This window comes from Cupressus sempervirens, chromosome 10 (assembly GCF_028749045.1).
Source record: "Cupressus sempervirens isolate cs-2001-9-10 chromosome 10, ASM2874904v1, whole genome shotgun sequence".
NCBI lineage: Eukaryota > Viridiplantae > Streptophyta > Pinopsida > Cupressales > Cupressaceae > Cupressus > Cupressus sempervirens.
This window is the reverse complement of record NC_143127.1, coordinates 372,315,338-372,387,426: the sequence shown is the minus strand read 5'-3', so window position 1 is coordinate 372,387,426 and position 72,089 is coordinate 372,315,338. Positions and strand designations below refer to the sequence as shown.

At 36.0% G+C, this 72,089-nt stretch overlaps 1 protein-coding gene across 1 annotated transcript; it reads right to left on the bottom strand.

Annotated features, from left to right (window-relative positions):
• Positions 1 to 21,501: 21,501 nt before the first annotated feature.
• Positions 21,502 to 67,519, bottom strand: LOC149534219 (putative voltage-gated potassium channel subunit beta). The gene is made up of 4 exons (XM_089805234.1): positions 66,770 to 67,519; positions 22,471 to 22,614; positions 22,216 to 22,377; positions 21,502 to 21,998 (listed from the first exon to the last, which is right to left on the bottom strand). The coding sequence occupies exons 1-4, from the start codon at positions 67,331 to 67,333 to the stop codon at positions 21,900 to 21,902; spliced, it is 969 nt and encodes a 322-aa protein (XP_089661360.1). The 5' UTR covers positions 67,334 to 67,519; the 3' UTR covers positions 21,502 to 21,899.
• Between the last annotated feature and the right edge of the window lie 4,570 nt (positions 67,520 to 72,089).

The following is a 72,089-nucleotide window of genomic DNA, read 5'->3' as shown; positions in this document are numbered from 1 at the left end:
TATCCTGGTAGTCAATCTTCAAGTCGTGCTGTGAGGAGACATCATGGTTATAGTTTTGTACCTGAAAATCTATTAAAAAAAATTATTATAGATTATTTTATTTATACTTTCACCTAGAGAGATTATTTGATCTAGACTTTCATCCAAATTATACATGTTTTTTTTAATTTCTTATTTGATGTAGACTTGCATCCAAATTATACATGTTTGATGATTGACATACATATATACTATGTTCTTATATGTTAGATTATGTTGGATTATGTTAGACTATGTTCTTTTACATGTTAGATTATGTTGAATAATGTTCTATTATGTTGGTTATAATATTAGATTAAATGTTAGATTATGTTGGATTATGTTATCTACTATGTTCTTTTACATGTTAGATTATGTTTGATAATGTTATATTATGTTGGATAATGTTCTAGTCATGTAGGAAATTATGTTAGATTAGAAGGATTATGTTGGATTATGTTCTTTGACATGTTAGATTATGTCAAGGATAATATTCTATTATCTTGGAAATTATGTTAGATTATGATAGATTATGTTGGATTATGTTAGATTACAAGTTCTTTTACATGTTAGATTATGTTACTTTATATTGGTTTAGGAAATTGATGTATATGCATATGAAATTGGTTAGGGTTATTGTTAGGTAATTAACTTTACATAATTCCTAATTAGTTACATAGTTCATAATTCCTAATAATGCAAGTGATATTTAGATATGATTAGGGTTACAATTACGGTTAGATAATTAACTGTACATAATTCCTAATTAAAAAATCACAATTTAAATGAAAGAGTTAAAATAATATATAATTAGTTACAAATCTTAATTTCATCCTCTTTAGACACAAGTCCTAATTTGATCCCCTTAAGCCAAGTGTTTGAATTTCTTCCCCTCAAGGCACATGTCCTAATTAGTTGCATACAAGTTCCTAATTGAACTATAATTAGTTATGAATCACAACTTAAATTCAAAAGTTAAATGAAAGAGTAAAAGTAATATATAATTAGTTACAAGTCCTAATTTCATCCCCTTAAGACACAAGTCCCAATTTGATTCTTTTAAGACAAGTGTTCAAATTTCTTCCCTTCAAGGCACATGTCCTAATTAGTTGTATACAAGTTCCTAATTGAACTATAATTAGTTATAAATCATAATTCGAACTTCACAAGTTAAATGAAAGAGTAAAAGTAATATATAATTAGTTACAAGTCCTAATTTCATCGCCTTAAGATAGTCCTAATTTGATCCCATTACTTGAAAAGTGTTCAAATTTCTTCCCCTTCAAAGGCACATGTCCTAATTAGTTGCATACAAGTTCCTAATTGAACTATAATTAGTTACGAATCACAATTAAACTTCACAAGTTAAATGAAAGAGTAAATGTAATATATAATTAATTCAACCAAATTGAAAATTGAAAATGATCACGTTCAACCAAATTTCAAATTGTTGAACCAAATTTTAGATTTCAAATAGTTCAGCCAAATTTCAGATTTTACAAATAGTTCAACCTAAATTTCAGATTTCAAATAGTTCAACAATTTGTTTCTATCTTGTATCAAGTGGTTCAACTCGTTGTTGGATAACATTTAATATTTTTCGGTGATCATCAATATCGAGCCTCCACTTATGTATTTCAATTCCTTTGACTAGATGAAGAGTTAGACCAATGGAAATAACATGGTTACTATACTGATATATCTTATTGTTAGGTTGATAATCAGTGAAATGAATCCCATTCTTAAGTACTTTATTTTTCTTCAAATATGTTCCCTGTACAACAATAGAATCTACATATAGGCCAATTCAATAAGTCAATAAATTTGAATTCATAAAAAGATATAGGTGTACATACACGTACATGATTCAACTATATACTAACCTATGGGAAACATAATTCCATCACTTATTTTAGTCTTCGTTAGCTTCTCTCTTTGTATGGTGTAATGCAATAAATAATAGCTAACACCTTCTATGTTTTTAGATTCTACCATGACTGCAAAAACATTGCCTACACAAAGTATATGTATATAAATTTCATGTGTCATGTACATGAGTATATATATAATTAACAAAAATTATGAAATACATACCAACTTTGATCAATCCTAAAATATGGTCATAATCACTAGAAATCAATGGAATATCATCATAGTTTTCATCCTCAAACTCATTCGTATTGATAACATCTAGTGGCACTAAAGTTCATTCACCCACATATCCACGTTCTTGGTTAATGCAACCATCATAGTTTTCATCAATACAATCATGAAAAAAACATGAGTATTATCTTGTGTACAATGACCACACATTACTATTTGTACTCATATAATTGAATGCAATGATCATGTCTTCTCTACCCTCTTGCATGCATGTATTAATCTTCTATCGACACCTGAATGTAAGATCCATAGATACATATAAAAGATGAGTTTTAATCATGTGTGTACCATTATTTAGTTAAATGACATAACGTATTAAATATAAAATTGATTCAATTATAATATTTGAAAATTAATTTATACCTAATAGCTCCCAAAACACTCTGAATGGTATGACTCGATCATCTTGCGATGTCGTGTTATCTATATTTGTTGGCACTGTAAAATGTATTTTGCACCACTCAACCACATCATGGGCATTATTAATGCAATATCCTTTATAGTCCATTTGATACTTTCTTAGAGAAAGTTTGATACAAGCTCTTGCACCATCACGCTCACCCTTTCCATGTCGACTCTCGAAAAAACTCTAAATGTGTGGAATATTAAGGTATTGATGATATCTACATAATGCATAAAATGGTCTAGCTTATTTAAATTGTGTTGCACATCCATCTGACCATACAAAATGTTTTTTCATTTTTATGCCTTTATTTTTCAAATAATCAAAAAATGTCTTAAAACAATGTTCCACAAAATGTGTGTCATGTTCTTTGTCATTACTAATGTAAAATAAAAATACTCTTTTTTAATGACTCATGCTTGATCTGTACTTTCCACACCATCCAAATCAATTTGCGCATGTCGATAAGACATTTAAACCATAATAGTAACCTACTTTGTATAGTAGTATTCTGCTTGAAGTTATTTTTGAGAAATGAATGAGTAATTCTCTGCAAAGTCAACAACAGATAAAATTGTCCTGAGTGGGAAAGTTTCTCTTAGTGTTTGAAACTGTTATTCTTTCCACTTAGCAAAAAAAGCATGACATATATATGGTTGAATCAATTTATGAAAATTTGACATAAATTCTCCAGTAGGTAGGTCATCCTCTACATATTCCAACCTTGTTGATTCTTTTCCAACTTTTGTTTCTGACTTTATGCACTTATATCTATTACATTTTACTATCCTCATCATATTAGTATCTTCATCTCTCAAAGGAAATTTGGTCAGGTTACCATGTGTTCCACAAGTTCCTCTTATGCAATCTATTTCACCTATTACATGATCATTTGTATTGTCACATAAGATTGATGTTATGAATTGGCTCAGCCATTTATGAAAAGAATTTTGAGAACCACCACTTTCTTCTATCATCTTGTTGAACCCTTGATAGCATAAATCAAATTCAACATGATATCGACAACAACATGTTTGAAAAGATCTATTTCTCTTCACAAAATAGGGTTTCAATCTTTCAAACATTGTTTGTGCAATCTTTATGTTGGGATTTAAATTATAAAATGAGAGATACAATTCATGTTGTGTGACATCTAACCAATGTTTTGCATGTTGAAGATACTCCTTAGGTCGAATCCTCTACTTGATGATATGTCTTATATTTGGTGAAGGACAAGTATTTTCAATCCAAAATTGAATGACTAAGTTCTTAATTGTTTCCACAATCCAATAAGATCGAGGAACTCTACACACTAATGCACAGTTTCCTCCTCATGTACTATCATACAAATTGTTTCTCCTTTTTAGATAATGTAATATCGTCTTTCAAATATACCTAATATGAGATGATAGTGAAGAGATCTATCTTTTTTTCCATAATTTCTTATTTAAAAAAGATGTTAGTATCACTCTTCATACAATGAATTTATCTGCAGATCTAGATTTTTCCTCAATAGAGTGTAACCCTTCCTTAACACTTTCAACAATATATTTTTTTAGTTTAGAAGTCTTCCTCTTTTTTACACTTGTATTTAAACCCAATAGTTTCAATGGAAATTTTTAATTCATCTTTAAGAAGTGAAATTGATAATAGTTTAGTTTTCTCCACTATATCAAGATTCTCAAATTGTGCAATTATTTCTTTAGACTTGTTATTCAATTTCCTCTTTATAATATGTAGGTTGACTAGCATATTCTCTATATTTTCCACATCCATTTCAATTAAATGATCTATGTTTCTATGATTAATTTTTCTCTTCAAACTTTGAGCTAGATTAGCATTCTCATTTGTTGTTTGATCTCGGCCTACAAGAAAAATTAAAATAAAGACTTATGATACAACTTTTCTTAAGTGTCCACATATGTGTATATGTACATAAAAAATGAGCTATTAAATACAATTTTATCCAACCTTCAGATGGTCCTTTGATATGCATTGCTTCATCTTCAATTTTCTCATGTCCAATTTTCATCATCTACTATTGTACATGCACGATAAAACAAATAAAATCAAGCAAGTTTGTAAGGGGATTTGTCTCTAAAATTAAAAATCAAAGATATAAATTTTACCTCTACAAAGGTAGAAAGCTAGAGAGAGATTATACTTGTGAGAGATGTGTGCATACATACATGTTTGAACTTGGGATGAACCTTCTCCAACGTTAGTAGTTTGTCATGTTTCACTACATCCTAAATAAATTCATAATTTAAAACACCATAATTAAAATGTACCCTAATTCTAAATATTCATAACTTAAAAATCATAATGTAATAAACCCTAATTCTAAATATTTATAATTTAAAAACCATAATGTAATAAACCCTAATAGGACTAAATATTCATAATTTATTAAAACCTAATGCTAAATATTCATAATTTAATAAACCCTTAATATTAAGTTAATAGCAACCCTAAATTTATATTTACCATATTCCTAATTGGATAAACCCTAATCCTAACTATATACATACAAAAAGTCTACAATACGATTGAACACTATATGAACTAAATATGCATTGGAAAGAATATTGCACATGTACATACCTTGCCTCCTATAGTATCTTACTAAAGTTTTTCAACAATTTTCATCTTTTTGTTCATCAGTTCTTCTTCGTGAATATTTACTTTCTCTTTTCCCTTTATTGCCCATGTCGCAAATTATTTTTCCAAAATTCAAAAACAAACAAGTTGCAAAATATTTCCTCCCTCCCAATTGAAATGCAAATTATCTGATTGGATTTTAATGTTAGAATTGAAAAAAAAAATTATATTACAATCTCTTTTTTTTTAAGCCCTAAAGGCTAACTTTACTTTCGACCAAAACTACACCAAGTAGTTTCGATCGAAAGTAAAGCTAGCCCATTTAACTACATGGGTTAGCTTGGGTTAGGTTTCTTATTTTGATAGAAACTAGGTACTTTTGTTTCCATTGAAACTAATGTTTTTAGTTTCTATAGAAACTTAGTTTCTGTCAAAACTAGGAAATTACAGGTTTTTTTCCAAGTGTGAGAAGATTTATTTTGTTTTCATGGCTTCTAGGCTCCATTACTAGGTTCAGATGGAGCACTGAAGTCATATCATTTTGCATGATATAAGTACTCTGAATGAACTGTTGATGACTATAAATTTGCTACATTTTGAATTTTTTACATATACATTTTTGCGTGTGAATTGAACAGAGGTTTGTTATAAAAATAAACCTATATATTGGACACTCATGGAAAAATAGTAACTAAGAGAACAAAAAAAATGAAAAATAACTATAGTTTTCGTACTCGAGTCCTCTTTCAATCAGAAAAAGAAATTTTGAAATCGGGTAAATATATAATAAGTTACATGTGTCAAAAGTCATGTATGTCAAAATTCATGTTAACTTTAAACTCTGATGAATTATAAAATCCTAAGGATAAAGACATCAGATCACCTCCATGGTTTTGGTATGGATGTTAACAAACTAAATTCAAGAAAATTGCATTGATGTCTATTGTAGAAAAAAAGTTGTGTGTCAAAAATAATGTCACTTTTAAAAATCAAGTTTTTGATAACATATCAATTTTTGTGGGAGAAAAAATAATTCAATCAAATCAGTTAAAAATATATTGGGATTTTACATAGAAAATTTTAAAATATTCTAATTTACTTCATCTTCAAATTCCTAACTGTTAAATGGCAATTTGCATCTAAAAGTGATTGTTTTCTTAAAAATTCATAGTTCAGTGTCAATTTAGGCAAAAAAGTGTAACCCTTTATATGTTATGTTCTATTGATTCTTTAGATTTTCTCTAAGGACTAAGTCACCAACCTAGAACTCCCTAGGATGAACTTTCCTATTGTAGCTTTGAGACATTCTTTTTTTATAAGCCCTCATGTGATCAGAATTATCTTTTTGATGTTCATCTAGAAGCTCTAGTTCTTGTATTATCATAGTTTTGTAGTTTTCATCAATGATCAAACCTTTCAAAGAGAATTGTAGAGAAGGGATCTCAACCTCAAGTGGTAAAACAGTCTCAACTCAAAACACTAATGCAAAAGGTGTTTTACTAGTATGTGTGTGAATGCTAGTACTATAAGCCTATAATGTAAGATTCATCTACAAGTGTCAGTCCCTTATTGATTTACAAATAGTTCCATGTAAGATTTTTAGGAGTCTTTTGTTAGATGCCTCAACCTGGCCATTTCCTTGAGGATATTAGGTTGAAGACCAATGTTATGTGATAGACTATGTGATTCAGGATTAAGAGGGGTACTTGTTTTCCCATAGCAGGAGAAAGAGGAAATTATTCAACCCACTTCATAAAGTACTCAATTGCTATGATAATGAACGTATTCCTGCTAGAAGAGTTAGGATTGATTTTACTGACTAAATCAAAATCCCACTATTGAAAAGGCCAATGTGTAATGGAAGATATCAACTCATGTCCTAGAGTATGAATCAAATTACTATGAAGATGATGCTTCTTATAAGACTTATCATATCACACAACATCAGTTTATATAGTAGGACAATAGTAACTAGCCAAAAGCAATTTTTGAGCTAGCGCAAGGCAATTAGAATGAGACTCACATATGTTGCATGGACTTCAACTAACGCTCATTTAGACTCATCCTTTTTCTAAGCATCTAAGAGGTGTTCTGTCTAGACCTTTCCTAAACAAATCACCAAAGATGAGACTACCAAGAGAGACATTGTGAATGATTTGGCATTTCTCATTGTGGGTTAAATTGTCAGGTATGATTTGGTCACATAAAAGGGAGTAGATATTAGCATAGCACGAAGATCCATGTCCAACAATGGTACAAACAAATTGATTATCAAGAGAGTCATAAGCAAGGAAACTTAGCCCTTCCACCAAGAATTCAAATCTGGACTCATGTTCTTGTAGTTGTACAATAGATGTCAAAGTAGTCATAGCATTTGTAGCCTTATTATCATCTCTAGGAATCTATTGGAATGTGATAAAAGTGAAGTAATTCCTTAAAGTATCAATCAAATTCTTATAAGGGATCAATTTTTCATCTTTGGTTTGATAGGCATTATTGATTTGATTGATGACAAGCTAGGAGTCTCCAAACATATGCAATTATGTGATCCTCCATTCAATAGAAAGCTTAATCTCATTTGTTAAAGCCTCATATCCAGCTATATTATTGGTACAAGGAAACAAAAACTTGTAAGATTTAGGAATGGTGTACCCATGAGGGGTAACAAACAAGATAGCCTCACTGGCATTGTTCTAAGTATTCGTCGAAGAATATTTTCCAAGTTCTCTCAATTACATACATGATAGATGAGTGAGGAAAATCAATTGGCATAGTAGCATCATCTTGTAGTGCAAAATCAGCTAGATGATCAGAAATGACTTGTCATTTGATAGCCTTACAATCAATATACTAAATGTCAAATTATCTAGTAAGAGTAGCTTTACTTAAGAGATAGTTGAGAGGATTAATTTTATCTACCAAGTGTGTAGCATGTGCAAGCATGTAGTATCAGAGCTTTTGAGTTGTGAACACCTCATAAAGGTGAGCCTTCTCAATGTTCTTGTAGTTGACCTCATAAACTATTAGTGTTTTTTTGATCTAGTAGATAGCTCTTGTTTTTACATTTTCATCTTGTTGTGCTAGTAATGCCACCAAGAAAGTGGTAGTAGTCGAGATTCACAAGTTCAAAGTTTTTCCTTAGGTAGGAGGCATCAAAATAAGAGGTTTAGCCAAGTACTCTTTGATTTTATTGAGGTTTCTCACATTCTTCATTCCAATGGATATGGATCCATTGTGTAAGTTCTTATTAAAAGGTTGTGACATGTCAGCTAGCTAAGCTATGAACCTCTCGATTGAATGAAGGCATCCTTGAAGACTCCTTAGTTGACTATTGTTGCATGGAGGTGGCATTTCCATGATAGCTTGGACCTTCTCAAGGTCAATGTTAATTCCTTTATAAGATATTATGTATCCCAATAGTTTACCTAAGGTGATGCCAAAGGTGCATTTCTTAGGATTTAGTCTAAGATGAAATTGTTCCATGCGGTCCAAAATCAAGCTGTACTTTTCTAGATGAGTATTCCTTTGTTTAATTTTGCCAAGGTGTCGTCTACATAGTCTTCCATATTTTTGTGTACCGTATCATCGAAAATAGTGGTCATAACTCTTTGATATGTGGCATCAGCATTCTTTAGTCCAGATGACATGATATTTTAGTAGAAATTACCCCATGCACATGTGAAAGAAGTTTTATCTTGGTCTTCTAGAGCTATCTTAATTTGTTCTAATCCAAGAGCTCATCCATTAGAGAGTAATCTCATAATCCACAATCATATCCACTATCATGTCAATGTTAGGAAGTGGAAAATAATCCTTTGGGCAAGATTTGTTTAGGTCTCAAAAATTTGTGCATACTTCAATTGATTTTTCATGCTTGGAAAAAGGTACGATGTTGGAAATTTGTTCAGCATAGTCTATAGCTTGTATGAATTTAGCACTTAGGATTTTTTTCTAATTCAGATTTACCAACAAGGCAAAATGTGGGTGCATGTTCCTCAAAAAAAATTTGACTGGCTTGATAGTAGGAGTCATGGATAAATGCATGATGAGTTTAGTGTCAAATCCTAGAGTATCTACATAGGTCCAGGCAAAATAGATTTTTTTACTTGGAAGAACTTAGTAAACTATTATTTTTCTTAAGTTGACAAGGATTGAGCTAGATGTATGATCTTAGGAACCTCTTTTTATTCTAGGATTTATAGGTTTCGTAGGCTCTATTAGTGTTGATGGTCTCTCTTGGAAGTACCTAGGAAGACAACCAAGTACCTCATCCTCAAGCACCTCAAAGAGGTTTTCACCTTTGGATACATCTCTATTTTTTATTGTTTTCAGCTCTAACACCACCACAAAGTGGTTTTCACCATCAGAGTGCCTTTTTTTTAATAAAAAAAAATTGATTTTATGACTAAGGTACAAAATATTTGATTATGTCATAGTGGTAGTTGGTTCACTAGTGGAAGAGACTATAGGTTCAATAGCATTGAGATAATAAGAAATTGTGTAGTCATTTTGAAAAGAGGGTAGTTCAGATTGTTGGTTTTGTATTGACCAGCCAATGAGATCAAGATACATGAGTGGAAGTGAAGTGGAAGAGTCCAAGGAATTGATACAGAGGGAGTCATCTCTAGTGACAAGAAATTTGGAGCCTATAAGGTAGTCTTCAAAAATACTCAAATTAGATTGATTCCTAATGGGGTCGGCATGGTCCACTAAGTAAACATGTATGTTTAACTCATCAAGCCCTACGGGTGACTCATCTACCGTATCATTTTTCTTAGCATAGGAATGTATAAAATCTACTCCCAATTCATGAGATGCAATTAAGAGAGAAGCCAATTCATATTCATCAAAATTGGTACTAAGATCATGTTTCATTAAGTGAGCAATATTTCTCTTGATTCTATCTATGTTAGAGTCTTCCATATTTGATTCATCAAATTATCTAAAGGTGTATGCTTGAGTACTATGATCATATGGTTGTTCATTTTCTTCTCAAATGACAAAAGTAGAGGGAAAAAAGTCATCGTGTTCTTGACTAGCAGTATTAATAGGTTGCACTTCTTCTTTTGAACCACTTTTAATAGAAGGTTCTTGATCATAAATGTGTAATCCATTATCAATAGAAATATCTAGGCCAATAGTATCTTTTCTTTTTCATCCATTGGTGTGGCTCAAAAGTTCAACAAGAGCAATATGTTTGTTAGCACTCACAGGACTATGTCCTAGATATCCCATCCTTTTAAGAAACTCATAGCCTTTTCCATAGTGTTTAGGAGAAATAGGGGTAGTAAGTATGACCTCATTAGGTGTCTCCTCTCTATATATCCAATCCCTAAAAGCTTGATCCTCTTTCTCATCTTCTAGCAAGATTGAGGACTCGACACAAGTTACAAAGAAGGTCAGAAGATGAAAGTTTCATACTTTCTAAAGGTTTTCTATAGGAGCGAGGAGAAATTGGAAGCACAATGATAGAATCAAGTTTATATTATCACATTCCATTGTTCATCATTTTGAGTTTCTTTTCACAGTCAAAAAGAGCAATTGTAGCCTCATCAACATCTCTATTATTAGGTACCAACGACTCGGCAATAGTAAGTGTACTGATAGATACAGAGTTGTCTCTAAGAATAGATATCATTGTACCATTAAAATGGAACTTAATAAACTGATGGTATGTAGAAGGAATTTTTTGAATATCATGCATCCATGGTCTCCCTAGCATAATATTGTATGTAAGAGATATAGCAAGAACCTAGAAGACTACATCTTTCTCAACTAGACCAACTCACATAGGAAATACCACTAAACCTTTAGAAGATCTTTCAACCTCATCATAAGATTTTATTGTGATCTTCCTCCTAGGGTCAATAGAAAATTCAAATAGACCCATCTATTTAACAATATTTTAGATGTAGGAAATGCCATAAGACTGGCCACCTTGTTGCATGATGCTCCTCTGAAAAGGTTAGATTGAAGAAGTTACCTTCTTGGTGGATGGGGGTTTCAAATGATCACTAGCACGGTTCAGATAGCTCCCTCTATTGGGGTTGATGGCTCATCTTAGCATTCTTTGGAGGAAAATTTTGTTGTTGTTCTGACCCTACAGTAGTGACCAATATAGTTGCCCTTCCTTTGGATGATGTAATTGGTGATTTGATTGTGGCCCCTCTTGCAGCTCTGTCTCAAGATGTTGTTGTTGTCTCTACCATTTTTGGGGTCCATAAATCATGTGGTGTTGGAGTTTCTTCTCCTGCTGTGGAGGTTTTGGGGGCTAGTTGTGGTGTTGTTGACTTTGCGTGGCAGAAGGCCGTTGGGATGGAGGAGGATGGATGGACAACAGTAAAAGGGAAAAAGTTCAAGCCCTCCATTCCATCTTTTGATGTCTTTACGTTCTTAAAAGACGGGACCAAAATGTCAATCTTAAGGCCTCACCTATTTGAGGTTGTCCCCCCCTTTTTGTTGGTTCTCCTAGCACTTCTGACCTATTGTTCTTTGTAGTTTGACATGGTTCAGAACTAACTGCCTATTTCTTTTGTAACCATGGGGTTTTAGGTTCCCGTTCAAAACCAATTTTGGTGGTTGAAGTGTACTGTGTTATCTGTGAGGCCACCCTGGTCACCTTGTTTTGGTTGGTGACTTGTTTCACCTTTGGGCTTTAGTATTTTTGTTTGGGCTTCACTGAAAATATTTTGATATATAAAGGGTTTCAGGCACCCTTCAAAACTTGTTTTCCTTAATCAAAAACAATATTGAAAGATCAAGTATTTAACCCAACATCATTGTCTATCAACACATGTATGACTCAGATTCAATAGATATGGACCTCAATGTGAAGGGCAGGGTTATGTGGATGGCTAAGAGCTTTGTCATCTTCTTCAAAAAATGAGAGGTTGTGCAGAGTGGAAATATGATTAACCATATCTTGGAATTTATCAGCATCAATATCAGTGGGGACACTAGTTGTACGTAATACTTTTTCTAGAATCTTCTTATGCAAATGTGACAACTATGGCATCTCAAAGATATTTGGGCAAGAGTACACTGAGTTGTTCCACAAGATTGTCAGTAGACTTGGCAATAGTAGAAGCTTGTTTGGAAGAGGAGGACCACAATTTCTCAGGATTAAATTTTTTGGAAGAATTTGGACCTCTAAGGATGACCTTAGGTTGGCTCTAAGTGACACAATTAGGTCTTTTTCCATGTGAAGTAGAACTTGCGCCTCTAAGCATGATCGTGGGTTTATGCTCACTAGAAGTGTCTTTGTGTGGAACCAACACCTTTTAAAATAACCTTAGGTCTCTCATCAACATTTGAGTTAGGCTCGTCATATTTTGGTTTCAACATGTGAATGCTTTCACTTACATGCTCAAGTTGATGTTTCTCCTTGCTCATTCTTGGGAAGAGGCTCCTTGAAATTCTTGTGATCAGAAATTTTAACAAGTCCACCTACACCAACCTTCTCACTCTCAATAAGGTCTTGAATGATACATTTCAGTTTGATACAATCGTTTTTACTATGACCCTTGTTCCTATGAAAATTGTAGTAGTGATCATCTCTCCACCAAGGAGGTTTGATATCAAGTTCATAGGGTTTTGAGTTGTTAGGTAGCATGATGATCTTATTGGCAACTAAATTTTAAATGATCATATCATAAGAATCTCCTAAAGGAGTAAAATCATGATTAGATTTTGACATCCGCATAGATTTAGGCTTGTTGGAGTCATTAATCCTAGCAGCCTCTTGTTGTTTTAGTACTAGCTAAGTTGAAGATAGGTTCCTTAGCCTTAGGCATATCGACCACCCCATTGTTGACAACATAATTGTTTTTTGTTCCAAGTTTTATTCTTGTCTTTTCCATTTCCATTTTCATTATTAGACTTTTCCTTGTTCAAAGTAATCTCTCTCTTCTTAATTGCAATGTCTTCTATGCAAAAGGCACTCTTGATCATGTCATTAAATGTGAGAAACACTTGCTTCCTAAGGTCATAGTGAACTTATGGTATAATATTGTTGACAAAGATGTCAATGTTCTCACCTTTGAGATGTTGTCGAGGATATCTATAATATAACTTTCTCCACCTTTGCAAGAAGGTAACAAATGGTTGACCTAGTTTTTGTTTAATGTTGCATAAGTCAAGCATCATGACAATATGTTGAATGTTGTAGGCAATAGTGTTGAGTAAACCTTTGAACAAGTTCATCAAAAGACTTAAGTAGGGGTGTGATCTCAGTTGACCATTCCATAGCTTGACTATTTAAACTCCTTGAAAAAAGTCTCATGAGATAAGTGTCATCGTGCATAAAGTCCATGCTTTAAGCGTAAAATTGCCTTATGTGGTCATGTAGATCCCCATTTCCATCATATTTTTAAGTCTTAGGGATCTCAATATCTTGGGGAAAAGGTGTCATATAAAGCCTCTTGTTAAAAGGAAATGGACATATAGATTCCATAGCCAAGAAGGACATAGGTTGTTTCTTATCTTTCTTCAAGTTTGACATTTTAGCCTTCAAGTCTTGGATCTCTTTCATGGAAATCTCAAGGGAAGTGGGTTATTTCTTTTCTATTAGTTTTTGAACGTCAAAGATATGTGGCAATTTAAATTCCCTTGAAGCCAAATGCATGAAGTATTGATCTTAATTTTGTTCTAATGTTTTGAGCATAAGTTTTTGGAAACAATCATCATGCTGAAATTATAAGAATCCATCATCAGTAATGGCATTATCTACTTCATTTCCATGTTGAGATCTATGTGAAGCATGTCCATTATTAGAAGATCTTGGTGGAGACTCGAAATCATTAAGATGTGACCTTAGAGTTCTAGGAGTGTTGTTTCCATTGTTTCCATTATTTACAAAGGGGTTGACATTAGCATTGTTATCTCCAAAGACGTTGGCATTGAGTCTAGTTGTCATAAGGTTTGCTTGTTCATCTATGTAGGCCCTTCTTTGTCTTTCCTTTGTCTTAATCTGTCGTTAAAGAGGTTTTCTAAGCATCTATTTATTTCTTCCCTAGATGGTGAAAGACAAACTATGTTCATTCAAAGTACTACCAAAGTGGCTAAGTGGATCAAACCAAGTTCCAATTTTATCTTCTTCTTCTTCGTCAAAGATAGGTTCAGTATAAAAGTGTGGATGACATGTACGCCTACTTGGGTAAGGTAATTCATCAAAGCTAATTGGAGGATGACTTCCTTGACCATTTTGATACCTAGTTGTAATTGGCATGAAAGAGATTGTATTCAGCCAATGATAACACAAGACAACTTGATATCCAAACTTAGAAAAGTGAAGTGTTTACTTTTCAAAGATAGAGAGTGATAGAAGATCAAAGTGACTTGTCAAGAAAAGTGTCCAAGTGGCAGGTAAATATCCAGTGTAGGACACTTGCGACTCGAGTCAAGAGATAAGTTAGTAGCTAAATATTTAGATAGAAAGATAAACATCTCTCCAAATCAAGAATGTAACCAAGATGCGAAGGTTACCTTTTTCAACTTAAATAATCCTTAACACACAAATTTCAGACTAAGGAACTCGGGTAGACCAAGTAGAGATACCCTAAACTAGCTAAGAATGAGTTTGAAGTAAAGCCAACTAAATTTAGCAATTGGACGAAATAGTTTAGGAAGCTAGATGACAAGACAACAAGAAATTTCATACGATACCTCTCAGGAGGCAGAATAATAGTTTAGCGCAAAATGATACTCTAGTAAGTAGCACTATGATAAACAATAGGATAATAGTATGATAGACCTTAAAGAGGCAATACGATACTTGACAGGGTCGTACAATATTTCTCACTAGTGGAGTATGACAATTTGACAACAGAGAAAGAATGTGACTTCTTTTTTTTCTCAAAAGGCCTTGTTTGACTGATTTTTCGACCAAGTGATCTAAAGTGACTATTATAGCAGTGTTGAATCCCAATTTTGACAACAAAGTAGCATTTTAACAGCAAGTTTTTGATAAGCAATTGTGATGCAAATACTTGCCTTCAAACAATTGAACAAGGGACAAAGCCACCTTGCCAATACAAGCACTTGTGAGGTCTGAAAGTAAAATCCTATGTTGAATCCCAATTTTCACAACAAAGTAGCATTTTAACAAGTTTTTGATAAGCAATTGTGATGCAAACACTTGCCTTCAAACAATTGAACAAGGGACAAAGCCACCTTGCCAATACAAGCACTTTTGAGGTCTGAAAGTAAAATCCTATGAAACCACTATTTATGTATACTCAGTTAGATTTCCACAGGTCTAACACATTCGAAAACACATGAAGAAAGATCTACCTAAGGTCATGGTTCAATACTCAATAGCTTAGCCTACAACTTGATGCTCCCTTGCCTCACACAAAGTGATTTCCCACAATAGATGTTGGTTTTCATATATGGGTCACCCCCATATATAGGAACACATATGGTGAGTGTAGATCTTGGGGTGATGTGGGTAGTCTGATTGATCCTTCCACCAAGATATTGAGTGACAAAATAGGGTAGCTTCTAACCTATGGTTCTTAGTAAAGGTTTAGTTCATAACACCCCTCCTGTACCCGATAGAGACCAAAGGCTTCACAGCCACAAGAGTGTTGTAAGCATACCCACCCAATGATTTCCTAATCCTCACAATCCCACAAGAACTTTCACCAAATAGATCTAGTGTTATGTCCCCAAAGGCTTTTGCCTTTTGTCAAGGGCCTTGTGATTATAGTGGGTCAGATAGCTAGGTTTTTTCTTGTTCCCACTTGGGTCGTTCCTATTGGTATCTTTCCAGCTATTATAGGCCCTCTAAAGGAAGAAATCTCACTAGGAGATGCAACACAAAGTGAATCCACAAAAGAAGAAAGAGAATTGCAAGGTCCTCAAGAATAGGTAAGGTCACAACTCTCAAACCACATATGATTCTTTAAAACACACCAAGTAAAGTCATTAAGATCACTAAAGAGTGAAATATCCCACTCACTTTCTTGATCCAATGAAGAGTCAAGATTTTTGATTTGTCACAAGGGAAAAGCATACTCTCCTATCAACAAAGGAACCTTACTTGTGAGTTTTATGTGCCTATGAAATGAAAGGGCAACAACTATATGCAAGCACAAGATGATGAAATGAAGACACAATAAAAAAAATTTCATTTTTGTGCTTGGACAACCCTGCAAACAAGTGTTAGTATCCCTTTTTGCAATTTTCTCCTTTTAGCAATGCAAGCAAACCCCTACAAAACCACAAGGTTAGGGCATCAAATAATCATGAAAACTCAAAGTAAACCCTGTGAAACCACTGTTAGAAGACCATAAAATCCAATGTGAAATCTTTGAAATGCAACCTAGACTCCCAGACTAGAGTGTAAGCAGGTCAATCAAGGCAACACTTCATCGGCTAACAAAGTTGCATGATATACCCCAAAGAAGTAGGACTATAGATTAGTCCAGTATGACACAGGGCATCAAACCAGTACAAAACTTTGCAGGAGGTAGAACAATAAAAGACAAAGAAGTAGGATACTCCAAAACTACTAAAGTATCGCATTGCAGTAGAATGATGTATCATACGACAGTAAAGTTTAGTATTGTATGATATCTTTGGTTATTAAACAAAAGTCAAAACCTACAAGAGGAAAATCCAATGAAAACAAGAAAAAAAGGAATTTAACCATTAAGTCTAGCCCCATGGCGGGCCCCAAAAATGTATGCTCAAAAGGTTGGCAAACTTCTATATATAGACCATTATTCTTGAGAAAATCCATAATGAAGAGCATCCCAAGAGGCCACCTATAGCTTCCTATCTATGACATGCAAGGATTCAAAGTTATATGATGGCTCTCAAATGAGCCTAGTTAAGCAACCCTTGTAAGGTGCACTATAGAACGAAAGATTCAAAAGAGTAGAGGCAGGAGTGTCAATATCCAAGAATCACAAGTATGCAATGTAAAATGCAAGCTAAGCTAAAAAGAATGAAAGAATTACAAACCTCTAATTAGACTATGTGAGCTAGCTAGTGCATAAAGGAAATCCAAGCTAAGAATGTGAGTAAAGTAAAGTGAGTGGAAATGTGCTCGAGTGTGAGTAAACAAAATGATAGCATAATATTAGAGCGCAAGCATGAGATATATGAGAGAGTGGGGAGAGAGCCTCCTTTTAAAGAGAAATGGGCGGTAGAGAATAAGAGGCAAAATCAATGGTAGTGTTTAAGAAGCGAAAGATGTGTGTGACAAGAAAGGAGATTCCACCCACCTTGAAAAGTGTGGCCTCACATTTGTAGACAAAAGTGTTTTTCTTTTATTTTTAAAATAGAAATAATCCTTGTCATGTGCACACTTAGGATAAGAAGGACTTTAGGGACTTTGTTTAATTAAAAGGGAACATGATCCTTTAATTAAATATGAACTAATGATAAAGTGATCAAATATAACTTATTTTGAATCAAATTAAGATTTGATCAAGGGTGGTAGATAAAAGAGATTTAATCTAGCATTTAGGAATTCAAAAATGTAGAAAGGGACCTCATAGTTTACTAGAGCATTTTTGGGTGATTACGCTAGGCAGTGTGCTTTAATGCATGTGCATTCCCCGTGTTCTATTTAACCTTTAACAAGGTTACTACTTCTGAGAGTATTCATTTTGTGGGTTCCATTTGCATCATGACCTTTCACCTAACATGGTTTCCATGATTTTTTTTAAAATGGTGTTATGAATTCTTCTGTTTTGTTTTTGTACATACTTTTCATTTCATTTTCTTTGTGGTTGAAGACTCAATTGATTAAAGGTAAAAACAAATTAAAACATTGACTCACCCACCCCCCCCCCCCCCCAGTGGTCCTTAATCTTGATGTAGAGGTCATGGACCTACACGCGCAAGGAAATGAGGAGAGATATAACACTCATCCAAATATGTAGATTACAAAACAATAGAACATGGAAATGCATAACATCTAATTACAAGGTCAACTATACTTGGAAATGACATAATCGTCATTATCTCAACGCCAACAAAAAGGCATAAGCATCTTCCAAGTGATACTCAACTACAAGCCTAGTTGTTGGAGAACCAGAGAGGGTATTTTTATTGTAAATGCACATCCTTGGATTACAAAGTTACAACATATCATGATAGACATCATATTTAAATCACAAACGAATGTGGATTGTGCATAAGCATACACCACAAATGCTAGTATAACATAACTAAACATTCTTAATTAGTAATCCTAGAATATTTTATAATTTACAAGTAATAGAGAAATAACCATTACAAAGCTTGTAACAAATTAATATATTACAACATTCATCAAATACTTATCACATTCATATGAATGTGTGGCAAGATGAACCCCTAAGCTAGAGTTCTCCAAAAGATTCAAAAATAAAACCATGAACACATTTAGCTAGAGGAAGCAATTGCAATGTGATGTATTTTTAAAAATATGTTATTTTAATAGCAACTAGATTTGGAAGAATTGAAATTGATGAAACATATTGGCATTTAGAATGACATAGAAAGAAAAATAGCTTGCCCTGATTAGAAACAAGTTGCGTTATATATACAACACTTTGTTTGTTGCCCCATCACTTCAAGAATCCAAGAACTATAATTTATGAATACAACATCTAAGGTGAGATTAGATGCCATGAAATACTGAAATGGCAACTTCAAGGTGGCATGAGATTTTCCACATTAAGAATGTAACCATCACATTAATAGTGGCATGGTATTCTCTTCTATTATTCAAATTGCATGTAATATATCCCCTTGAGTTAAATTGTTTCTTTTTGGCAAGAAAGTCCCATTTGGAATAGTTGCAACATCAAATATAATCATTAGTGGCATTTTAAGTCATGTAAGGAGTTAATCAAGAATGAACAAGGAATCAAAGATTGGGAGTACTTCATAGCTCATGCAAAAAAAGAAAAAAGAAAAAAGAAAAAAAAAAGTAGAATGCATTTGTATCTTTGTGCCCAAAACGATACAAAAAGAAATAATTGAGGATGGGGAACACCACACAATTAATAACCCTTGTCAAGGAATAGAGCTTGGGATAAAATTATATCTTAAACCCAAAGAAATCAAATAAAGGTATCTTAATAACCCTTGTCAAGGAATAGAGCTTGGGATAAAAATATATCTTAAACCCAAAGAAAACAAATAAAGGTATCTTTACATAACTCGTCTTCAGACTTGTAGCCAAAAACAAATGTCCAGGTTCCATTGAGCAATGTAAAGAGGAAAAAACTTATTGCTTAGTGTAGCAATGAATCAAAGTGTTATGTTCAACAAATCATTCACAAAAAAGATAGATTGGAACAAGACTAACCGCCTCTCATGGATCCATTTATTAGTAATATCATATTTCCACAATCCATTTGTAATATGAGATTTTTGCTTCTAGATTTGATTGTATGTTTTTTTAGTATCAACATTTCACTATAACCAACACTAAAAAGATAAATGAAAGAAAATATCAATATTTAGGGATTGCAATGATCTTACTCAATACAATCAAATAAGAATCAATCCGAACTTGTCAACTAGATAAGATAATAAAGTGTGAGATCTTGAGAACTAGAGTTAAGAATAATTTATAACTCATGCTACAATATCAAGTTAGCGATATTCTCACATATCTGACTTCAAAAAAAGTATATGAACGAAAATGTTGGATGCAAGGATTAAGGATACCAAGAAGGAACTCGTGATGAAAAGGGTGTAGATAAAATTATAACCAAACTCGTACATTTAAAAGATAACATAGCTAAAAGGATCAAGGATAAATGGAATCATTATCAAGAGGCATGCATAAATGGAATCATTGCCGAGAGGCATCCAACTGAAAAAACATTTCAATTGCAACTCCAAAATCAAAAGACAATTTAGTGTAAATTGTAAAAGCGAGGGCATTGGAGAAAAAGCATACTAAGAAGAAAAACTCTAAAAATCTAAAAACCTATCCAATAGTTGAAATATAAACCACTCCAAGCTTAGCAATTTTGAGGCTTTTTGACAACATCCACCATCAAAAGGAAATATGGAGAATAATAAAAAGCACACTTAATGTGAGCTTTGACTAAAGCAAACCCATAAGAACAAAAGTTCATCACCGTTACAAATGATGGTCAAAATAATGAAAAGACACATATATTGGAGCTATGACTCAAGCAAATTTAGGCACTACAAAGTTGGGACCCAACACTAGATTTATATGAAACACAAGTTGAACCCTTCCACCCTTCTACACTACCATTGTAGTGTCAACAATGAATAGTTGTCGCAAGAATTCTAGTACAAAGATTAGTTTGATCAACATATTTAACATAAATGAGCCAACAAAATAAGCATTTACCCCAATACAAAGAACTCTTAGTATCCAAAGTTTGTTTCAAATCTTGAAGGCCTTAGCACCTTCATAGCATCCTTTAAGAGCCTAGGCACATCTTTGGGAATTTGATTTGACATCATATAACCATAAAGGTAACTTGGAGTATCCAACTCATCTTTAGACTTATAGCCAAAAACAAACGTCTCGGTTCCATTGAGCAATGTAAAGAGGAAAAAACTTATTGCTTAGTGTAGCAATGAATCAAAGTGTTATGTTCAACAGATCATTCACAGAAAAGTTAAATTGGAACAAGACTAACCGCCTCTCATGGATCCATTTATTAGATTATCAGATTTCCACAATCCATTTGTAATATGAGATTTTTGCTTCTGGATTCAATTGTATGTTTTTTTACTATCAACATTTCACTATTACATTCTCTCTTCCTGATGATGGATCACAAAGTGTTATTTGAAACATTGATGCTTAAAAACATACACACAATTAAATCCAGAAGCAAAATTTCATATGATCCATTTATTTCTGGCATTTGTATCGGGCATTAACAAGTCAATCTTTTGGCACAAGGGAAAATGTGTTCCAGCAGTAATCAAAGCTGTGTGTAATAGCTGAAAATCTTTTCCTTGTCAATCACAGAAAACTAAATTAGGAAAAAACTACCAGAACATTCCCCTTCGGATACAAGACATGGACCAACTGCCTCCCATGGATGCATTTATCTCTAGTGTTTGTAAGAGGAATTAACAGGTCGATCTTTTGGCACAACAGAAAACATGTTCCAATATCCACAATTGTTCTAGAAACGAGTCACCCCATCCTAGGTACTCATAAAATTAGTTTCACTTATTTAGGATTAATCTAAAAGATCGAATCTTAATCAACTGGTGTGACAAAATCAGTATAGCCTTTTTTTAAGGCGGTTTCAAATTAAATAAAATCTTGAAATTTCAGGAGCCAGTAAAAATAGCTGGTTTAGGAATTCAAATTTTATATTTTTAACTGCTTAAGATTTTATTTTCTGGTTCTGTATGTATATCAGTACTCAATCATTGCCAAACAATCCTTTTGCTTCACATGATTTGTCAGAACATCGATGATTTGTGAAGGTGAAACAAAATTGTTTAAATCCATTACAACTTAATCTGAGTATCAAATTTGCCTGTGAAAAAAAACCATATCTAGACTTTAAACATACTAGCATTATAAAACTTACCGACCCATACATCCATTCTCAAGCAGGAGTACTTGATGCTTCCTGAAAAGAAACCTTAGGATTTTGTGGGATTTATTGTAACTTGATTGTTCTAAGATATTTGACTTGCTTTTGTATTGTTCCAATTGTGATTGTTTGCAAAGCGAAAGAAAAAATATTTAATGTCAAATTTATTCCAATGGTTTGTTCTTCACCACAGCCTCGATTTTGTCCATCACCTCAGGAGTGAGAAGGGGAATCACTTCTAGAGCCTTTATATTTTCCCTTATCTGCAGTTCAATCAAATCCGATCAAAAATCTATACCTCAATGTGAAGATTCCCCCTTTCAAGCAAAACCATATTTACCCTCTACACCCCCTTACAATACATTTCTGATTAGTGTGAGAAAACTGAAGCCTGCCTAATTGTCTATCCAATTCGAATTTCCACAACTGCTCCTAAAAATTTTAATTGACAGAAGTAATAGCCCAAACTGCTTAGAATACCTGGTTTTCCTTAGAGGCACCAGTGAGAACAGTGCTCACATTTGGATTTGCTGCGCACCAAGCAAGGGCCAACTGTGACAAAGATACCCCCAACTCCATTGCAATGCCCTTTAGCGCATCAACTTTTCGCAGCTTGTCATCAACCAGTGAGTTCTTTAGATGCTGTACATGAATCCACACTAAACAGATCAGGAAACTATTAAAAAAGGTAACTTATATAATAATCTCAAATGAATATACTGGTTTAAATAATACCTGATAATCTTTCAGTGCAAAGCGACTATCAGATGGTATGTTATCTTTACCATATTTCCCACTCAAAAGCCCTGAAGCTAATGGACTGAACGTTGTCAAACCCAAGCCATAGTCCTTATATAGTGGCATAAATTCTACCTCAACCTGCAATGTATTTATAAAGCATTTGTTATGTCAACAAAAGAAATATTATAGCCCCAACAGCAACAATTAAATAGGCAAATCAAATCATCTTACTGTCTATTTGGATCAGAAACATCTTATAGCCCCATATAAATATTATAAACCTCAAATTCAAAATCATTGTGTAACCATACATCTCTCCATGACTTTAATATGTCATCTTTCAATCGAGTAGGTCCTGAGAACTCCCAAAGTACTTTGAAGAGTTAGCAAACAATCGTTATTTATTTCAAGAATTACAAAGTCCTCTTGCACAGGAAACTCATTCTTTACTTACATCTAGCTACACACTTGACAATAGATATTTTACCGATATATCTTTATGCAAAACACAAATGAAATAATTTTGACTGCCGCTTACCACCATCAAAGGTCCCAGTGATGCCACAAGTAAAACCTTATATCTAGCAGTTGTAGAACCCTAAATCTTTTATTAAGTAGATCAATCTATCATCTATTCCATGTCCTCTGTTTTTTGTTGCTTTCAAGGCACTTAATGTTGCGAAGCCTAACATGGTAAAACGGGAGCCCCTCATTCTTACTTCACATGTTGGAAAATGATGTTTTAATTACACTAGATTCCCAACAAAGGGTATCCTTCCTATAAGTGCTGCTTTTGCAATGCACCAAATTATTTAATGATTTATACAGATCCAACTATGTAATTTGGAATCAATCTTCATCAACCCATGTTTCATGAGTACCGCTCCAAAAACATCAGTCACTCTTGAGCATGAACTAATCAAGCTCAAACATTCATAACCATGGAATTTCTGCCCACAATCAAACCCATTTAGCTTAATACCCCATTTAAAAAACCTTAAGCAGGTGTTACACCCAATGAAACATTCATATTTCATAGCAAGTGTTTTAATTATGTAGTTTCAAGTCAAACTTCATCAACCAGTATTTCATGAGCAATAAGTAGTTCAGAAGATAACACCTCTCCTAACCATGAATAGTTCCCTAACACAAAGTACATTTTGGTGATGCTCACATGGGTGAAGCACCAAAAAGATTTAAGTTACCCATTCTAGTACAATTATGTAATGGAACTCTGAGGAGGTCACCCATTCCAGTACAACTCTGGCTCAAGTGTTCTCAGCCTTAGATATTCTCTATAATCAATCCCACTTGGCTTACTAGACCATTTGCAAAAACCTTCAATAAATGGTGTGCTTAAATGATGCAAAAGAATTTCACAAATATAGCCATCAGCATCAATCAAAGATATTCTTTCTTTTGTACAGTTTCGGGCTTTTGTGATCTAACCCTATTTTCCATGGGCAAAAGGCAATCTCTATTGTTCAACAATTCAATTTGTTAGTGAACAGATTTGTCCTTCGGAAAGAAATGTTAAGTTGTAAACAATGACTCGATATGCCCGGAAAGAAGAACAAAGTGTACTAACAGTTGGATGAGTTATCATTGATTGATAAATCTCCTCTGAATTAAGAGGTACAGCTCCCTCATAAAAGATATTCAATGAATGTGGTAAACTGATTATGTCTTTAACTTGAAGAGACGGGGGGTTTTCTAACATTCGCTCATCACCATGGGATGAATGTGATTATGAAGATTAAATAACATAAAGAGGGAAGCAACAACTGATAGCCATAAGACCATTTATTCAATCCTCTTCACATCACAGAGGAAATAGGGAAAAAGATTGTTTTATTCTGCAATTATGAATGACCACAAGACTGCATTCAAAACATGAAAGAAGTGATCGTATGATTGACTCCAGTCCAAGAAATGGGTTTTCAGACCATAGGATCTGGCCAATACAAATTTCTATTCATTCTGAATATATAACAAGAAAAGTCAAAAGATTATTCTGTCCCTGCGATTACAAATGAACTACAGAAAGTAAAATTAATCCCCTATCCCCTGTTACAGTCAGAAAATCTTTCTTCCCTGCAGCAGCCTCAAGACTTGCAGACTGGAAAGAAGAACCCCCTTACCAGTGATGAGAAATTGTGAATTAGTAGTTTTCTCACTTCTGCATCCCGATGACTTTTCAGTTGTCAAAACTGATTCTTGGTAACCGAATACATTGCTTTTAAACTTTCTAAAGCTTGTTTTTATAAGCTTATTGAAGTTATTATGTGTCTTTATAATGTTTATATTTAAACAAAACATTATAAGTGACATTTTATAACAATTCCGCATCATGAGACGTTCGGTTTATTCATCTTCATGAGACACTCTGAGTACCATGTCTCTCTCATGTCTACCGTGATTTGAAACCTGAAACTAGAAGGCTCTAGATGTATTAGTACCCATATCTTCTACGTCGTGTCTTCGACTACAGTTCACCTAGGTGACTTCCTCTATGCTCTAACTATGGGTATTGTGATCAGTAATCAACACATCTCGAGTGCCCACTATGTCGACTTGGCACTTGGTACATTTATCCCGAGCACCCTTTGAGCCATGAATACATCGACTTATATCTGTCATCCCCAATACTTTGAACATGCCCCTATAAGAGACATTGTGGATGCCATTGCGAATCACAGATTATGACCAGATCCAGATGGTATTTCTCCTTTTGGTGCAATTCAATAAGCTCCACTTTTGATGGCGTGTGGTGATTGGAAATGAACATGATCCAAATGTGGAGTTACCTAGCATCACTAACGTGGCGTTCTAACAAACATCAAGCACACCGACTGCATACATCAACATTTATCAAGTATAGTTGGGCTCTCTTCTGGAGACATCCTGACAAATTGATTACATGCTTTCCTTGTATATCTATGAGTAGAATTTGATTAGTGATCACCCGATGAGGCTCCACGCGGCTTGGAAAGTGGAGTTCCAAAACATGTAACCTGGTTAATCACTCACTAGCTTGGCGATCGAGCACATTCTTCAACTGCTATCAAAATCATGAATTATCTCTTATGGTGCTCAATGATTTTTGACATGAGCGCGAACTCATATATGCTATAGCACGCCTGTCTCCCTGAATCATACAGGGCTCAATCACATATTACCTTCTTTGTTATCATATCTCAACCCACATCTATGCCGACTCTTATGCATCTTGCGCTTTTGGAAGTGCTTTCATCACTAAAACTAATTCCTTCATTCATAATTGTGAACATAGGGTGTGAAACGGCTTTGGGCATTTTGTCAAACAATTTTCTTATATCATCTATGCGTATTGTTGAATTGTAATCTATAAACTTCAACTGCGGTTCTTGATGGAAGCTCGTTTGAAGGATATGAATAGAGGATGCTGATACCCAGGCTGGAACTTTACACTTTGATGGAGACGAGGCATTATGTTTAACTCAATACACCAAATTCTTACATCTGCAATTTGCTCAAACAAAGAACAGGACATGTAACTCAATCAATGCTCGCATTTCGCATATAACTCATGTCTTCGTCTTAGGCTTGGCGGCTTCACACACTCCACTGCACATGTTATTTTCCACCTTTTAACATTGACTTACCAAGGTTCAATAGCAGAATGATTGGGGTCATTTGTATAAGACATTATTCTCCACATCTTGCATTGCCCGAATGGAGGTCTTCAATTTGAACACGTTTCCCTAATGATCTTGGTTGTGGGTTGCATATCTTGCGGATCTCTCGCCAATCACAGCACCTTTAATACTTGCATATATTGATATATTCTTAAAATACCTCCCTTACGCCGCTTGGGGTCCCAAGTGTGGTCATCTTTCATACGAGAGAGATTTCATATATACTATAGCCATGCTTTCCTCTTTGAATCATATCAACCCATTGTGAAAAAGGGAAGTGAACGGCTCTGAACTGTGTCAACTTTCATATTCCTGCCAAGATAACCATCAAATAATTCATCACAATATACATACCATCGGTTATTGTGAATTGCCAAGGAGGCTGATGATCTTGAGGTCAGCAACATCTAGATTTTTTAACTTGACACAATGCTTGTATACCCAAGCTGACAACCTGGAGCTCTGAAATTAAATCATCAAATTACTAAGGAACCATTTGTCAAGACATGGCATCATTATGAGACTTTTGAATATTTGAATCTGCACACGTGAACACGCACTTGGAAAGATGATTTGCGTATTGAATTCTGAATCTAGAACTCTGCTTCTGCATATCAAACCTTGAACTTGGAATCATTGAATTTGAACCTGTACTTACAGACTTGCAGTTCTGAACCATGCATCTCAACTTCGAACCTTGAAGCTGAGGGCCCACACTTTGAAAGCTTGAACTCTGAACTTGAACCCTGAATTAATGAACTAGGATCTGAACCTTGATTCTTTGAACTGCAAGCTCAATTTCGAACTTTGAACTTGAACCTCTGAACTTCGAGGTTCAGAGTTCAGGTTCAACATATCATCAAACACTGTCTTCCTCACAAGTCAAAGTATACAAAAACATCATTAGCAATAAAAACCAACCAAAGATTCCTTTTATGGGATTGATTTTGAAGTTTGAAAATCGAGTGCTTAAAGCATGCTTACACAATTCAAATAATTTTCCCCCTCAATTGTGCTTAATCATGGAGTTTCCCTCAATCAAAAACACTTAACTTGCTGTCTAGCCTTCAACAAGTGTTTTGCCTTGTTGACCTAGGAACATATCAAGAATCTACCTATCACAATCAATCAAAAAACAATTCTTGAAATTTTGGGTTTTTGTGATCTGGCCCTGTGTGTAGGTGCATGATGCTATCTATAATCTTTAAAAACTCAAGTTATAAAGTTTTCCCTCTTGCTTGGGCATTCACCTTGATTGTGATCTTGAAGTGCCCCATTTGACACCTGTACCTAAAGTAAAGAACATGCCCAATGAGATTTTGTGGGGTCGGTACACTCAAAACCACTCAAGTTTTGCAATAACACTGAAAGCTGTAGGTGAGAAGCTTCCCGCTGCTGCATGCCAGTACACGTGTGTACTCGCTGTATTTCCTTGGTTTTGTGACATTTGTGTTGAACCTGTATTTTTTTCCTTTGAAGCTTCGTTTTCAAAAATTTGAGTTTTCAAATGTTGCATGGCTATAATCCTTTTAGGTTCCTTTAAACAAGTTATGTTTGGTGGAAGTGTTGAGCATTCTATGCATGAAGCTAGTACAGCAAACATTCTTGAAAGATCTTGCTCAGAAACAACAATCTTCTTTTAAAAAAAGAGAATTTAATGATTTCAAAATTAATTGTTGTCTTCCTTGGATCAAGGGAGCTCCTGTAGTTATTTTTAATCTAGACTATTGCCAAAGATTTGAACTCCTTCAAAGACATGTTCTCATTTGAAAGTTAATGGGAGTTCAATTAAGTTTATGATTACTTGAAGATTGAGCACATAGAGCTTGGTTGATTGGAGGAGACATGAAAATTACTCTAGCTGCCAATGGGTAATTTTTTGTTTCCTTCTATAGTATTGCTGATTGGTCTCACATTTTTTATGGATGCCCTTAATTATTCAAGCATGTTGGACTTTTCATGAACCTTGGCATCTAGATTTTATTCTGACAGCAGAACAACCATATAAAGTTCCGGTTTGGATTTGTTTATTTGCTCTGCCACCGAATTTTTGGATAGATGAGTGCTTAAAAATCTTGGGGGATTCTTTAATTACCTAGTTAGGTACCTTATGGATTATTAGGCAGAAAATAATCTCTAGTTATGCCCATATCTATATTCAATTGTATTTGAATAATCCCCTGCTAGAGGCTCTTAATATCTAGGTGGGAGATATTGTTTGGCATCAGACCCTTGATAATAAGTCCATTCCTTTGATGAGTTGTAAGGAGCGCCATATTATGGACATCGTTTTCAAGATTGCCCATAGCTGAGATCTGATGATAATCTTCTATGAAGATGCCACGAGAAGATAAAAAGGTAAGTGCCAGATTTAGCAAGCTAGTCAAGGTTCTATTGCTTCTCCTCATGCAAATGGCTTTACCATGGCACATATGAAAGGTAAGTTTTATCCTCTGCCACACCCTAAAGGGAATAAAACTCCTGCTCAGAACAAAAATTAATTTTACTATTTTCAGAGAAATTCCTACTAGATTGTAGAATGGACATACTAAAAACCAGAAGAAGATGATAGAAAATCAAGGAAACGATGAAACAATGCAGGACCACAATAGTCATGGACAACTGCAGGATACAAAATACAAACCTATTTAATAAGCAGCCTGATCATATTGTGCAAGACTTTCTACTTTCTGGGAAGTTTTTGAATGTGACTACAACTATTGTTAATGTCAACCATGCCCCTTTATCACCAAGTAAGCCTGTTGTTTCTACCCAAAACTATCTTTATATTCCTAATACTTCTCAAAATCTTGAAATTCAGGAAACACTTTTTTCCTTTGATATGCTTGAACGTGTACCCAAAAACTCCTATTATGAAATTTGATAAACAAGATCATCTTTTATTATGAAATCAAAATCTTTCAAAGAAAATAAGATGCTTCTACGTGGGCTTTTGGTATTAAACAAAGTCAAAATAAAAAACATGAGAGACACAAGGCTCTCACAGTAGGGTTTAAGGGTGACCATGAAAAATCCAAACTTTAAAGAACAACTTTTGGCTTTAAGTCTCCTAAAATAATTAGATCCATCCTGTTGTAAGGTTTTATTTTTAACACCGTTGTCCCATTACAAATGGGGACCCCCTCTTTTTCCTTGTAGTCATTAGGATTTGGCACTAAAGTTGGCAGTTCGGAGCTTTAAAAGATTGAGGGCTGACTAAGAGATCAAGTTGCAATTTAAAGCAGGAGTTTTAAAATTAAAGGTCCTTTGGAATTGAGTTGTAGTGGGTTGAGCCAGAAATCCCAAGTTTATTAATATTTTGGCTAGTCAAATAGTCCATACTCCATAATTTGTTATAAAGGCATATTTTATGCATAAGGAACTTTTAATGTGAGTTTTGTTCGACTAAACCATGCAGAATCAAATACTGTTTTGAATAGAAACACCAAACACTCAATCCTCTCTTGATATAAGGTCATCTCTCATGCTATTCATTTTCAAGTTGCCATGCCTTAGCATGATTTTGGATCAATTTTGAGTCATTAAGGAGAAGGGTGGAAATCTTAAGGAGACGGGATTTCCATGGTGGGAATCCTCTTGTTAGAGAACTTCCACCGAGACCATAATTGCAGCAGTTATTCTTAAAAATCACCAATTTTTCTTCTCTTCATCATTTTACATTATATCAATCAGTTTGTTGCCTTAGCAAGGATCTCCCACAATCAAGTTTGTGCTACATCCCATTGTCCTAAGGCAAAATCTTGAGAGTTTTGGGGAGAAATGATAGCTGGTTGAAATCCTAGAGTTTGAGGATTTCCACCAATTTAGAAATTTGCTCACAATCCTTCTACAATATCCCAAGCATGTAAACCTTTCTTACTTAGACTAAAACTCTACCCTCTCACTAGGACTTAAGCTACAAAAATACCTCACAAGGACATCAAAACCCGCCCACAAACACTAGACAAATATTACTTCCTAGTCGGTCAAAATTGTTCAAACTCACCCTAAGACTTGGAAACATGAAAGTGTTGCGAACTAAAACCAACTAAGACGACTCCTACTTGCTAAAGAAAAAAGAGGGGGTTCCCATTTGCAATGGAGCGATGGTGTGAAAACCCCACAATGGGACCTTAAAATCTTTAATAAGAAAGATCTTTCTGTTAGTGAAATAGGATCTGTAACTTGTAATAGCACTTGTGAATATTTATGTGTTTTTCAAGTTACTATTCCAATGAATATATATATGATATAAAGAGGCATGCCTCTTGAAGAGACATGTCTCTTTAATATATTAACTTACATTAGTTATAGTTATAACACAATAATATACTCTCAATTTATTATAATGAAATATATATATATAATATATATATATATATATATATATATATATATATATATATATATATATATATATATATATATATATATATATATCACTCTTAATATAAGTTAATTATTCCATATATAACATTGTCATATATTATATATCTCATATATATATAATATAATTTATTCAACAGAATTATAACATTAACACTCCCTCTTAATGAAGAAGGATAAAACACATAGATATTACACCATAGGTAATATTTCAAAAATAATACATATAGGAAATCTTTGATCAGAAGATTTCTAGAATATGATATCATGTAAGTATTGGTCTATCAGAATATCAACATATGATATTCACCAATTACTATTTGATATCATATTTGGTAACATGAGCATTGGCCTATCAAAATATCAATCAAATGACATTCACCAAATACTCTGAGTAATGGCCTATCAGAACATCAACTAAATGATATCCACCAAGTACTCAATGTGGTAATGGCCTATCAAAATATCAAGGCAAGATATACACCATGTACCGTAAAATATATCTATACAAGCAACTTGTAGATAATCAAATTAATGATATCAACCGCCTAGTTGTTGATTTATAAGATAAAGCCTTTACATGAAACAATTTCGCAAAAATGAATCATGCTACAAGTTATTGTAAGGATGTCACTTTATAACAACTTCTCCTAATACAAGTGATAATCATTTGGAAGTCGTTACTTCTTCATGATGTACACAGGGGGCAGGCTCATACATGTATGACATCAAAAGTTCACATGAAGTCTCCATGAATACTATCATGTGGTGTTGTCACAACATTCACCATAAGCATATCAGAGAATAAGGTTTCTCCCTCTTAGTTTGATATCAACTTTTCTGACCTCTTAGCACAAGGTTCTCTCCAATGAAGTATCAGACTTCCTCTAAATCTGTTATCATCCTTCTAATCTCTTGGTAGCAAGTCATGTCATGCTTCCCTAGTTCAATGGGTATCCTAATAGCATAAAGCCTTCCAGCCTACATACATGAGACTTTATCCCATGAATCATAGTCTTTTAGCTATTATAGTTTCGGACTAGTGTTGAATCCATCAATAAGGTCTACTCCTTCTGAACCAATATCATCAAAAGTTTGATATAAGCATTTTAATTTTTTGCTCCCTCTCTTTTTCCAAGGTTGCCTCTAATGAACTATCAGACGCCCTCTCATAATTTCACTCATCCAGGATATTTGCTTCAAGAAACTCACATTATCCAACCTAATCATCGAATGATTCGTGAATCCTAAATCACCACTTCTTTGGAGCTACTTATCATAAGATTGAGTCTACACAATATTTGGTAGCATACCTAATGTACCAATCTTCTTTTCCTGCAAGAACATCCTCAGAGACAAAGGAAAAGATCAAGGCAAATAGCTCTTTATAGTAATTATAGAAATACAAAATAAGAGAGAGATTACAATGAGTAGATACATGCAATACCCGAGGATAATAAATACTTATCTGCAATAATAATATAAGTTGCTCCAATGAAGGTCCATATGCATCAAATCAGGAAATGCCTCCATGTAAGGATTAAACAATTTGAGTACGTCTTTTCTGCTCCCATATAAGGACGGTTCAAATGGGAATAGAACATTGGTTATCATTAATAGAACATGTAATAAAGGATTTTTGAAGCCACTTCCACTTTTATGTGTGAATGCAAATGAAAATTCTCTTGGACAAGGAAGGATATAATCAATAACTTGAGAAAGTATGAAGACTTGACAAACTATTTCAATATTTTAGATGGGACTGAAACTCAACATGTTTCCAAACAACTCACATGCAATGTTCATGATGTGAACTAGATGAAGGTATTGATTTCACAAGGTGGCAACTCTAATGATTTGTGCGCACTACTTCCAGACTCTTCTAAAAAACTTTTCTTCTGGAAAACTAGCATCACTCTTAGTTTGACATTTCATTGATTATTTCACATTCCAATTCTAATATTTCTTTTTAATCAACTTAAATGATAATACGAATGGATTAGATAACTTGATCCACAGTGTTGACTTTGATAACACACAATTTTCCCAACTTTTTGATGGTGATGATTCTATGTTTGGGGATACTATCACAAACCATCCACAATTCGCACATGTTACTAGTGCTGGAATGGTTGGTCAAGGAAATATTCCATCCGCAGAACACTAATGCCAACAAACCAAGGATTCATTGCCACATATTCTACCAAAAGAACAGTGTACCAACAAGGTTATACACTCTGCCTCACCAAATCATTTATCAAAAACATCTACAAATGATAACAGAGATATGGTAGTGTCTCCAAACCATTTTGGTAGTAATATGAATAATACTTTTGCTCATCCCATTTATACATACAAAGTTATGAAAGATTGGGAAATTTGTCTCAGAATGAGATGTTTGAGTATGCTTTAGAATCAAATCATATTCAGATAAGTTTGAGGACATACCTGATACACTTGAGCCATCGAGGTCATACCTCACACACTCGAGCCATCGAGGTCATACCTGACACTCAAGCCAACTACTAGCGAGGCTTTCGATCCTACTTATATGGCCTCCATGTCACATGGCAAGGAACATTATTTAACTTCAGCTTAGTGCAATCAGACCAGCAACCAATTATTCTTCATTCAATGCCTTTCATTTGTTTGCTCAAATGTGGACATCAAGCTTCTATTTGGATTTCCTTTTTAATAATGTGTGGATAATGCTAAGAAGAGGTTATTGAAACCAAAAGTTCCCTATAGTCACATCAGATAAAGCAACAAACATTAGAATGTCTGATAGTGCATGTTCTATACGACCATGGAGACTCATGTGGTACCTCCCATCATGCAATGGTCCTCACTGTAATGCCTCCTCACATACACGAAGGAGCACAACTTGCAAGCTAAACAAGGCACTAGGCTTGACTTTAATTCTAATACAGATTGGTGACTCGAATTGAATTCATACAACATTGTTAACGCAAGCCCGACTCTTTTACCTAGTTACAAGGGTTGAAAGAATAAAATCCCTAAACAACAGATCTGAATGCACAAGCCCACAGTGAAATTATAAGGGATGCGACAATAGATATCATAACACAATAACTTTGCAATCTCATTTGCATCAGCTCCAACAGTGAGATGCAAGATTCAAAATTGAAGTAAAAATTGTTGGATCCATTCACTGTAGATACATGATCCTACTTTGGCATGGATCCAAAAATGTGGCTACCCAAAAACCATTATAGTATCCTTATTACCACCGACTTGTGAAGGTGTTCGTACTGCCAAGCAACCAACCAACAATCCTAGTAAACATCCTACTTCTTTACCATGTTAAAGACCCTAGATTATGGAATTACTATAATTTGTAATTTTACTTCTTTATGATGAATGGTGGATCTGAAGACTCTGACGAGCACCATTGCAGCCTGATGTCACACTCCACTTATTCTGCTCTGGTACCCACAAATAGAACATGGCCCGAATGGTTGACTCAACTTGCAAGCGACATCTCTTCTACAAGACTTGGAGTCCATTCATCATTTCTAATCTCTCAGTCATGAAATTGTTCATCTAGTTGCGTATTAATGGTGATTTCATCTCTTCCTCAACATGGAGGCTCCAATCACCATTCAGAGAGGAGCCCTCTGAAGCTGAAAGTTATTTTGGTGAGTCGTAAAGGTATATGCTTCAAAAGTATAGGTTGTATCTGCATCCTTTCTCTAGTCTTCATTCGATTTACATCTGCAACCACAAGGATCCCTAAGATCAACCTGGCTCTAATACCATGTTAGTGAAATAGGATCTGTAACTTGTAATAGCACTTGTGAATATTTATGTGTTTTTCAAGTTACTATTCCAATGAATATATATATGATATAAAGAGGCATGCCTCTTGAAGAGACATGTCTCTTTAATATATTAACTTACATTAGTTATAGTTATAACACAATAATATACTCTCAATATATTATAATGAAATATATATACATATATATATATATATATATATAATAAGATATACACACACACACACACACACACACACACATATATATATATATATCACTCTTAATATAAGTTAATTATTCCATATATAACATTGTCATATATTATATATCTCATATATGATATAATTTATCCGACAGAATTATAACATTAACACTTTCATACTTAACATAGTCAAATCCCACAGAAAATCATTTTTTATTTATAAAAGCTCATAATATCTAGACATGGCATGTATTTTCCCAATTAAAATAATGAAAATGTGGACATGGCATGAATTTCCCCACTTTAAATGATGAAAATCCAGACATGGCATAAAATTTCACACTTAAAATGATGGAAATTCAAACATGGCATGAATTTCCCCACTTGATGAGGCATTTTCAATAAAAATTCTAAGTGTTGGGCCATTTATCCAAACATGGGTCGATTTCCCCCACCTGGATACTAGGGATAAGGAATGTGATGAAGAGTCAAATATAGAGTAATTTTCCCCTTCCAACATATACTTAGACAAATTTTGGGATCTCAAAGTAAGGAATATCCCTACAAAAGCATGAATTTATCCCTACTTGGGTCAATTTTTTCCCCACTTATGAACATTTACAGACAAAAGTTTATAAGGATGGAATATGGAAATTTATCCTTGTATGGATCGATCTTTCCCTACTTGGGTGAAGGAAGATAACTATGGATATTCCTTATGGATTTCAATTTCCCCTTTTGTGGGGGGTAAAAGGTGGACTTAATTAAATAACTGCAATTCCCTACTTGAAAGGATTTTCCTATTTGGAGATTTTTAAATAAAAGTAATTATTTTAAAAGGGAAAATAATTTAATGTGCTTACATGAGCTTCAAGAGGGAAAAGTTTTATCTTGCATTGCTTGTGTGGAGCAAGATCATTTAAAATCTACTTTAGAAAAACAAGCTACAGCCATGAGGAAAACAAAGAATTGGCTAAGATAATTTAAGTTGAAGGAAGGGAAAGCCAAGGAAGTCAATTTCGGCAAGCTATTTTAGAATTTTTACAACCATCAAACTGTCCAATGCTGATTGTGGATCACTGATGGGGAAAAATTCTCAGTTTTGTGATCAATTTGAAGCAAGAGCAGGCTGCAAGTGAGGAAGTGAGGTATCTTCAGACCAAAATCTGAACAATGCCCTATACGGTGTGATATTTGCAAAATTATTGGAAAATCTCAACCAAGAAAACTCACCCAAGTTTCATTTTAGGTGGATTAGAACGTGAAAACTTCAGATTTTATAGCCAATTTGGAGGAATCAAGGTGCTGATAGGTAAGTTTATTCAGAACTAATTCTATAACTTCCTCTATAAACACAGTTTTGTTTAGAAATTCATATAACACCCATAAAGCTCCAAACCATTGCAGAGTTAGTTGTACTTGATGATTATGTCAAGGTCAAAACACTATTGTTTGACTAATTTCAAGCATCAAAGAGGCTGATATGTCTGCCGACACAAATCTAAAAATTTCCTTACAAAGTTCAATTTTTTGGAAAAAAAAGTCCATGTCTTTTTTGAAATGTTCCCAAGTACGGAAGAATTGGATGATGGTCGAAAAGGAGCACAGAAACTCGTACAGTGTGGAAAAGGTAATCATGCAAGTGCAGATGGAGGTATCTGTATGGTTGAGGGAGAGGGCAAGTACAGATTATGGCGCCTAAACTGTCCATACGGTGCCAAGACAATGGCTAAAAAAGGTCGTACGGCGTTGCAAGAATGGTCGTACAGTGTCGCTACAATGGTTGTATGGTGTTACCAAAGGGGTCATACAGTGTGTGTGGGTGTTGTCATACGGTGTAAGGTGGGGAGTATGTGTGGTAGGGATATATCTTCAATCCATACGGGGAAGTTAGCAGGCCGTACAGCACAAGAAAGTGCAATACAGTGATGAATGTGTAATGGTCATACCTAATATTGGTCGTACAACATCAGGGGAAGGCAATGTGTGTAGTGTAGGTCAAGTACGGATGGAGGGGAAAATGTGTGGGAGAGTGAGAGGTGTTGCCTGAATGGGAGGCCATACAATGTATGGTGGGAACTGGAGATAGATGGAGTTTGTGGGTGACGCATAGAGAGACTTTGCAGACTAACAGATAGTGTAAATAAATAGCAAGACTTGATGTAGATAAACAACAATTGGAATTACACAAGACAAGAGAGTAGATCAAACCAACACAATGAATATTCGCAATATGATGATGCTCCAACTTGTCGGATCCAAGCGAAGTGTTATAGGCGACGAAATAGGGTGAGGGTTGAATCCCACCAAAACCGAACACACCAAATAGGGAAGGTCTTTCACTTCAGAAATGGTGATCAACAGAGAACCCCAATAGGAATTCGCAGTACATAGAAAATAATCCAAAAGCATACCTAAGGACTACCTACAAGTCGTACTTAAATACCCGTCGGGAAACTTTCTGAGGGTGTACAAAGGTAGCAAACAACAACACAAACTACGGAAATAAAATAAAAATGGGTTCGAGATACATTAAATCAATCGGCCCGTTATAATAGTTTGATGAATAATTTATTTTATAACGGGAACATTATAGTCCCCTCGTCCCAAATTTTTCTTGTCCTCAAGCAAATACAGTGCCGGGTGCTGGAGAATGTGCTCGCCCTCCTACGTCACATTGTCCAACAATAGGTGTCGCCAACGTACCAAGTATTCCTTCACAATGCGGTTTCATAGGATCTTTTCACATACTTCGATGATCTCGGCCGGTTCCAAAATGAGCTTTCCTTCTTCATTGAGTGACGGAAGGTCGGTGGCAACTATGACATTTTTCCCTACGACTTTCTTCAAGCAAGAAACATGGATGACATTATGAATACGGCTACCCTCTGGAAGTTCCAACTCATAGGCAACTTCACCAATGCAGCGAGTTACACGATAAGGGCCATAGAATCAGGGTTTCAGTTTTTCTTTTCCTTTCTCCTTCAATGAGGATTGTCGATATGGCTAGAGCCGGAGATAGACCAAATCCCCTACTTCGAAACTCCTTTCTATTTTGTGTCTGTCGGTGTACATCTTCTGTTGATTTTGTGCCCTTTGTAGATTATCCTTCAAGCATCTTCAGAATGTCCTATCCCTTCTGAAGCCAGTCCCTCGCCCTTGGTGCACGACTGTCACCCAGAACTGTGTCGATGAAGGAAAGGAGTTCATATCCGTACAAAGCTTTGAATGGTGCCATTCTGATTGACATGTGGTACGTGGTATTGTAGCAATATTCCCCTAGATGGATCCATTTGACCCACGCTCGTCGTTGTGCCGAAACATAGTTCTAAAGGTAACCTTCAAGCCATTTGTTCACAATCTCCATTTGTCCATCTGTCTGCGAGTGGTAACTAGTACTTGGTGACAATTATGTCCCTGCTATCCGAAATAGTTCTGTCCAGAAGATATTGATGAATCGCCAATCCCGATCACTGACAATGTTTCAGGGTAACCCGTGCAGACAAAAGACTTCTCTGAAAAACAGCTCGACAACTTGTGCAACTTGAAATTCTGAGGGGATGGCGAAGAAATGTGCATACTTTGTCAACTTGTCAACCACCATGAAAATACAATCCTTTCCATTCACCTCGGGAAGCCCCGTTATGAAATCCATCGAGATACTTTCCCACTTATGTTCGGGAATTGGCAGCGGTTGCAATAACCTAGCAGGTAGAGTATGTTCCGATTTGTTTTGCTGGCAGACCGCAAACTCTCTTACATACTGCAACACGTCCCCTTTTAATCCTTTCCATGAAAACCTCTCCCATAGACTTTTATACATTTTGAGGAAGCCTGGGTGTCCTGCGAAGGGTGAGTCGTGTACCTCCTGCAAGATTTTCTACTTCAATTTAGATTCAAGCACTAGGAATATCTAACTCTTATAGTAAATGATATCATCTACTACTTTGGACCTGTCATCCTTGGCGATGCCATCCATTAGCTCACAGGCAAATGTGTTTTTGGAATACTCTACCAACAATTGTGCTTTCCAATCGGCAGAAATCTGGGTTAGTAAGCAAACGGCAGGCTTTCTGGACAAAGCATTTGCAACCACATTGTTCTTTCCTTTTACATATTCAATGTCAAAATCAAAAGCCTAAACCTCGCTTACCCATTTCTGTTGCCTCTCGTTCAAATTCCGTTGATCCAGAAAATATCTCAAACTATTGTGATCTGTGCAGACGACAAACTTGGCACCTACCAGATATTGCCTGAACTTGGTTAGTGCATGTATGATGGCCAACATTTCTTTGTCATAGATGGAATAGAGGCGTTCTATTTGCGTAAGTTTCCTACTCTCATAAGCTATGGGGTGTCTATCTTGTATCAGTACCACGCCAATGCCTTCTCTAGACACGTCACACTTCAAAATGAATGGTCAGGTGAAGTCAGGTAATGCAAGTACGAGACAAGTGCTCATTGCCTCGTTCAGCTTATCAAAGGTGAGTTGTGCCTTTTTGTTCCACTAGAAAGACCCCTTCTTTGTCAGATCCATTAAGGGTGCGCTGAGCTGAGAGAATCCTTTGATGAACCTCCGGTAATAATTGTACAAACTGAAGAATCCTCGCAAATCCGTGAGTGATTTTGGGGGAGGCCAATCAAGGATAGCTTGAATCTTCTCCTGATGCACTTGAACTCCGTATTTACTTGCAACATGCCCTAGGTACAATATTTCTATCATACCGAATTCACACTTGGACTGCTTGGCGAACAAAGACTGTTCCTCCATGATACTTAGGACTTCATTCAGATGCTCAGGTGCTCCTCCCATGTCCTGCTATAAATAAGAGATCATCAAAAAATACCAATAAGTACTTACACAATTGTTTGTTGAAGATGTGATTCGTGCATGATTGGAATGTAGCAGGTGCATCGATCATTCTGAACGGCATTACCAGAAATTCATAATGTCCATAGCGACAACGGAAGGCTGTCTTCTCTACATCTTCCTCCCTCATGCGGATCTGATGGTATCCGGAATGGAGATCTATTTTTGAAAAATAGACCGCGCCACACAATTCATAAAGCAACTCATCTATCCTTGGAATGGGATATCTATTCTTTATTGCTTTTTTGTTCAACGAGCAGTAGTCCACACACATGCGCATCGTCCCGTCCTTTTTGACCAATACCACAGATGACGCAAAAGGGCTAGAACTAGGACGCATCCATCCTTTCTGTAGCAATTCTTGAATCGTCTTTTCAATCTCATCTTTGAATTTCTTGGGATGGCGATACAATGTAGTTATAACCGGCTTGGCTCTTGCTTCCAACTCGATAGTATGTTCAAAGCCTCTATGAGGCAATATGCCAAGAGGAATGTCAATGAAAACTTTATCATGTTTAATCAAAATATCCTAGAGTTCATCATCCTATGGAGGTGTTCGATGCCCTTTTATGGGTTCCGCCAAGACAAAACAATGTGCAAACCATGCAATGTTATCGTGCTGAAAAATTGCCTTCGGAAACTTCCTTCAAACCTTCATTTGTCATTCTGTAGAGGACAACCTTCTTTCCATCAACAACAAAAGTGAAGTCCATCCGTTTGAAACTCTGAGTGTATTCATCAAGTGTCTCCATCCACTGTATGCCTAGATTAACTTCCATGTCATCAAGGTCTACTATAAAGAAATCCTCAGTCACCTTGTGATTCGCCATTATGATACTTAGCTGAGGAACAAGGTGCGTGCAAGGCAGGAGAGTCCCTCCGGCAACCTTGACCTGAAAGCCTACGTGCGCCTCTATAGGTAGACTTCTTCGCTTCACCAAAGATGAGTTTATGAAATTCAAAGTGGCTCCACTATCCAGCATCACCGTAACCCTTTGTCCTTGAAGGGTACCCCGTACACAAAAAACTGTGCACCTCGGGCTACCGGCTAAGGCAATAGTTCCTCCGCGCCGTACCAAAGCTGCAATTCTCTCCATACGATTTAAATTGACCATGTTTGTGTCATTGTGAGGTTGGTTGTCTTCGGTTGTCATTTCTTCTTGTTCGTCCTCATCATCGAACACGACCTCAATGTAATGGATCTTCCCTTTTCTGAGGCATCTATGGCCAAGCTCCCAAGGACCCTTGCAATTGAAACACAATTTCTTCCTTCGGAGTTCCTGTCTAGTAGCTTCGTCCAACGACGGCTTCCTAGGCGGAGGTCTGTCCCTCGGAAACGCCAACGATTTGGAATATGAGTAACTTCAAGAGGATGATGTCGATGACGATGCCATACTCTGTGCTTTATTGATTGCCTCCGACAAGGTGGCAGGATTGAACCCCTTTACCCAATCTTTCAAAGGTTCTGTCAGTCCGTCCATGAAAAGCACTACCCCTCTTCTTTCGGAAATGTCTGTGACCAAAACAGAGAGTTTCTGAAATTCTGCAATAAACTGATCAACGATCCAGTTTGTCTCAATTGTGCCAAATCTTTAAAATAGAGTTCCGGATCTTTACCATCAAATCGCTCTATCAATCTCTCCATGAATTCCACATAAGTATTTAGTTGATCATGCCCTAACGTGATGGTGTCGTGATGCCACCATTCATGCGCAACTCCCTCCAAGTGCAACACCGCAAATTTGATTGCTTATTCTTCTGGCATAGGATTCAACTGGAAGTAAGTATCTGCCTTCATTACCCACGCTTGCGCAGATATGGAACTGGATCCATCAAATGGAGATAGATTTACTTTACTCAACTTTCTTCTGAGATCATTGTTAAAATATCCTCTGTTTCCGCCTCCTGAATATCTAATTCTCAGATCCGCATAATCTTTGTAGGATATATCTTCCTCAAGATTTGCATTCTTCCAATCTTCTCTTAGTTGTTCTTGCATCTCTTCAAAGGTTGGTTGTTTGCCTCTGTGTTGCGCCTCCGTTCGTGGGAGAAAAGTCGGCATGGAAGGTCGAGAGCGTGCTAGATGAGGGTTCAATTTACCCGACACCAAGTCCGCGTTGTGACCATTTTGTTCTACAGATATTATATTGTCCGCCAACTTCTTGAGAGTTTCTTCCATGAGTCGCTAAGTATCAGTGATCTGTGCCTGATTACTGGCAAGTTCCCTCAACAATGCCACGAGTTCGGCAGCTATCAGTTCTGATTTGGCAGCCATTCGATCAACAAAATGTGTCCTTCTTCTCTTCCGGCTATAAACTCTCATTCACTATCCACAGGCTGGCAAGATCACCAACTCTGATACCACTGAAATGTTCCCGAGTACAGAAGAATTGGATGATGGTCAAAAAGGAGCATAGAAACTCGTACGGTGTGGAAAAGGTAATCTTGCAAGTGCAGATGGAGGTATCCGTATGATTGAGGGAGAAGGCAAGTATGGATTATGGCGCCTAAACTGTCCGTACAGTGCCAAGACAATGGCTAAAAAAGGTCGTACGGCGTTGCCAAAATGGTCATACGGTGTAACTACAATGGTTGTACAGTGTTACCAAAGGGGTCGTAAGGTGTGTGTGGGTGTTGTCGTACGGTGTAAGGTGGGGAGTATGTGCAGCAGGGATATATCTTAAGTTTGTACGAGGAGGATAGCAGGTCGTACGACACAAGAAAGTGCAGTACGGTGATGAATGTGTAATGGTCATACCTAATATTGGTTGTACGGCACCAAGGGAGGCAATGTGTGTAGTGTAGGTCAAGTACGGATGAAGGAAAATGTGTGGGAGAGTGAGAGGCGTTGCCTGAATGGGAGGTTATATAGTGTATGGTGGGAACTGGAGATAGATGGAGTTTGTAGGTGATGTATAGAGAGACTTTGCAGACTAACAGATAGTGTAAATAAATAGCAAGATTTGATGCAAATAAACAACAATTGGAATTACACAGGACAAGAGAGTAGATCAAACCAACACAATGAATATTCGCAATACAATGATGCTCCGACTTGTCAAATCCGAGCGAAGTGTTACAAGCGACAAAATCGGGTGAGGGTTGAATCCCACTGAAATCGGACACACCAAATAGGGAAGGTCTTTCACTTTCGAAATGGTGATCAACAGAGAACTCCAACAGGAATTTGCAGTACGTAGAAAATAATCCAAAAGCATACCTAAGGACTACCCACAAGCCATGCTTAAATACCTGTCGGGAAACTTTCCGAGGGTGTACAAAGATAGCCGACGACAAAACAAACCACGGAAACAAAATAAAAATGGGTCCGAGATACATTAAATCAATCGGCCCATTACAATATTTTGATAAATAATTTATTTTATAACGGGAACATTACATTTTTATGATCCTCAAGGTCAATTGATCATCATCACGGAATTATTGGAGAAAATATAAGCACACTTCGAAGCAGTTGGGTCCGACACACGTGTCTGTTAGAATGTGAAACTGATGCTATTCATGTTGTTGTCATTAATGATTGCCATTGATGTCAATATATCCTATGCATGGTTGTATCGGTAGGTGTGTACCAATAGTCTATGCATATCCGTAGAAGTGTTCCCCAAAAGATGTGCTTCAGATGTTTACTCTTATTTGTTCTCGGTGATGGTTCTACATTGTGTGCAACACAGGTTGGCTTGTATCCTATTTGAAGTGTGTTTATTTGTGTTTCGGTCCCAGTAGTTATCATGTAACATTTTCATCTTATCTATTGGAACCGATGGCTTTGGAGATGATTTTGTGTGTCAGTATGTGCAAAGCATGTTGCATTGATTGAGGTGATCCACATCTCATTCTTTACCACCACAGGAATGTCTTGGTGTGACCTATTACATATTGTTTTAGCCAACATGGTTGATGGCCTTGAGTTGTATAAGAAGAGCAAGGTTTTCAGTTGTTCTTGTGGCTTATGCATTGTTTGTATGCAAAGTGATAGTCAGTCTAGTTTCTGGAGATCTGTGTGTTAGTGTTTGTGAATGCAATTGGTATTATACAGATATATCAAATCTGTGTTGTAATGTGTTCGTGACAGCAATCTCAGTGGTGGACTCAATTTCTGTTCACATCTTCTGACAATGAGCCTATTTGTACTGGCAATGAACCTCATTGTATTAGCAGTTACCCATTCTTCATATCTAAGGATAGTTAGCCAAACTGGCAGTGAGCCAACCTGCAGCAAGAAAAAAAGGCAGTGAGCATTTGTAAAAATCACCTTAACCAATGTCATCCTAACAGGTGTTCATTTCATGAAAATCAGCTTCTCCATGGTTTTTCCTAATTTGGCTTTCCACCTAAATCTGGGTGTTCTCTGCGTCAGTGTTTTTGTGATCTCATGTTCACATTTACAGCGAAAGTTTAATGTTCTTAAATGATAGATCAAAAGTTGTTATTGTTGTTGTTTGTGAGTTTAGTAATAGAGAAAAAGTTTTATAAAGTGTGCGGAACTATAATTGATTCCCCCCCCAAACCCAGTTATTCGGCTATTTCAACAGAGTCTGCAGACCAAATCTGAAAACAGCATAGAGGGGGACAATTTTGAGGAAAATCTTCATAAATTTTTCATTCAGCCAACCATAAAGGGAGTTGTTGAATGCTTGGAGACTTCTTTGGTGCATAAATCAGTATGTTTGTGGGCTAATTTCATCAGGAGGAAGTAAGTTGCAAGTTTGTCCTTCGAAAATCTGAGTTGGTCATTTTGGTGGAAATGGATCAATTATCATGGCTGCTTGATTTGTTATTCATAGAAATCCATGGATCATGATTTGCAATGAAGTTAAAAAAGCATTTAGACTGATTTTTAACTTGTCTTCAGATTTACCATAAAATAGTCCTCAGAAAATCTGAATTCTTTCTTTATCAATAGAGGTCTGATTTTATCATTCTAATGGCTAACTTTAATTCATTTTTTTGTCCTACGACTCTGATCCAAATCCCTATTCTATTTTCAGACTTCTATGGATAGAATTTCTAAGTCGTTATGATGAATTCAAGTATTTAGAAGTATGAAATTTATTATTTTGCTAAGTCCCTTCATACCATACTGACTTCGAGTTTTGTAACAGGAATCATGTCAAGATCAAAGGCAGGAGTAGTTTTAAGGAAAAGAATAAAGGAAGTTCAAGCTCAAGGCCAAGGACAGAAATCAAAGAGGACGAACTTAAAGGGATCAAGTTCAAAGGGAGACAAGACTTCAAGATAATGTACTTCAAAGCTGGGACAAAGGAAAGAAAATTCAAGGTTGAAGCTAAAGGAATTATCTCATGATCAGGACTTCGTCAAGCAAGAATATTAAACAAGTCAGGATTTAAAGGAATTCATGGACAAGTTCAAGGATTCAAGGATTTGAAGATTTACAAGTCCATGATCAAAACCCATCACTTCAACCAATTGGTCCAAGTTGACATCTCCAAGATCATCCAATCAGAACCATTCACAAATGCACCTGTGGAACATACTATTTTCTCATTGAGTCATCCTCAAGGGGATATGGAAAGAAATTTTCTCATTGGCCCATATGTGGGTGACTCACTTTTATTGGCTATTTGTGGTTGCCCTGGGTTTGTGATAAATTAATCCAGACTATTGGTTTCAAATCTATCCTGGTTGCCCTGGGTTTGTGATAAATTAATCCAGACTATTGGTTTCAAATCTATCCTGGTTGCTCATTGTATTTGGGGGCTCCTATATAAATCCCACTCCCATCATTTGCAATAAGGAACTTGTTGAAATTGTTGGCCATAATTCTATCAAAGTCATTGCTAATTCATTGTTGGTCTTCATGGTGGATTGTTTGTGTTGCTTTGGAGTATTGCATGATTTCTTCATTTCCTCACTTAGCGTAGGATTTCATTTCATGTTATTTATAAGTAGTGTTTAGTTGAATGGAAGTGATTGTGGACACATCCTTGGTAAAATCGCTTAGACCATACTACTAGTTGCTTGTTGCCTATAAGTTTCCCGTGTGTGGTCAACCAACATATTCACAAGCTTAACTTTGATTATTGCTTGCACATTTATATGCAACAATGGGTGATATTTGTAATGACCCTTACTATAAAGGCCACTGAAACCCTCAAACTGGACTTAGGAATTCTGGTATAGCTCCAATTTTGCCGGATATGAATGCTGAATTAATGCCACACGAAGCAACTGTGTCTTCAAACCCTGTTAATCAATCCACAAATGCTAGGGCACAACTGAAACTCTTATTCCAACCAAAGTAAACCCTTATAACTGAATCTCAATGAAGTCCAAATGAGATGGCTGAATTACCAACTCCTCACATGCAACAATTCAGGTGATATTTCACACCCTCAAAGTCGCCAATCCAAGGGAGTGATTCGTTCCCAAAGATCAAATAATAATTTGCAGACCCAAGAGACTACAAATTTGCTCCACAATGGAAGAAGTAGAAGAAATCTCAAATCCAAGCATGTCCAAAATGAGAGGCCCAGCCCTCTATTTATTCACTTTTCTAAGAAGTTGCTAGAACTTCTAGAAACATCCTTTATAAAATCTCTTTATAATGCACTTTTTCTAGAACTTCTAGAAACATCCTTTATAAAATCTCATTATAATGCACTTTTTATAATAAAGTAATTTTATAAAATAAAAAGTGCAACTCAACTTAAAATTATAACATGTAGGCCCCAATAACACATAATAATAAAATATAACCTCTTAACACTTCTTCAAGAGCAAGATATGACCATCTGATCCGCAGAATTGACTCTCTCTCCACACCATTTGCCTACGAGAGTCTGGAATAGGCAAAATCCATGATCAATGTCATGTCAAACTAAAGAGGGGACATTACAGTCCACCCCTCCTGAAATTGCTTGGCCTCAAGCAATCTCAACGCCGGGTGCTGCAAAATAGCTTCCCCCTCCCAAGTAGCATCCTCAACAGGTAGATCTTTCCACTTAACCAAGTATTCTCTGATCACTCTTCTGCGAAGCTGCTTTTCTCTGCTCTCCAGGATGGATTCTGGCACTAAAATCAATTTTCTCTCATCGTCTAAAGGAGGTAATACTGCGGAAGGCACCACATTCTGACCCAACGCCTTCTTGAGGCGGGACACATGAAACACATTGTGCACCCTGCTGTCTGCCGGAAGCTCCAACTCATAAGCCACCTCACCAATTCGCCTGATAACCCTGAATGGTCCGTAATAGCGTGGCTTGAGTTTCTCTGCACCACTCTTCTTAAGAGTAGATTGCCTGTATGGCTGCAACATGAGGTAAACCATATCATCCACCTCAAAACTACGCTCAGTCCTCTTCTGGTCTGCATACTGCTTCTGCTGGTTCTGAGCTCTCGCAATATTATCTTTGAGAGTAGCAACTATATCCTTACTCTCCTGTAATAATTCTCCTGCACTGGGTACCCAGCTGTCGCCCAACAACAAATCCAAGAAACTAGGTGCTTCATAACCGTAAAGTGCCATGAAGGGTGTCATCTGTATAGTGATGTGATATGTAGTATTGTAACAATACTCGCAGAGATATATCCATCTGACCCAAGCTCGTTGCTGAGCTGCCACATAATTCCTTAAATACCCTTCCACCCATTTGTTCACAATCTCCGTCTGACCATCGGTTTGGGGGTGATAGCTAGTGCTGGGTGTAAGCTCCGTGCCACATAACCGGAATACCTCCTGCCAAAAATGACTCATGAAACGGCTATCCCTGTCACTCACAATGTTCCGAGGCAATCCGTGTAATCTGAAAACCTCTCGAAAGAAAACCTCTGCCACCTGAGCTGCTGAGTGGGTAGTGGTGATAGGAAAGAAATGAGCATATTTTGTTAATCTATCTACCACCACATAAATACAATCCCGTCCTTGTACCTTGGGCAAACCTGTGATAAAGTCCATGGAGATGCACTCCCACTTCCTGTCAGGGATCGGAAGTGGCTATAGGAACCCTGCCGGATAGATGTGTTCTTGTTTGTTTTGCTGGCAAACAAGACACTCTCGAACGTACTGCAAAACATCAGCTTTCAGCCCCTTCCAAGTGAACCGCTCTCGAACTGACCTGTAAGTCTTGAAGTACCCGAGATGGCCTGCTGTCGGTGAGTCGTGAAATGCTCTCAAAATCAGTTGCTTAACCTTCGATCCTGGGACTAGGTAAATCCTGTTCTTGTAAATGATTAAATCATCTACAAGTGTGTATCTGGTATCAATCACTGTTCCCTCCACTATATCGGAGGCCCATGTATCCCTGGCATACTCTGCTATAATCAAGTGTCGCCAATCCTCTGATATCTGAACCATAAGAGTGAGGTGTGGCCTTCGAGAAAGAGCATCTGCAACAACATTCTGAGTTCCCTTGACATATGAGATGTCAAAATCATATGCCTGCAACTTACTTACCCACCTTTGCTGGCGATCATTCAGGGCCCACTGTCCCAAGAAATGCCACAAACTGTTATGATCAGTTTTAATACAAAACTTGCTACCCACAAGATATTGTCTGAATTTGGCCAAAGCATGCATGATGGCCAACATCTCCTTATCATATATACTGAATGAACGCTCGGGGCCTCTGAGCTTCCTGCTCTCATAAGCTATAGGGTGCTTATTCTGCATAAGTACAGCACCTACTCCCTCTCCAGATGCATCACATTGAAGCTCAAATGGCTTCGTGAAATCAAGTAATGCTAGAACTGGGCACGTAGTCATTATCTCCTTAAATCTCATAAAACAGTCCTATGCCTTCTGAGTTCACACAAATTTCCCTTTTTTCAGTAGATCTGTCATGGGAGCTGCATGTCGTGAGTAGCCACTAACAAACCTGCGATAGAAACCACATAAACCAAGGAACCCCCTCAACTGTGTAAGGTTCTCTGGTGGAGGCCAATCAACAATAGCGTGAATCTTTTCAAGATCCATCCGCACTCCATCTGCACTAATAATGTGTCCCAAATATAACAGCTCGGTCATCCCTAAGTCACATTTGGACTCTTTTGCATACAAGGACTCCTTCTGTAAAATGCTCAACACTGTCTCCAAATGCTCTAGATGCTCCTGCCATGATCGGCTATAGATCAAAATGTCATCAAAAAACACCAGCACGAATTTCCTCAACTGATGGTGGAAAACTCTGTTCATAGTGGACTGGAAAGTGGCAGGTGCATTGGTCAGACCGAAAGGCATGACTACAAACTCAAAGTGCCCACAATGACATCTAAAAGCAGTTTTCTCAATATCCTGTTCACGGACTCTGATTTGGTGATATCCTGTTCTCAAATCAATTTTCGTGAAATAACAAGCCCCATGCAATTCATCTATCAACTCATCAATGCGAGGAATGGGATACCTGTTCTTAATGGTTCTCTTATTTAATTCCCTGTAATCAACACACATCCGAAGAGTTTCATCCTTCTTTTTTACCAAAACAACAGAAGATGCAAAAGGTGACTTACTTGGTCGGATGTGCCCCATAGCTAGCAACTCCTCGATGGTCCTTTCGATCTCATCCTTGAGTCGCTTTGGGTGTCGATATGGTGTGATCATGATAGGCTTAGCACCTTCCTTCAGCTCAATAACATGCTCAATGCCTCTGTCCGGTGGCCTGCCTGGTGGAATCTCACTGAATACCTTTTCGTACTTAATCCTCAATTTCTGAATATCAGGATGATATTCCGTCTTATGTTGCTCCTCCTGTGTAGGTGTCAAAGTACAAACTGCTGCCCACTCTATATCATTATGCCTAGTTAATCTCTCCAGCCGCCTAAATGAGATAGTCCTGATGTCTCCATTACGGATAGCCTTAAGCACATGAGTCCTACCATTCACTTCAAATTGTATCTCCATATCCTCTAGTCTCAGGGTAACCACCTTCAATGAATGTAGCCACTGCATTCCAAGTACTATATCCATGTCACCCATGTTGACCACATGATAGTCCGCCTTAAACTCATAGTTGTTCAGGCGCAAAGGTAGGTCTCGTACCAACCTGTCACAACGAAGAGTGTATCCATCAGCTACCTTGACTCTTAGTCCCACGAACTCCTCAGTAACGAGTCCACGCTTCTCCACGAATCATGCATCAATGAAATTATGTGTGGCACCTGTGTCCAATAATGTAATAACCTTCTACCCAGCCAAAACTCCCCGAAGTCTGAAAGATCCCTCTCTCTGGATACTAGACAGTCGTGCTTCCTGTAAATGTAGCTCTGTTCCCTGCTGTTGCCCTGCACTGTCTATCTCCTGCTCTCCCTCTGCTTTATCAGGATCCTCATCATGATGTTCTGAACTATCTAAATCTGAGCCTTCGTAATAAGCCCACATTGCTCGGTTGGCCTTCCCTTTTGGCCTCATAGGACAGTCATGGCCATACTCATACGGGCCTTTGCAATAGAAGCATAGCTTCTTCCTACGCAAGTCATTAAGTGTCTCCTTGTCCAACCTCTTACTTTCCTCCTTAGGTAGTTGTGCCTCTCTATGAAAGGGTTTCCTGTCCCTATCTTTTCCCGAAGGGAAACTCTTTGCCTGGAATTTATTTTTAGAAGCTGAAGAGGAATCCATGTCACGAGCTTTCTTAATGGCTTCCTGCAAAGTGGGAGGGTTGAGAGCTTTAATCCACCCTCTCAACGGATCAACTAGCCCATCCATAAATAAAACCAATAGCCTCCGTTCAGATACATCTGTTACTAACACTGCAAGTTTCTGAAATTCTGAAATGTATGTTTCCAATGATCCCCATTGTTTAAGCTGAGCTAACTCCTTGAAATGGAGTTTTGGATCCTTCTTATCAAAACGTTCAATCAATCTCTCCGTAAACTCCACATATGAGGTAATGTGTGCATGACCCATAGTGATCATACCATGATGCCACCACTCGTGTGCTAACCCATCCAGGTGAATTGCTACATACTTAATAGCTTCTTCCTCAGACATAGGGTTCAATTGAAAGTATGTGTCAAGTTTTTGAACCCAAGCTCTTGCTGTAGACTTCCCCGAGCCATCATAATATGGTAACTGAAGTTTCCCTACTTTCTTTCGTAGCTCATAGCTCTGAGTCCTGTCATGTCCACGGGGCATATGCTTCATCCGCACATCCATATACTCTCTAGAGGTGATTGTAGCTGTAAAATCTGGACCTCCTGCTTCCCAATCTCTCCTCAGCTGATCCTGTATGTCAGTGATCTGGGGTTCTGGTACTGGCTGCTCTGGAGCTCTAGGAAGGAACGTGGGAATCATAGGTCTCGAACTCACTGTCCTAGCTTGCTGGGGTGCATGACCGAAATTGTTCCCAATTTGTTCGCCTCCATTATGTATCCCATCCTGATTATTCCCATTCTGATTGTTACCGTTCTGATTATTTCCTCCACCTATGTTAGCGTTCAACCCCATTTGACGAGCCATCATCTGCATCATAAGCTCCCCATTCTCTGATTCTGTTCCTGTGCTCTTTGTTCGGCTAATCGCTGTCCCTGTGCCAAGGTGTCTAATAACTATAAAAATCTTTCCTCTTGCTGATTTGGACCGGCATTCCCGCCTCTATCCATATTGTAGTCGTAGTCTTGATCAAAGAATACCTCCCTGTGTCTGTATGACTGGATTCTATGTCCACCTGTACAGATGAGCTAGACTGTTCGCTCTACAGGTCTGAAATCCTATCTTGTCTTGCTTTGGTATTGTGGAAATTATAAAGCCTCTGTCGCATGCTCAAACATAAATGTTCTGATTTTAGTGTTTTGACATTTCGTCAAACACTTTCCCTTCTATCCAGCTGTTCCAAATTCCCTATAAGACCTCCACAGGATGGCAGGACTTATGGCTCTGATACCACTGTAATGACCCTTACTATAAAGGCCACTGAAACCCTCAAACTGGACTTAGGAATTCTGGAATAGCTCCAATTTTGCCGGATATGAATGTTGAATTAATGCCACACGAAGCAACTGTGTCTTCAAACCCTGTTAATCAATCCACAAATGCTAGGGCACAACTGAAACCCTTATTCCAACCAAAGTAAACCCTTATAACTGAATCTCAATGAAGTCCAAATGAGATGGCTGAATTACCAACTCCTCAAATGCAACAATTCAGGTGATATTTCACACCCTCAAAGTTGCCAATCCAAGGGAGTGATTCGTTCCCAAAGATCAAATAATAATTTGCAGACCCAAGAGACTACAAATTTGCTCCACAATGGAAGAAGTAGAAGAAATCTCAAATCCAAGCATGTCCAAAATGAGAGGCCCAGCCCTCTATTTATTCACTTTTCTAAGAAGTTGCTAGAACTTCTAGAAACATCCTTTATAAAATCTCTTTATAATGCACTTTTTCTAGAACTTCTAGAAACATCCTTTATAAAATCTCATTATAATGCACTTTTTATAATAAAGTAATTTTATAAAATAAAAAGTGCAACTCAACTTAAAATTATAACATGTAGGCCCCAATAACACATAATAATAAAATATAACCTCTTAACACTTCTTCAAGAGCAAGATATGACCATCTGATCCGCAGAATTGACTCTCTCTCCACACCATTTGCCTATGAGAGTCTAGAATAGGCAAAATCCATGATCAATGTCATGTCGAACTAAAGAGGGGACATTACAATATTAATGGAATAATAATAGCTTAAACATCTCACATTTACCTTAGGAGATTGCAATAGCTTGGTTGATGTTGATGGCTAAACTAAGTCTTATAGAGTCACAAACATTTACACTTTCTCGTATTCTAGGATTGGATTAGATTCTCTAAACCCTTATCCCTCTATAATTTGTTTGGTTGGATGAAGTTGAAGTAGTTGATATCCATTGATTGAACAATGTAGGTCCTTTTGTGATACTTAGCATATCACATCATTAAAACTGAGTGAAAGTCCGCAATAAGAAGGAACCTTGGGACATTGTTTAGCATATGAGCATCCTTATCCAAGAGAGAGTTGGAGATTTGGTGTTTTATCTTGGAATACTAAGTATTCAATTTTGCATGTTTTAATGCAATAAAACTCCCATTAAAACATCCCTTTCACGTTTGTCTCAATCGTAACTATTTCTTGAAATGCAAGAGGGCTTGGCAGCAGGCCCATACACAATCTAGTTAGAAGATTGATTAGAGATCGTGAACCCTTTTTGTCACTAATTCAGTGAAACTGAGATTCCCAATGCTTTTTCTGAAAAAATTGGTTGTAGTATTGGTAGACATTGGGAAAGCATTTCAATTTCTACCTATGGTCTATCTAGGACTCTTCTTTGTGTGTGAGACTATAGATGCTTTTCTCCAAAAACATTCTTGGAAGGGTTCTTGCTTCTAACAGTCTAAAAGACTTGATTACAAATTGTTATACTCCCCAAGATCTTCAAGGTAAGGTTAAGCTCCAGGAGTATTTGCAAGTTCATATAAATGCTTCTCTTGAGGAATATCCTTGGAATATTGGAGGTGATTTAATGAAAACGTGTGCTTCCCATCCTACCTCAAGAAACCTTTATTCTTATTCAGGATAGTAATCACATTCACTTAATGTATATCCCATTGACCAGTGGTTCCTTTTTTTGGATTAGTCACAAAATTGATGGTAAGTTCATTCCAGCATGTCTGAATAGATATTTTGATAGTAATTATGGGCCTTCTATGACTTTGAGTTGCCTCTTTTATCTTGGAGAAATCTGGTTCAGATAACTAGCCTAAAGCTTTGAATTGGGATGGTTCTTTTAAGCTCCAGATTTCAGCTCATGTGTTTAAAAGAAGATGACTTGGATAGAAAAATTAGACTTTGGTGCCAGGAAGGTAAGCCTCATCATGGTACAGTTCAATATGTTTTGGTCTGAAAATCATGCTTTGTTAAACAACTGTAACATACCAAATCTTCATACCTGAAAAAGAATGGAGGAAATTTACTTAAATTAAAATAACAGAAATAACTGTTTTCCTTCTACTATAAACATGAAAACAGAAGTTCATTATCCAAGTGAAAAGGAGAATTCATAACAAACTTCACACGAAAATCTGATTAACCTAATCCTTTTCTTTAATACCAAAAGAAAGAATTTTAAAAACTGATTTCACATGAAGAGGAAATCAACAATTTTACCATTTCCTAAAATTGAATTGAAATAAAGAAAGCACTAACAGAAATGACTGTCAAAATATAAACAATGGAACCTAGTAAGCTTGATGGTTGAATCTTGATTATCTTTATTTGGCTACTACCCCCTTGAGAAAAAGAGTATTTGTTGTGTGGTTTACACACCAATGCCCCATTGCAAATGGGGACCCCTCTTTTTGATTAGCCAGTGAGTTTAGTGGTCTTAGAGAGTCTAGATAGCAGCATTCTGGAGTGAGCAGAGAACCAAACTTCCTCTGAGGGTGGTGGAATCTGCCACCCTCAGAGGACTGCACTCCTTCGTCCTCACCAAAGTCTGCCGAGCACACACTGCGTCCCCAGACCACTTGAATCTCCATCTTGGTAAGGAGCAAGTGTGGTGTGTTTTGAGCAAGATGCAAAACCAACTTTGTGGAAACAAAGTAAAGGGAAGTAGGCAAGGGGGTATCAAGCAACAATGAAGATAACCAATGTTAGAAGCAGAATCCTCTGTCATAATCGGATTCTGTTTGCTCCAGTTGGATTTCACTTTGATCAGAATAAACACCAATTAGACCCCCTCCGATTCACAAAACAATGGATGTTTGGGAAGTTTGGGAGCAGCATTGGGAACCCAAAACACGAAGAAAACAAACTGATAGGAGGGCAATAACAAGTCAAGTCCCCATCCGTGGTCGGATTCTGATGAGGGAAAAGGATTCTATCCTCCCAACCCATGAAATTCTACCACCCTCTCTGGAAGCACTAAGACACTGATTGAGAGGGATATTTAATGTTTAAAAACAATCGCCATTTTCTTGAGTATGGCTGTCCTATCATCAAACTGCCCAGTATGAAAGATTTTATTTTATCGAGCTTAAGTCAGGTTGGCCCGCCTGGGAAGATGTGTCCTTTCAAGCCTTGACGCCTATCTATGGAGAACCCTTTGAATCCATTTATGCACCAAATCAAAGAGAAATCATCTTCTGCAATTGCTCAGTGAACTTCTTTAGGGGACCAATCAATTATTCTTGAGGTAGATAGCAGACATCTTTTTCAGATTCTGTCAGAATTCAAAGTGGTGAGAACGCAAAGCATGAACATTATATGGTCACAACAATTTCAATTATTTCAGATTGTGGCTATTGTTTCCTTTGCAATTGAAATTGGGTTTTCCTAACTTATAAATTGCAATGTCTAACATTAGGGTAGAAAAGGAAGAAATTAAAGTTATTATTTTTCAGCATAAAAATAAAATTGGACAAACTAAGCTTAATAGCCAAAATGATTATTAAATGAAATTAAGCTTAATTTACGATAAATCTAGTTAAAATAAATTGAAACTTTAATTTTAAGGTGCCTCATTAATAGCGATTGGTCTTAATTAAAAGCGGGGAATAAATAATAAATAACTGCAGTTCAATTTTAAAGATCCTGCTTTGAGTTTTGATAAGGAATTGTATTATTGTTGAAGAGATCAAGACTCGAATTCCAATTTCGTATAATTAGGATAGAATAAATTAGATAACTTTTTTATTTGAATTCTTATTCGAAGCTGGTAATTTTTTATTAATTAAAGAAGTGAATTTAACCTAATTGCTACAAACTCAACTTTAGAACTTCTTTAAATTTTCTTTACTTAGAGGAAATTTTAAGTTCTTTTTCGGGCAATAAATAAAATTCACTGTGACATCAAATGAAAAATTTTAAAAGATTTGATAAATCCTAGCTTAACGATTTGAATTCGAATCGTAAATCCTTAGCTTACTAATTGAAATCATTTTTGAAGTCCAAAATCTATTCAATGAAGTGCAGCGGCAAGCTAGAGAATGTTATTTACTGAAAATTTTAAGATTTTTCTAATTCTTTTGTCTCTTCTAATCAACTTGTAATCTTGATGCATCTTTATCTTGTTTTGCAAGGCGAGTTAAAGAGGGGGAGAAAGTGAGGAAGAAAGGAGAGGCTCAAAACTCCAATCAAATGCTACAGAAAGCAGGCTTCAAGCTTGTGGCTTTAATAGAAGAAGGAAAGGATTCAACATCAAGGTCATTTGAATTGAGAGCAAGTGCACTCAAATTCAAGTATATAAATGCAATCAAGTCCAATAAAAACTACAATTCCAAAATCCAAGATTCAACTTTGAAAGTTGCAAATGGGAAGGAAGACCTAGCATCTAGAACATCAAAATGCAAGTTTAGATTGTGATTAAGATGGTTTAAGATAAATAAAGATTTACAAGTGGGAGAAATTTTCATCGACTTGGATTTCCTCTATAATTCGAGTTTGTTTTGAAAGATCCCCACTAATTGTAGATATCCAAATTCACAAATATAATCAAGTTCAATCAAGTTAATAAGTTCAAGGTACAAATTCAAGTCAAAGAAACAAGAAAAATCCCTGGGGATGAAGAAGATTTGAAAAATGAATGAATTTGGGAATATGATCCATCTCTTTCATCCTCAAAGAATTGATAGTTTTGGAAGAGTTAATCAAAGTTACAAATGTTGAGTATCAAGAAATATTTTCTCTTCATCAAAAGATTAAATAGATATACAAGACAAGGATGATGAGAACGCACCTTGGTGTCTTCTCCAATCATAAAATTCCAGATTTAAGTTCAAGCAATCACAGCATACCGAGTGTCTTATTTTCTCATTGGCTATGAAAAGCTCTGTAATTTTCTTATCAGTCCATGATGTGGTGCCCTCATATTATTGGTTGTAAATTTGGCCACCCTAATTAGGGTTTGTAGGGAGAAATCACAACCCTTTATCTTCAGTCAATCATGGCCCTTTATTCTATTTAAACATCTATAGAAGGCCAAGGCCTTCTCATTTGTAAGATGTTAGATTCATAGATTAAATTGAAGAGAGTAGAGAGATTGGATTAGAGTAGGCTAACAAAGGGAGAGACTTGATCAAATTGTTCCTATGATGATATCAAAGTAATGGATAATTCATTGTTGATTTCTCATGGTGGATTACTTTATATTACTTTGAAGCGTTGCATGTTTCTCAATATTTCACTTGGAGTAGATCTTTTTCAATGTTGAAGTAGCTTAGTTGAATGGGAGTGATTGTGGATCTTTACTTGATTGAGTCCACAGATTGGAGCCACCAACCTCTTGCTAAGTATAGGAGTGCATTGTGTGGTAAATTATTGATTGCATGCAGTTAACTTCAAATGGTGTTGAATCTTTAGCTTGCATCAATTTGGTGGGATTGTATAGGAGATATTGATTTGAAAACCATTTGAGGGTTTCTTAGAAGCTTGGACTAGGTGGGTGTAGTCGTTGATCAAGCTGCATCTAGTTGAGTCCAAGTCATCCATGATTCTTTGCATTCCTAGCTATAGGTAGAAGTAGCATTAGATGTCAAGTTTAAGTTTGAATCTCAAAGAAGAATTGTAAAATCAAAATATATTTTCATTGCACACTGTGAAGCCAGCTCTTTAGAGGTGCAAGTAGTTGATATCCATTGAATGAATAGCATAAGCTCCCCAAGTGATAACTAGCATATCATGTTATTTCACTGAGTGAAGTTCACAACTAAGAAGGAACCTTGAAGTCATTTCATTATTTTACGTTGCAAGCTTAGCATGAGAGATGACATTATATCAAGAGAGGATTAAGTGTTTGTTGTTTGACTCTTTAACATTGAACATTTGATTATACATGTTGTAGTGGAATAAAACCCACGTCAACAATATCAGCGGGGTTTTTACCACCTAAATGTTGATTCAACAATCTTGACCTAATGGTCTCCCACACAAGTTCCACGTGGAAGTGGCCTAGCCCTTCCCAAGGGAATACAGAAATCATAATCAATTTTCCATGCCATCTGAGACTTGGTGCAAAACCCATAGATGTCTTAGCTAATCAACTTATAGAAATCTTTGCCTATCAAGGTGACCTTCCTAGCTAGACATTGGCCTTCTAGTTCTAGTGATAGATGGTTACTGCATGTACCATAATACCACCTTGGCCAATGAATGTATATGCACAACAATATATATCTTTACCATTATTGGTTGATCTAAAAGCACAGATCATAAATGTGAATTAATGCCTTGACTCCAATACAATAGAATGGCATTCTAATTCTTTGACTCACCTAATTAAGAAATAGTGTTGTCTCAGCATGGTGATAAAACAACAGACAAGATGCATATCATAAGATAGTGCAATATATATGTGTGTGTGTGCGCACGCGCGTATGTGTGGATCTATGGATACAAGTCATATGTATGTCTGTATATATGAATACACCCATGGATGATTGGCAGAGTGAAGAGGGAGATTTGGTGTAGCATATGATTCTAGATATTCTTACCTCCTTATGATGGATGGATGTGATTTTCGTTCATGCTATGATCCAGGAGGTGGTAGGTGTAGCACTACAGGCTGGATGGGTCCCATTGGATTGTTTCACCATTGCCAGCATAGTGACAATGTGATCAAATTAGCGCGGCAAAAGTCTAGTTTTGTTCTTCTAGCAGGCTTTTATTCAAGGTTTGGGATCCAAGTAATATAAGGTTGGACACTCTTTAGTGTGTTGTGGCATCTTCAGTCTCCTAGGGACTCAAAGGATTGGTGCATTTCTCAATTTGAATACTTAATAAAGCCTCCCGAGGTAAAGAAGGTCAGTGACTGTGTGTTTAATAATCTCAAGAGAATGATTCGAGGCCAAGCCCAATTTCGAGAATCACTTAGGAAAAGACCCACAATTAAAGAAATGAATACTTAAAATCTTTGGAAATCTTTCAAAGAAAGAATTCATGAAATCTTTGGAAATCTTTCAAAGAAAGAATTCATAAGGCTAAAGAAATGAAACTGAATCCTATCAAAGATCACCAATCTTCTCTAATGTTGAAACATGTGCACCAAAGATGCCATCAACTACAAAATTTTGAACCAAATGCATCCCAATCGTAGATTGAAGTGGAAGGTTTAAGGATGTTGAGGGAATATAAAGGGGCAAAGAAATCACTTGCTCCTATTGAAAAAGGAGCAATATCTTGTAAACACAAAATTATCTTCATTCCTAACCAATTCACAAAATGTTCAGATCATGATTTCCATTGTGGGATTATGGATGAGAATGGTCATGTTGTCGAAGTCGACATAGTTACATTCCCTTGTGATTCTAACGACTTCAAAGAAGGTATGAATACATCGTTACCCAAGTCTCCTGGCAAAACGATTGAAAAAGAAGAAATACCAAAAAAAGACATGCATGCATATGGAAGTAATGTGGATGGTCAATATTCTTCACCCACTTGTTTATTTAGTGATGAATTTGTCTATAAAAAAGAGGAAAATGTGGTTCCCTTAAAATTTGACCTCATGTTCATTGAAAGTCAAGTTTGTGAATCACAACCACCAATTCTGCATCTAGAAATTGATTTGTTTGGCTATTTGCATGGAGAGTTTACGATTGTTGATGACCCTCTTTTAGGCTCGAATGAAGAAATGATTGATGTTACCCCTAAAAAGAATGTAACATCAACAACTAAGATGGAAGAAGGTTCAAAGAAACAAAAAAATGGCTTCGGGAGGGGTGAATGCAATGCATTTTACCACCAAGGTATAATGCTCAAAGATTAGAGATAATCAACTTTTTGAGATATATGATCATGCATACTATGACAAATAGTAATCTGGTTCTTATGACAAAGATGGACCAGCAGTATGTATCGTTGAGGATAGCCCTGAAATGTTGGCTTTAGAAATGCATTGCATGAACGAAAGGAAGAGAATCACACGGATATTGAGCCTAAAATTTCAAATTACTGTGACCTAAAGAAAAATGATCATTCTCAAGTTACTAAGCTATGCTTAAAGGTTTCAAAAGATTTTTCAGTTCATGAAGATAAAGATGTTGATCCTAAAATCCCTGAATTGGTGGGTAATGAAGAGAAGACCTTTTCAATAAGTGGTGGTGCTTCTGGTATGGATTAAGTAAAAGTTTTTTTGAGTCAAGGAGTGCAATATGGTTGCTTTCAAAAGGATTGGTCCCATTCATCTGAAGTAGAACATGAGATCAATTTGGTCACTTTCAAAAGGCCACAGAAACCCATGATGAAGAATGGCTTTTTGGTTGTAGGATGGCATACCGGTTAAGTTGATTTTCTGCACTCTTATATTATTTCTAAGTTTGTTGGTACTTCTCAAGCATATTCCTCTTATCCTGTAAATGGGCTCTCATGATCTATCCAAAGATTTCCTTGAGGTAGGGTGTACATCTACCTAGTACATATGTGAAATTGAGTTTTGGTTTTCAGTTTTTCTATGTTGTAGGTTTTAGTCTATTTTGGCTTTCAAGTTGTGGTGTGCCATGTTCCCCTCCGCCCTCTGTAAACAGCCCCCTTTCCTCTTTTTTTTTGGTATCCATGGTGACTCTGTTATCCAATGGACTTTACCACTAGCCTTCGTTTGAGATTTTGGATTCTTTTTGTCCTATTTAGTCCTCATCCCCATTCAGAACCTGTTGTTACCCCAATTCTGTATATGGTCATTTTCTAAACTTTGACATAAACATCTGTATGATGTGGTTACAATCTCAAGTTACTCCTATGATGTCCTTGAGTAAAGGCGACTTCAAAATTCTTCCTAACCATATAATGTCAGAAAGTCGGCCTTCATCGAAAGTTCTTAAGCAGGCCATCTTCTCAACTTTTGATTCCACCTGATCCCACACCCTTGTCGACAAGTTGCCTGTTTTCAAAACCATGCAACTCCAAACCAGTTCGAAACTTGTGAGAAGCAACAACTAGTTGACAGCAGGCTTATTAAAGCATTTTGATTCTCGAGAACCAAGAAAAGGACAGAATTAAATATGAATTTGTTCCCCAAATCTGTGATGTAACCTTTAGTTGGAATTATGGTTGAAGTTGGCATAAAGATTTCATTACCTTAAAGTAAAGATGGTACTGGTCACATTTAATTCCCAGCGCCGCCGAGTTTACTTGCCAAGTTGTCAAATGCTTATCCATGTGGAAACATGTCATAATTAAGGACTGTCCAATTAATTTCTTCACCTTGTTGCTGAAGGCATTTCATGCATGCAGTCACTGATTTCTTGTTATCTTTTTAAGAATGGGACTTCCTACAAATGTAGATTTTTGGAACGGAAATCTTCAACCTGTTTCAGCCAGATTTAACAAAAGAAGCAGCAGTTGAGGGATAGAGCAGAACTTCATGATATGCTCAGACAGCACAAGGAAGAAGTTGTACCAGATGAACTCCTCGATATCACGCAAGACTTGCTTGGTATGACTCGGGTGGACAAAGCCCAAGTATTTTAATCCTAATATATATATATATATATATATATATATATATATATATATATATATATATATATATATATATATATATATATATATATATATATATATATATATATATATAATTCTTTTGGTAAATCTTGAATAACAGATTGAAAAGTCTGTTCCATCTACCCCATTTTGTAACAGTCTCTGTAAAGAAGATTAATGGTTATCTTGGAATAGAATTGATATATGAGTCTTTGTTTTAAAGCAAGGAGGGAATTCTTTTTGGGAACAGTTGTATTGTACCGAGAATGTATGTCTTTGAACTTATATATGGTCATTAAAGAAATGAAGATAATATTCATAATCCAAATTGTTAAAAAATTTCTTTTGAATTTGAGCATCTATAATTATTTGCTAATGCCCATTCTGTTGTAATAAGTTGTGTGCACAAATTAATTTCAGAACTGTGTGTTTGTAAATGAAATATACTAGAAGGAAAGAATTCTCTGTTTATTTATTTTAAATGTTGTTCATAAGTATGAATAGTAAAGTTTTGCTGTGATTCTCTGTATTTACTTCTTCAAATGGATTTTTCCATTTGAGCATTTGCAATTACAATTAAACTTGTGTTCCCCCTTTTTTTCTTTCCAGTTAAAGGCAAATGCTGCATTTAATTCATTGTATATCTCATTAAAAGGAGCTGTACCTCTAAAATTCAGTGGAAAGTAGTCAATCCAATGGTTACTTCTCCAACTGTTAGTGTTATTTGTTCTTCTCTTTGGGCATCTTGAGTCGTTTGATATTTCTGAAGGGCAAATTTGTTCACTAACATCAATGCACTAACAACCTTCCAATCATGTCTGAAACAGACATTTAATCTACAATGAGAAAACTTGTTTTGGTCTTCCATGATGACATTCTGATTTATAGCAAGACTTGGAAAGATCATGTGAAGCATTTGGATAAGGTGTTGTGAATACGGAAGCAGCATTCTTTCTATGACAAAGCTTCCGAGTGTGGTTTGACAAAAAACTTGTATTTGATATCAAAATGGGTGCACAAGGAATCAGTGTGGATGAGGAGAAAATTAAAGCTATTCACAGATGGCCTGGACCAAGTGACATAACTCAGAAAAGAGGATCTGTTGGGCTTTGTAGCTATAATAAATGGTTTGTAAGGGGATCCTCACAACTTACTGCCCCTTTAACAAACTTAACAAAGAAAGGGGCTTTATCATGGATCCAACAGCATAACAAGCTTTTGACAAACTCAAGGAGGCTATGAGTCCATGACCAACTTTGGCCATTCCACATTTTTCACTTCTTTTTGTTTAGGAATGTGATGCTTAAGGTGAAGGAATAAGGGCTCTCTTGATGCAAAATAAACATCCTATAGCATATGAGAGTAAAAAACTTGAGGAGGCTGAATACAAGTTCTCAATTTATGGTACAGAAATGCTAGCCATAATGCATGCTTTAACCAAGCCTAGGCAATAAAACTTATCATAACAGCTTCAAGTTCTTTCCTAACTAAAGAGATATGAATGCTTGGCAGCAAAAATGGGTAACAAAAATTCAAAATTCAAGCCAATGACTTCAATATTGAATATGTAAAGAGCAAAAATAACATAGTGGCTGATGCACTGTCTAGGAAATGACACCTGCATTCTATTGCTGACATATCTACTGATCAGAGGTCATTGATTATAAATGAGTACATGAAGAATCCATTTCCTGATTATGGTTTGGAAGGGAAAGTGCAAAATGACAGGTAAAAGGCAGAAAATGAGTTGACTCTTCACAAAGAACATGCATACCTCACACTAGAATCCAAAGTGAAGGGGAAGATTTTAAAAGCCTACCATGATCCCCCCTTGCCAATTATTCAGGCTTCTGTAAAACATATAAACAACGGAACAATTTTCCTAGAAAGGATTGAAAAAGGATGTAGTGCAGCATGTAAAAGAATGCAAAGATTGTCAACAAAAAAAAGTGGAGCATCTCTTTCCAAAGATTGTTGTAGCCTTTACCCATTCCAAATCAGAAACAGGAAAGCATATCGATGGACATCTTCACAGGATTGCCAAATGTTCAAGGTAAAGACTGCTTATACATGGTGGCAGATAGGCTCTCTTTCATGCTATATCTTTTAAATTTGAAGCACCTCAAGTGGCAGATTTGTTTTTCAGAGATATTTTCAGACTTCATGGCTTGTCAAAAATGATTGTGAGTGGTTTCTAAAGCATGTTTTGGCAAGAACTTTTTCATTTGACAGGGATGGAGCTGATGCCTAGCACTAGCTATTATCCACAAACAGATAGGCAAACTGAAATTGTGAATAAGTGGATTGAAGGCTATTTGAGCAATTATGTTACAGGTCAGCGAACAGCATGGGTTAAATGTTTGCATTCAGGTCAGTATGCTACGACACAACTCATCATATGTCATCAGAATGTCCCTCTTCGAGGCATTTTATGGATATGAAGCCATTTCATTTGTAGATCTGATTTTGACTGATAATGGAGATCATAGTGCCAAAAATGTGCTTCACCAGTGCAAAAACATTATAGAGTGTCTCAAAGAGAACTTGTAACAAGCTCAAAATCAACAAAAAATGCATGCTGCTAAGTATCGCACTAAAAGTACTTTTGAGGTAGGAGATATGGTGTTCTTAACGTTGCAGCTTACGAGCAGTCTTCAAGTAAGGGAAGTGGAGCAGGGAAGTTAAAATGGCATTCCTATGGGTATTATCAAGTTCTAAGAAAGATTTGACAAGTAGCTTATAAGTTACAATTACCACCTAATATCAGAATTTATAATACTTTCCATGCTTCATGCCTTAAGAAGGCCCTTTGACAGCAGATTAGCCCTTCAACGACCACTGTTTGACTATGAAGGCAAAATAATCCTTGAACCTGAGATAGTGCTGAGTGTGAGGGAGAAAAAGGCTAAGAAACAAGGTTATTCCAGAATACTTGGTGAAGTGGAAAGGGAGACCACGAAACGATGCTACATGGGAAGGGATAGATATCTTTGAGCATTCTAATCTAAAATTGCTGAAATCAAGCAACTAGATGATAGGAGGGCTGTGATTAGCCTGATTTGAAGGGCTTGCCAGCCAGCAACACAGTTTTAAATAATACCCATTTCTTTTGAGTTTTCATTAATATCACTATATTGAAATTATTATAAGTTCCCTTATATCAGCTCTTTAAGTCTGACCTCTCATACTTTAGCATTTTTTTAATGTATATAAAGTCTGTATTTTCTCATGTGGACCAACTTGTTAATTGGCGTGCTTAGCTCTCTATTTAAGGGGATTGTTCAAAGGTTTTGGGTCATGATTGATTGCTTGATGTCTCGGCCTGAGTACACATATTGACTGCTGGAACAAAGCCTCCAGCATCTGCACAAGGTAGGATGCAAACCCCAACCTTGAGCATCAATCTATTAAGTGTTTCCTTGCATCCAATCATTCATTAAACATCTGCTATTCATCGCAGCATTCAGATTGTGGAAGAACGGAATTTATAAGCAGCACTTGCAGCAGATTGTGTTCCAAATTGGGCCACTTCTTGGATACCATCTTCAGGCACAGTTATTTAAAAATCAGAAGATAATAATGTGCAGCTCTGCGACAGCAGGCATTGGGCAATGAGGACTGGTTTGACAACCTACAGTGCCTGAGGACAAACCTGGCTTTGCAATGTGTCTTCGACACCTGCAAAGCCAAAGTAGGGATCGAGGGTTAAAGGATAATATCCAGTCCAGAATCGACAAACGATTGTGCCTGACATAATTTGTAAGAGATTAATAATTTCTGCATACTGTTGTATACCCTATATCTTGTTTGGTGAATGGAAATCTCTGATCCGAACACAAGTTTTCTAGTTCTTATGAATACAAATTCATGAACATTTTAAGAAATAAAATTAATATCTGGTATTGAATAGACAATTCAGTTTTTTTGGTGCAAAATAATTTTGTTTCATATAACTCAGCACCTTCCAATGGGAGTATAGTAATAACTCAAGGAGATCATAATGCCATAAAGGGGGCTAACTAAGTGATATCATGAAATGTTATTATAATAAAGAGGACCTCAAGGAAAGTGAAACTATAAAAGGTCTTTTATAATAAATTTTAAAAGTTTATTTTAAATAATTCCTCTTAATTATGAATAAGGTTCATGAAGGAAATTCGAAAAGTTGTAATCTCTATTTAAATAATTCCTCTTAATCGTGAACGAGGAAGAGGTATATTGATTTACAATTCTGAATTCTGATTATTTATACTCCTTGTTGGGGTATTAGACTCTGGTTCAATTAACCTGAGGACAAAAACCCTGATTCAAACTTGAGGCAATATCATCTAGACATTGGAGATGAGCTAGAAAGTGACAAGCAAATTGAAATTGGGGTAAGCTGAATATACATTGAAGACTATCTTTATAATTTCCAGTTGTTTCCATTGCAATACGTGTGTGTAAGTTCTGGCAGCCTTTCATAGCATCATCATAAAATTGTCTGGAGCAGCTCTTACAGTGCCATTGTTGGCATAGCAGCCAGCTAGTATAAGAGTCTATATCCTAACTTAACAGGTAATAAATATTCAGTATAGCAGATTGTCTCTGGGCGTAATTCTTCACATTTCGATGGGTTATAATGGTTATTTGGCAATATTTCCAAAATTAATACGTTGAAATTCGTGACTGATTGCTCTGGTTATTTTATCATGTTCATGGATAATTAATATTTCTGACCTATATGTATATTGATCTCTGCCATAACAGCACTACACAGTTGGACTGCAATTATTATGACAGAGAGCAAATTGATGTCTGGAATTTGTACGTCTTAATATCTGATCAAGCAGGCTTGTTTTGAGTCAAAATTTCTGTGGGAATAAGGATTTCTTAGGCCGTCTCTGCAGGCTGGAATAGTAAGATTATTTTATTAACTTCATTGTCTATAACTATAGTATCTATACTCCTAGTTGATTAACAATTATTAGGATTCAATCTGGTGGAGGAGATAAACCTTGGAAACTGGAAATCTATCAAATCATCATTTAAATAATTCAGTGGAGATCTTGCATAAATTCCAGGGTGAACTCAGCAGTTGATGCAAAATCATCTATGAAGAGAGCATTGATGAGCTAGTTAACCCCTACAAATACAATCCATCTGCTTTGACCTCTTGTCTTACACCTGGTCAACTCATAAATAGTTCTTGTTATATATCTGAATCTTAATATTGTTAAATTCGTGTCTGAAGTCTATTCATCGGACTTAAGAATTACTTACAACCAGGTAAGACATGCAGAGAAGAAACAATTGGGTTTCTGCAGTTTGCAGGACTAAGATAATTCCAACAATGCCTAGGTGTAATCCTGAGGATCCTGAGGTCACCTGCAAGCACCCCTCATTGAAGGGGTTCTCCTCAGCAGAAATTTCACTGGGGAATCCAGATAAGCACGGTATAGCGTCTGAGTCCTCTGCCTCATCAGACTTCCATGAAGAATGCAGAAGCATCCGGGTGGGTACTCCAGGGGAGGTTACTATGTTAAATCCTTTACTTGAAATTTAATAATTACATAGCGTGGGGCAGTAAGGGGAGAGAATTTTCAATACAAGTATAGAAGAGCGATTCAAACAAACCCAAATGTCATATCATATTTGGCCAGCTGTATTCCCATCTCTCATCCGGTGAATACAGGTAAACAATTGAAGCTCACAAGAGACTGGTTATAGTGAATCATTACTCGTAACTGTGAAAGATGGGACGTTATAAAACGCTACTAGTAATGGATTATTCAAGGAATCGCTTTCGCGTTAACTAATTTATACAGCCTGTCACACAAAATGATATCTCGTAATGTTCAACTGTAGAAGACCACATGCACCGGGAAAAATCCAATAGTCTTGAAATGGTTTCTCTTTCTCTGGCTCTTAATCATGTTAAAAAGATTATGAAAGTAAAAACAATACCTTATCCCTTGAAAGCAAATTATATATAGGTTGCTCCACTTGGGGACCAATCAAACCTAGCCTATCGGCAATCTCCAGAGCTTCTTGAATCGTGTCCTTGGACCACATGCTGGTGCCCCAGTAGAAGGCCCAGCCCTGATCAATGATATAATTCATGGCCCTCACTGTCTCTTCCACGGGCGTCCCCTTATCAGGCCTGTGGCAGAACAGGACGTCCACATAATCCATCTGCAGTCGCCTCAGTGAGGCCTGAATTCCCTCAATCAGGTGCTTCCTCGACAATCCCACATCATTGGGTCCCTTCCCGCCCCAGAAAATCTTGGTGGAAATGACAACGTCAGAGCGCTTCCACCCGAGCTCTTTGATGGCCTGCCCCATGATTTCTTCTGCTTTTCCCTCGGCATACACTTCCGCATTGTCGAAGAAATTGATACCCATTTCTCTGCAGCAGGACAACAGGGATTTGGCCTCTTCTACACCTAATTGGAAGCCAAAGCTGACCCATGCACCGTATGATAATCTGCTCACTTTCAGCCCTGTCCGGCCCAGGTTTCTGTACTCCATGCCTTTTTCTTTTCAGTGAATTCTTCGCCCGCCGGGTAATAATACAGCGCCTCTTCACAAATGAAAAAATGGGCTCCATAGTTATATATTATTATGCAATACCCGACATTAATGGACGGGCGAATATGCGTGTTTGTAATTTCGTTGCAGAAACGTTACTAGGGATCTCAAATTCAGTTCTCGTTTGGGCTTTGTGGTTGATGTGGAAATTCTTCTTACGTTAAAAATCGATTGTTGAAATTTTATTTTATTTTTCGATCGATGTTGAAGTTCTCGACAGCTCGCGAAAAGATCTTAATTGCTATGTTTTTGTCATTATTTAAGTTGTCCAGAATATTTTGAAAATCTTGAATCGATCCGCTGGTCATTTGAAGATACAAATGCACATCCACAAACGTCTAGAATTCGATATATATATAAAATCTTTTAGTCATAAGAAGGCAAGTGCAATTCAATTTGTAATAGTAACAGGCACTTATAATGATTTTCAATCGAGGAAGAAAGGGGAAGGAATTTTGGGATATATTAAAGTAGAGTTATTAGTTTTGTCAAAGGTACGACACTATTGTTTTCATTAATTGAATTTTTCAATTCAATTGACCAATCAATTCATAGAATTTAAAAATCAAAAGAAATTTCAAATGTTTATATCTTTTTGTATTTTTTTATTATTTTTTAAATCATATTTTTCGTTCATTCTATTGGACCATACTATTTTTGGTAGGGAGAAAATTTAATTTTCTTTCAAAAAAACAAATATTTCCTACTAGCTCTATAATGCATTAATGAATGCTTTAATTACAACTTTATCTTTTTCACATTTGTGACAAGGATTAGATTTTCAAAAAAGTAATATTTTTTTATCTTCCATGTCGCACCACTTTGGACAAAAATGAATGTCTAGTCAATATTAATTATCACAAAAAAAAAATTCTTACCAAGTTCAATTATAGAGTTAAATGTTTTATATTTCTTATTTTAAATATATTTATTAGTTTTTGTCAATTGTAAAATGTTATTTCTTTAAGTTTACACTATGTTTTACTAGCTTCTATTTTACAATCTTGCTCTAATTTTTTATACCATTTTACAAATTGTAAAATTAATACTACCCCTCAAACTTACTAGCTATTTTGATAGTTTGAATTAAGTAATCAATAATTTATTTTTTAAAATCAAATATTTCAACTTATAATTGAATTGGTACAAATGAGTAGTTCATTCATATAATATAATTTCTATTGTTATTTATATATTTCTTAAAATACTATAATTATTGATGTCTTTTAAATTTCCTCCAACTCTCTTATCATTCTAACTTTACTTGTCCTTATAATAACATATCATTCTCTCTTTTAGCTCTCTCTTTATATCCTTCCTTTTTATTTATAAATCTCTATTTTCCTTCTTTTTCAATTATTGGCAGGAACTTTGACATATTGTGTCTCTTGTTATATTTTATGATATTGGATGATTTGTTTTGAGATCTATATATGACTTATAGTAATACGGGAGTATTTTACATTCTTTGTAAGAGGTATTTAAGTATGTCACAATTAAGGTGTATATGCTTTTATTGTGTGGAATTTCAATTTCTAACTTTTCTTTCAAGATTATTAGTCCATGTCATTAAGGTTGGAGACTATAGGTTTCATGTGGTTCTTTTGTTATTAATCATTCCTTAAAAATTGTGCTAAAAAAATTTTACCTATAGTTTTCATCATTTCATTGTATTGGTTAATTTTTCATTTTGTAATATCTATTTATGATTGGTTGGAATAATTTTTCCTAGGAGTCCTTTTCCAATTAAACAACAAAATTGATAGAAAATTGCATGTAATCTTCCATATGGCATTTGTAAAACTAATCATGTGGACATCCTAGATGCTTCCACATTTAGCTTGCATGTACAACAGGTGGGAGTTAATGGTTCCATTTCATTTTATGTGATAAAATGCCTCCAACCATAATTTCTTGAAATTTTGCTTCCCGAAATTGAAGAAAGACTTGGAACCAAATCATTCCACTTTCACTAGTGTTATCAATTCTTCCACTGGTCTTGTGAAGCTATATTATTCTAAGCACATATCTCATGCAAAAGGGAAAGAGAGTGTAATTTAATTGTGTGTTTTCTTTTTGACAGTGTGTGTTAGGGTTTGAGTTTGCAAAGGGGAGTTTTGAGAAAGTTTCAAGTCAATTTAGCTCTAAGGTGTCTCTTAGTAACTTGTGGTGACAGTGTTATTTTGTTATAAATCCCCATTTTCATTATACAATTTGCATGATGCAGATATACCTGAATTATAACGTTGTTTCCTATTAGTGTTAAAATTCTATTAGTTTTGATAAATTTGTTTTAAGAAAATATCCAGTGTCTTGCTTGTTTTTGCATGTTAGTCTCAAGATTGGATTCGACTTGGGTTTCTATTTGGGTGGGAGTCCAAGGTAGGATTTCATCTGAGAAATGGAAGGCAAACAATTCCACCTAGAGAAGCTTCCATTCCATGTTTTGTTTAGCAGATATTATGTGTCAATCTTATTCTTTAATTAATTAAACATTGAGAAATTTCTAATTTAAATTATACAGATATCTGAAATGTAAGTATGGATTGGGGTTCTGTTCCAAGTGAGCTCTTGGATGTTATTGTAGCACATTTTTCATTTATAGGTATAATTAAGGCACAAAAGGTGTGCAAATTATGGTAGTTAACACCTTCAGGAATTTGATAATTAGTGATTGTGGGGTAATTCAGGAAAGATATGGACTTGAGACACTTGCTTTCTAAGCTTGCATTGAACATATGGCCCGAAATTGAGGCAGGACCATTTGGGAGAACTGTCTGTATTGTAGCATCTAGGGGCATTTTGTACCTGTACCATGTAAGTTTTGAAAAAAATTATTGTTTTACCAAATTTTTCCATAGTTGGGTTTATACATACATCAAAATTTGCAATTATGACTTTTAATCAAAATATATGTTACTCTTTGACAATAGATCTCTATCATAATTAGTATTATTCTGACTTATCTATTGGGTTTGTTCTTTGATATGGGGTATCATTCCATCGCAACTTAGTTGTATGTTCTAGTTTTCGGGTGGGTAATCTTGTAATTTTTACCATGTTTCTTATATTGAAAAAAAAAATTATTTAATTATTTAATTAAACAATCAAATTAAGAATTTCAAAACATACTGTCAAACAATATTTGCACATGATTGACCATTCTCACTCTCCCCTCCCTTTGTTTTTCCATCTTGGTTTTGGTTACATACCCTTCATTACTATTTATGTATGTAATTTGTTATGTGGCTTATGCAGTAGTTCCTTGTTGTCTTATGGTTCTTGGGTTATTCTTCATTCTAGAATCTCCAAGATGATTAGTAAGTTTTTTGGTTGAGAATTTTATATGCATTAAATAATTTATTGATTATTATATATGTTGTATACTCATGATAATATGGTATTCAAAGGCAAAGGCTAGTATGAAAAATTTGAAGTTGCATTGCAAGTTCTCCAAGGCTCCAAGGCTCCAAGGCTAATGTTTCCTTAGAAATAATTAAAATCAAAGTAATGTATTATATTATTTTATTTGGTTACATATTTTAACCTATCTTCTACTATTTATCTCACACTTTTTATGGATTGGAATTATTGATTTCTCATCTATGTTTGTCCAATTTTCCATTCATATAACACATTTTTTAGTTATGGATTTTCTCATCTGCTTTGTTTTAGATATTATTAACTATTTTACATGATGGAGGTCATGTAAGATCAAGTTCTTTCAAACCACGTCATTTTGTAACTAAGATCCAACTTTGATTGACTTTTCTAAAAATCTCACCTCAAACATTTCCATCTTCCATGTACTTGCTTGGAAATTGATCTCCCTGAATAGATTGGAATCCCTTGCAGATGATTATGTCACTTTATAATTTCCTCATATAGAACTTCCTTCACCATGTACTTGGATATTTGGATTTGAACTTTGATCTTTGAGTTTGAATTCCTAGAACTAGATCACTCAATTATTGGATGTCTTTGATGCTAGAACTAGAATTTTGGATTGGAGTGTCTTTCTTGAATTTCTGGAACTAGAGCTTTCTCCTCCTACAAAATAGAAATAATCGATATAAGAATCATACAAGAAATAAAAAAATGAAACATACTGACCTGTTACATATTTCTATTTCTCTCTAGAATGATATTTTCTTGCTCCAATAATTATCTCCTTATCTCTCTTCACACCTTTCTCTTCAAATGCTTTAAATTCACTTTGTTACGCCTTTTCCTATATTTTTGAAGGATTCCCCTTTTTTGGTTTATCATCATCAACCATTTCTCCAGTTGTGAGTGCACACTTGAAGAGGATGCAATTTGAGATATGGAGGAGAAATTTTCCAACACTTAGATAGTTCCTCTTCCATGAAGGAGAAATTTCCAAGACTTAGCCATTTTTTCTTCCATAAGGAGGAATTTTCGAACACTTAGTGATTTTTTCTTCCATGAAGGAGAAATTTCTAACACTTGGCCATTTTTTCTTCCATGAAGGAAAAAATTTCTAACACTTAGCCATTTTTTCCTTCCATGAAGGAAACATTTTCCAACACTTAGCCATTTTTTCTTCCATCAAGGAGAAATTTTCAAAAACTTAGTCATTTTTCCAAGATTACTAGTTTTCTTGTGGGTGGATATTTTGAGTGGTCGTGGATTTTTTCCATGATGGAAGAATTATGTTAGGATTAACCACAGACAG

What these genes read in the sequence shown, in the direction of transcription:
- LOC149534219 (XM_089805234.1), bottom strand. Translation starts at nt 67,333, where the DNA reads ATGGAGTACAGAAACCTGGGCCGGACAGGGCTGAAAGTGAGCAGATTA. An exon ending in ATTTGCTTTCAAGGGATAAG is followed by an intron (nt 22,615 to 66,769) that starts GTATTGTTTTTA and finishes AATACATTGCAG; the next exon opens with GTTGAGGTAGAATTTATGCC. An exon ending in TTGCACTGAAAGATTATCAG is followed by an intron (nt 22,378 to 22,470) that starts GTATTATTTAAA and finishes ATTCATGTACAG; the next exon opens with CATCTAAAGAACTCACTGGT.